The 60,948-nt window shown below is 38.6% G+C and overlaps 2 protein-coding genes across 5 annotated transcripts; one reads left to right on the top strand and one right to left on the bottom strand.

Annotated features, from left to right (window-relative positions):
* Positions 1 to 2,182: 2,182 nt before the first annotated feature.
* Positions 2,183 to 22,438, top strand: sts (steroid sulfatase (microsomal), isozyme S). Of its 2 annotated transcripts, XM_039657413.2 has the most exons (10): positions 2,183 to 2,519; positions 3,556 to 3,709; positions 4,017 to 4,138; positions 5,010 to 5,132; positions 15,399 to 15,813; positions 17,253 to 17,389; positions 18,091 to 18,228; positions 18,375 to 18,534; positions 19,115 to 19,236; positions 20,991 to 22,438. In XM_039657413.2, exons 2-10 carry the CDS (start codon positions 3,564 to 3,566, stop codon positions 21,362 to 21,364), a joined length of 1,737 nt encoding a protein of 578 aa, XP_039513347.2. In that variant the 5' UTR covers positions 2,183 to 2,519; positions 3,556 to 3,563; the 3' UTR covers positions 21,365 to 22,438. The 2 variants fall into 2 exon arrangements, with proteins under 2 accessions (XP_039513347.2, XP_039513348.2); XM_039657414.2 differs by lacking the exons at positions 2,183 to 2,519; positions 4,017 to 4,138 and having other exon boundaries at positions 3,559 to 3,709.
* An 8,744-nt stretch (positions 22,439 to 31,182) lies between these two features.
* pnpla4 (patatin-like phospholipase domain containing 4) lies at positions 31,183 to 45,853 on the bottom strand. Of its 3 annotated transcripts, none has more exons than XM_089132201.1 (7): positions 45,479 to 45,853; positions 45,174 to 45,355; positions 44,477 to 44,571; positions 38,436 to 38,571; positions 36,114 to 36,150; positions 35,142 to 35,207; positions 31,183 to 32,462 (listed from the first exon to the last, which is right to left on the bottom strand). In XM_089132201.1, the coding sequence occupies exons 2-7, from the start codon at positions 45,351 to 45,353 to the stop codon at positions 32,272 to 32,274; spliced, it is 705 nt and encodes a 234-aa protein (XP_088988327.1). In that variant the 5' UTR covers positions 45,354 to 45,355; positions 45,479 to 45,853; the 3' UTR covers positions 31,183 to 32,271. The 3 variants fall into 3 exon arrangements, with proteins under 3 accessions (XP_088988327.1, XP_088988326.1, XP_039513379.2); XM_089132200.1 differs by lacking the exon at positions 36,114 to 36,150 and adding an exon at positions 33,737 to 33,889 and having other exon boundaries at positions 45,600 to 45,848; XM_039657445.2 differs by lacking the exon at positions 36,114 to 36,150 and adding an exon at positions 33,737 to 33,889 and having other exon boundaries at positions 45,479 to 45,847.
* Between the last annotated feature and the right edge of the window lie 15,095 nt (positions 45,854 to 60,948).

Here is a 60,948-nt window from a genome sequence, read left to right as displayed (position 1 = left end):
AGGACCGTTTGCCAAGGTTTTTCTATAACAGGCCACTTTGGCCTTTTATAGAGCAAATAAACATGCTTCAACAAAGAAAAAAAATGTCAACACAATTGGAATCAGCAATGAAAAATCATGATTTCCAAAGGGGGATCTGTTTGATTATTGCTGTGTTGCATCTATCAAATAACATCTATCAAAATAAGAAATAATAAGAGAGTCCATTGTCAGTGTTCAGCTTTTAATGCAGGTAATCTGTTGTTTATTCAGATCTGGACATGGGAGATTAAATGAGATGGGTTTGTTTCTTCTTTTTTTTTCAAAATGTACCTTAGAGTCAGTGTCCCAGAGTTGCATGAGGCCTATAAAGGGGACCAGTTAAATATGAGACATGGTAATGTTGTAAAACAGTGTAATGTAATGTCAGCATAACTGCTTGTGCACTGGTGTGCAGCGGCAACAAGCCAGGGGAATTGTGTTTTATTGCTTACCTACACAATTAATCATGGAATTATGTCAGATGGTAAAGGCAGCTGGCACGTTTATGGCCATAGGCCAGATTTGCATACAAGCAAACCTTCAAAATGGGCTGAAGTAGTTTTTCCATTTTTATGTACTGTAGTGTGAAGTGTGTTCATCACCAACTGCTAGCTAGCATTGAGTGTAAATATTAACAAATGACCCCCAGATGCCCCTAGTGCCTCAAAGTTTAAACAGAAGTGTAATGCAGTTAATAAGAATGGATACATCTTGTGGAAAAAAAAATGTTAGGCCGTGTTATCATGCTAAACAGTGTGGGTGGATAGTTGACTCGATGGATAAATAGAGATGTTCTTGAAAATGATTAAAATGGTTAAAAGCAGAAGAACAGATAAATAAACAATGGAAAATCAAGCCAGATTGAGAGAATCAGAAAACAGACATTATTGAAATATTCTGGGTTAGTTCACCTTAAGGGATAGGGAGTTCACCTAAAAATTAAAATTTTGTCATCATTTATGTTCCAAACCTATATGACTTTCTTTCATCTGTGGAACCCAAGAGAAGATTCTAAGGAAAACTGAACAGTTAAATTGACTTTTAGCTCATAAATTAGCTCATATCACTATAGCCTATACTTAAAAAAGTTACGCAGGCATAAACTGAATAGAGTTTAGCGCTTTGCATCAGACTGTATAAGGATAATAAATGCTGCTATTATTATTATTTGTTTTTTCACAAGATTATTATAGGGAGACATGTTACAGTGTTTAATATTCTGTTATCTTTCTTTTTAGGGTTTCTGTTGGGTTACCGTGGTAAGGTTGATGAGGAATGCAGGACTGTTTGACAAAAAACAAAAAAATGCAGTATGCCGTTTAATTCTATATAGGTGTGTGAAGTGATAAAGTTTTGCTAATTAAATAACACATGTATGTTTTGGTTGGTAACAATATTGATAATATCTTTATTATACAAGTTTGTTTGGGCAATCATTCAATTAAGCTACTTAAAATGAACACTTACGTTTTGTGCTTTTAGTCATTGTTAAGCATTAAGTTGTCAAGGCAGTATCGAACATTTTAACATTTATGAATTGGTTATTTTTTTAAGGAGAGAACATATGTAAAAAAATAAAATAAATGAATAAATAAAAAAGGTTATCATTACACAAATGCTGTTGATTGCTGAACCCAGAATATTTCTGAGCTGAACAGTGTGAGACTGGTGCAGTTTGTATGAAATAGATCTGTAGGTTGACATCGCATCCTGCTATGCTTAAGAAGCAACTCTAAAAATTTGACTGTGAGAGCTCATTCTCCTTCAACGCACATGATCCTAGCACAATGAGATAAACCTCAAAAGAGCTCATTTCAGAGCAATTTCTGTCAGTCTCTTGTGCGAGCTTTAAAAGTTGCAATTTAAATGTTATGCTAATATGCAGCGGGATTATCGTTTGCAAACGGTGTTTTGACAGGCTTCAACTTCATATCATGATCTCTTTCATGAAAAGACCACCACGGACGCACGCAAATCCGTGTGCAGAGGCATACAGTGACGTCCTTTTGTATTAAAAATGAGCAAGAGGTGGCGCTATTTCACTACAAATCTATAATTTATAAAGCATGTTGCGGCAGGCAAACAAAAACGAAAGTCTTACAAGTTATGGACGTTAGCTTAAACCCAACATTTCGTACTGCTGCTAATCAGATGCATCATGGAAGAGGAACAAAGTTCTGCGTGAAATGTCCAGGTCCATTCGTGGAGAATTTAATTTAGTTTTTAATTCAAATTTAAAATCAAGCTAAAAAGTGCTTGTTTTGGACATAGCCTACAGATGATTAAAGGTCAACGATATCATAATAGAATAGACTAAACTTATTTCCGCGTTATCAGTTGACCAATCAATGCTTGAACATGCAAACACGTGATATTGTGTTCTTCCTTATCGTGAACGCAGTTTGTTTACACTGGAAAAGAGCATGTTATGCATAACAGCCATCTGTAGAGTGTCTGTCAGCCGTCTGATGATTTCTTTTTCTTCGCAAGAGCAACAGGTAGGCCACGGCAGACAGTCCGTTTTTAGGATGAAAGAAAAAAAATAATAATGTAGCCTATTTAAAATGTTATTGACTTCATCTGTTTTTCAGACCCAACTTTACCATGTTAACAAAAACTAAAAGTCTTATATAAAGAAATAAATTAGACTTGAACATTAAAAAATATATAAAAAAAAAAACAATAAATAATAAAACTTTTGATAAAACGCTGATCTTTTACAGAGCAACAATAGAGTCCGTGCTAAGATATGGTATCACTAGCTGGTTTGGAAATCTGTCAGTGAAATCAAAAACTCAGCTTTTTAACTTGGTTAAGCAGGCAAAATTATGGGTACAGCACCACCCCTTAACCCGCAGGAGCTTTTTGATCAGGCGACAATTAGGCAAGCTAAAAATATTATATCCGACACTAATCATGCACTGTTTTTAGAGTTTGAGTTACTGACCTCGGGAAAGAGGTATAGGGTTCCTATGTGTAAATATATTAGGTACAAGCGCTCATTTATACCTCTCTCAATTAAGCTCATAAATGACCAGTGATGTATATGTGATTTTGTATTTATTAATGTATGGTTTATCAGTGAAAATATTATACAATTTGCAACTGGTGATTTGCTCTTTTTGCACAGGTCTCTGAGAAGCCACAAAGGCTTTTTTATGTATTTATTTGTATTGAACTGTTTCTGTGTTTTTGTCTTGTCGTAATCCTCATGCAGCAATTTCTCTTGATCCAAAGACTAATTTCTCCGGTGGGAGACAAATAAAGATACTCTGACTCTGAAAACATGTAGAACTCAAATATGCTTATGGATTTGTTTGAAAAATGTTCAAATGTTGCCTTGTCAACTAACTGAAACAAAATAAGTAGGCTATTAACGCCTACATCTTTGGCCTTAAACTAGACCGCATCTTATTTGTTGTTGTTGTTGTTGGTTTTTTTTTTTTTTTTTCTTCAGTTTAAACATGTTAAAGGACATCAAATGTTCTTTGTTCATCTATTTTCTTTTTTTTTGTTGACTTCTTTCTCTTTCAGGGTGTATAATGAAATCTCTTATATGGATCCTGTGCTCTCTTGGCCTGCTTCTCTGTACTGATGCTGACAGTGGTACAAAACCTAATTTTGTCTTTATGATGGTGGACGATTTGGGAATTGGAGATCTTGGATGCTATGGAAACACAACCCTCAGGTTTATTCAATTCAGTTTGTTACTTTTTTTGTTCTACAAGAAATCCACACTAGATTGCTGCCAATATGTTATGTGATTATCTCTTACCTTTAAGCTGTTATGTACTCTGCATATGAATTAGTATACATCAATCCCATTAGCCGTTTGTTGCTCATGCAAGCAAAGTAGATTTGACATGGATGGGATTTCCTTTTGATGGGTTCATATCATAGGTGAAGAAAGTTTTGATCATATTGCGAGATGGTCAATGGTCATCTCTCTCATAAGCTTAATGAGACTGTTGTGTTGTTGTTGTCCTGGCCTGCAGGACGCCTAACATTGACAGACTGGCCCTGGAAGGGGTGAAACTGACCCAACACATAGCTGCTGCGCCGCTCTGCACTCCCAGCAGGGCAGCCTTCCTCACAGGCAGATACCCTATTCGATCAGGTCAGTCCTGGAGTTACTGCTGAAATAAACAATATGTGCTGTTTTTAAAGCATTGTTGAGATTTGTTTAAAGACACTTCTGTATGTGAGAGATTTCTGCTCAGGCGCAGGATTATTATTATTATTATTATTATTATTTGTCCTGTTTAATTTGCCCTTAAGTGTTTTTAGCAGTACAGTACATTACAAAAATAACAAACTTTTATCACTGCTGAATTGTCATCATGTCTAATTATAACGTTTGCTAACATTTTTATTCAAAACTGCAATTTAAAAATAATAAAATCGTGGCAAAATATTAAATTAAAATGAGTTATAAAAAAAATCTGATAAAGAAACCCCAGCTCTAATTACACTATATTAAACAACAACTACAGCTCGTTCTGTGTGTTATACATAATTATGTATTGTTTCTACTTCATTCCACATGCCCAAAACATTCAAGTTTAGGTTTTCATTTCAATCAAGTGTTTACATCTGTCCTATTGAACTTAGAAAACAGTCCTTACAATCCGGTTGATGTGGTTGAATTTTTTTATTCTGTCTGACCTACTAGTCTGATTACAGTAGTTGCATTATTAAGGTCCATGTAAATGCTACTGTTAGTGTATTTATTGTGTTCATGTTGCATTGCAACATCTAGATTACAATTACAGAAATGAATTACATATGTAATTATTATTATTTTTTAAATATATTATAGTGTTGGTAAATAAGTACAGTGTAAAAGCATGTGCAATGTGTACACAATGAGTATAACTGTATCAAATCATTAATTTAAATGTTAATACATAATACTTAAAGACAATTAAAATGAAGTTTTTCAGTTCATGTGCATGTTTTTTTTTTTCTTTTCTTTTTTGATGGCATAGGTATGGCAGCAACAAGCCGGATGGGAGTTTTTCTATTTACTGCATCGTCAGGAGGTCTTCCACAAGAGGAAATCACCTTTGCCGAGGCTGTAAAAGGGCAAGGCTATTCCACTGCTATAATTGGTATGTTACTTTCATAACCCTGGTTATCCAGTAAGAGTCCTGTACTGTGGGAAATGCCTCAGACGTGATAAATGACACGGTGGCTGACCGACAGGTCACTACTCACAGCAATGACACTAAAGCCCCACCTGCTGTACTTGCCGTCACCTACAATTGTGCAATCCTTAGCATATATTTTCTTTGTTCTGACTGCAGCTAGGGAAGTGTGGTGAGTAGAATTCCCTGTGACAGACTGTTACAGTGTCTTTTGTAACTGGTAGTGAGCTGTTATATCCTGTAGTAGGACAGTCACTAAACAATAAGCCATATCATCATATCGTCCAGCCCTAAAACTTGTATAGTTTTTTGTCAGTGTTTATTTAAAAATCCAATTATGCAGAATATGCGATGGTAAATATTTAATTGGTGAGTTAATACAATATAATATATGGGGTATGATTTTACCGCTAAATTCAACATATTGACACAAAATGATAACTGAAAATCCACTTTTCCATTCTTGGAGTCCAGTTGTTTCTGTGAATTGCAGCGATCCATTAGCTTCTCTGTTCTGTAGCTTTCGGAAGTCTGTAAAAATATACCTCAAATTTCTTGTCAAATCTAGTTGTACAGTCAATCGCATAGACAAAAAACTGGGTCAATATTTTGTGCTTCCTTGTCATCCGTTCATCATCTTCGTTTTATTTTTTGCAAAGCATTATTCTACTATAAATAGACATCCACTCTTTCATAATTTGCGCGTGTAACGGAGGCCAGCGGGTGAGAGTTGTGCAGCCTAATGACTGCTAGGGAATGCAGTGTTTACTGTTTAGCGTCCTTGTTAGTGCACCCGCCATCACATTTCAGTGATCACAATCGCAGTTCAAGATCTTACAAATCACCAAAAAAAATATTCACTGGACTTAATGAACAGACCTGTCGCTCTTACATCTTTGGTCATGAAGTCATTTGAAAGACTGGACTGGTGCTAGCCTAACTGAAGAACATCCCTGGACCCCAAGCAGTTTGTCTATACAGCAAACAGGTCTGTAGATAATGCAGTCAACACAAGACTGCACTACATCCTGAAACATTTCGACAGACCTGGGACTTATGCAAGGATCTTGCGGACTTCAATTCAGCCTTCAATACCTTCATGCCTGATCTTCTCACAGTTGAACTGATCAAGCTTTACATGCCAACCCCAATCTGTCAGTGGATCACCAGCTTTCTAACAGACAGGCAGCAGCTATTGAGACTGGGAAAACTCACATCCAGGACTCTCAGCACCGGTGCTCCTCAGGGTTGCGTCCTCTACCCTCTGCTCTTCTCCCTTTACACAAATGACTACACTGCAAAAGACCCCTCTGTCAAGCTCCTGAAATTTACAGATAACACAACAGTCATCAGCCTTATCCAAAATGGTGAGGAATCTGCTTAATGACTATAGGTTGAACAGATGGCTGTCTGATAACAACCTTGAGCTGAATATTCTCAGTGGAGAAGATAGTGTACTTCAGAAAAAAAACAAAAAAACAGCACTGCCTCCACTCACCATGAACAGCACTGTGGCAACAGTGGAGTCATTCAGGTCACTGTGCACTACGATCTCTCAGGCCCTGATATACAGTAGGACACTCACATAGACTCCATAGTGAAAAAGGTCTGGCAGAGGTTGTGGTTCAACTTGCCACAGGAGCTGCTGAAACAGTTCTACTCCGCTGTCATTGAGGATGTTCTGTGCTCATCTATAACTGTCTGGTTTGGTTTCAGCTACTAAATCAGACATCAGGACACTACAGCGTACAGTCAGGACGGCTGAGAAGATTATTGGATTCCCACTGCCCAACCTCCAAGATACATTACATTTACACCACCAGAGTGAGAAAAAGGGCTAAGAAAATCATTTTGGACCCCACACACCCTGCCCATCTTTTCTTTGAACTGTTGTCCTCAGGTCGGCATCAAATTTAGTGATGCACCATGATAAACCACTGGATCAAAAGCCAGCAGCAGCAGCTAAAGACTCATCTCAGGGACAAATATGGGTTCACAGCAAGTGGGGTACAGTGACAGAGCATGCAGCTCGCTGACTCACTTTGCAGGAAACGGTGCAAGCTGTAAAGCTGTCTTGTGGGAAATCAATGTTTGGTTCAAAAGGGGATTGAGAGAGTGTGTTTCACAGCTAGATCGCAGTATGGTTTTTTGTTGTTTTTAAATTATGTGCATCCTTCATTAAATGACATACCCGTATTTCTCGGATACTTGAGTCACCAGATGATTACACACATAATGAATGGGAATGTGCATTCCTCCACTTAACTGTCAAACTGTGCAGCTGTGGCAAGTGAGTGTCCCCCCGCTGTGGTGTTGTCTGATCTGACCAGAATGCAGTGATTTCAGTGAACTAGAAACTATTATTAGAAATATAACTGCTAGCAGCGATGGCGGGCCCAAGCCCCGGCGCCACCCCTGTAAGTTTAGGACATTTGTGTACAATGGGCAATATACATTTAAAGTTTTTAAATGTAAGAACTATTGCCCTATTGGAGAGGGGGGGGGGTAATATAATTTTATTATAGGACGTCTGTAATAATAATGGCCAATTCGCACGGGATAAGATATCTTAGCAAAACTAGCAGAAGTGGGAGGAGTAACTCGAATGACGGACCACCGTCACCTCTTTGTTGTCCTGTGCGTATTACGTTTCTTCCTGATATCATGTTGTGTGCAAACACACACATATATATAACCTATATTTGTATAGTCAAGTCAATTTAAGTCATCTTTCATTATAGTGCTTTTAACAATGTAGATTGTTCCAAAGCTGCTTTACAGTGATGATAGGAAATCAAAGCAACAGAGATTGTTTTTGCTTAATGACAGCTCTAGAATGAAGTTATTTTCCACTAACACAACACCGTTTTAACAGAAAACTCTTAAGTTCTCACTACGCAAACTTTAAAAATGCGAACCTGTGAGAACACTGATGGCTTGCACATGCGTATTAAGAGTTCATTCTATGGCATGCACGTTTGAATATATGTTGGATATATGCAGGTGCTTCATCAGATCTGAATATGGCCCAGATCCAGCGGACTGTGGTAAACCTTGGGATAAACATCAGGATTTATCATCAGGATTTATGGGAAGTGTTCCCGGTTCCGGCTGACCTAATCCATGCAGCCTAACATTGAATTATAGAAGTCTATAGTGTGTTATGTGTATGCAAGGTCAAAGAAATGTGTTTTAGTCTAGCTTTGAACTAACCGAGTGTGTCTGCTTCCCAGACAATGTTAGAAAGACTGGAACTCATTTTAATGTTTAAAAAAACCAACACTTCAAAAGAATTATATTTGAAACTATATTTTGTAATTTTAGGAGCGCAAATGGAAGAAAACAAAACTAGAGGTATTTCGGGTTTCATGGAATGAGAGCTCGATTGCTTACAGAGAGGCCTTAAAAGCTGCTAGATCTGCTTATTTTTCAACTCTATTAGAAGAAAATAAACCTAATCCTAGGTATTTATTTGAAACAGTGGCTAAACTAAAGAAAAAGAAAGCTTCAAGCCCAGAAGTGTCCAAGCAACACAGCAATAACTTTATGAACTTCTTCACTCAAGATTCAAGATTGATAATATCAGGGATTTCACTATGCAACCATCTACTACAGTATCGGATCAGGGAATGCATTGTAGGCTCCCTGAGGAAAAAGTTTATTCATTTGTTGCTATAGGAGAGGAAAAATTTGGCAAACTAAATCTAAATCGACAACTTGTACAGTATGTTAGACCCTATACTGACTAAGCTACTGAAGGAGATGCTTCCAGATTTCATAGATCCTCTTTTTAATATCATTAATTCATCTTTGTCGCTAGGATACGTACCAAAAACCTTTAAGCTGGCTATGATACAACCGCTTGTTAAAAAAATGTAACTTGATCATACAAAATTAGTCAACTACAGTTCGATCTCCAATTTACCTTTTCTGTCAAAGATATTAGGAAAAAACAGTATCCTCACAACTGTGTCCCTTTCTCGAAAAAAAAACAAAACAAAAACATGTATCTGCAAGGATTTTCAGTCAGGATTTAGACCATACCATAGTACAGAGACGGCTCTCGTTAGAGTCCCAAATGATTTGCTCTTATCATCCGATCGTGGTTTTATCTTCCTATTAGTGTTACTTGATCTTAGTACAGCATTTGACACAATTGACTGCAACATTTTTTTAAATAGACTAGAAAACTATGTTGGGATTAGTGGAATTGCACTAGCATGGTTTAAATCATACTTATCTGACCGTTATCAGTTTGTAGAAGTAAATGTCTTATCGATCACAAGTTCAGTATGGCATACCGCAAGGCTCAGTACTAGGACCACTGCTGTTCACTCTGTACATTCTGCCATTGGGAGATATAATTAGGAAACTGGAATTAGCTTTCACTGTTATGCCTGATGATACTCAACTCTATATTTCTTCAAAATCTAACAAAACCTACCTATTCCCCAAAAAATATCAGAATGCATAGCTGATATAAAAAAAAATTGCATGACGAGTAATTTCCTACTACTAAATTCTGAAAAAAAAAAAAAAACAGATTCTGAGGGGATTAGTATTACTTGAGGTAATTCATCCAGGCCATTTTACTAGTAGTGGGAGAGAGCTGGAGAAAGAGAGTATGTACTTTCTGTAAAACGTAAGTTTGTGGCAAATAAACGTGGAAATAACTTGTTTTTATCCTGTTGTTCACTATTTTTATTTGCATGGTCAGTGTCATTGTGGGTTTTGGTTCTTTTGCTGTTTTGGGCTGTAAGAACCTTTGAAATAATTGAAATAATTTAGAGAAGTTTATGGGCATATAATAATGTCAAGACCTGCCTAGAAGTACTTTAGCCGTGCGTTTCCCTGAAAATAATTGCACACCTTAGAATGTTTGTCAACCAATCATATTCAAGCATTCAACAGCCCCCTAGTGAAAATCAAGATAATTCATATTTCTCCATTAAAAATTATCAAGCCCTCAAACGAGTGCTCGTTTATTGACTTTCCTCAGTGAAACTCGCCTTCATTAGATTCCAGTTCTTATAAATAAGGGGTCTTGAATGTGGAGTAAAGAACCTATCAACTGACAGTGGAGGTAAGGGTGGGTACGCAAATACTGTGTAGCTGTCCAGTGCAGAAACATTTTCAATAACCCCTTGAGATTAACAACCCATGTCAAGGCCATTAAGGCACATCCTGAAGGAATCTACTAGTCCCTTTCCTTTTCTGAGACCGAGTTCAGAGAAGCAGATTGTCTAAACAAGCAGACACTCTAAAATCGACAATTCTCAATGTCACCTGTAACACCCAAGGGGCGAGAGAGGGACTAAAATGTTTTGTTTGATATTTATGAGTCTGTTGTCTCTGGTGAACCTGGGAAATTTGTTGTTTGCAAATGTCTGTGTGAAAAAAAAATTATAGAAAAAAAAATGGTGATATGAATCACTCTCGATCTGGTTTGTCATCACGAGGTAGGCCTATGTTATTTAGCTGTGCATGTAATGCGCAAATCAGTGGGCGGGGCTAAACTGGCCGTGTTAAATTAGGTGTTGATGTTCTTCTGCGGGGGTGGTGTTTTATCCTCTTTGACGACATGGTTCCCCACTTTAAATCGAGTCGTTTGCTGAGCCTGGTGTCAATAAAAGCTTTTATTGGACTAACAAGGACGTTTTCAGTTCTGAAACTTAAAGAATATTCTTATAATATGATGACCTCTTAGATGTCAAAAGCTCAAGGAAAATTTGATTTCTCATTTCATCACCCCTTTAAAATTTACTCTTATTTTAAAATTATTTTAAAAATAAATAATGTAATGGGCCGTTACAGTCTATGCATTTATTGCGTTTAATCTGCGTGCTCAGAGGAGTAATATATTATGAACATTATATATAGTTAGCCTGGTAATACCAAACTCTGCTACTTCGCTCTGCTTCGTAGACAGAGTCTGGAGTGGCATCATTGAAAAGTGGTTTGGTTATGCGCCAGCTTCTTATATTCCTGAAAGTGATGATCATTATTTAGCTCTCTGTGCTGCGCATTTTATGGAAGACAACTTCCAGAATCTCCACGAATTCAATGCCGGATTCAACAACAAACTGTTACTAAAACATGAAGCAGTTCCAATTTTAAAACCAGAGGCAGCAGTTGTTGGGCCACAACCTGTAAGTAGGCTAAGACTTAATCATTTTAAATGTATTTGCATGTATAGTTTCAGATGTAATATTTTAGTTTTGTCAAATGCCAGCGCTGGCTTTATATCCACTTAGTTATGCTATTTCGTGTCTACGACAAACGCATACAAACATTTTGAACCTGAATTTGCAGATGTACTCATTTTTTTTCGCTTTGATCAAGAACGTAAACCATTGTCAACGCTGTTTGTGTATGTAATAGCCATTCAGTTCAAAGCTATTGTGTAAAACAAACGTGTATAAAAAATATAGGCAAATTACCATTCAGAAACGTTAAGAGCCGTGTTTGCTGAGGTTCTGCTTGACTCTCTTGATTCTGGCTCATACTGATACTGCAGTATTGATACCATTATGTACATTTGATAGGAATACACATGCAACTTTCGCCTGTAAAGGTAATGGTCGTTATGATGAAAGAACAGTTTCGTTATGTGTGGGTGATGGAAGGAGACACAGGGTTGGCGAATACTGGGACTCTTGCACTTTTACTTACACAACTCTTTTCACAGTGCAAGGTCACGCTCAAATAAAGTTAACTCACAATGTCAAAGGCAAATATAAATAATAGGCGATAACACTCTTCCCACTGAACACAGCTTCAAATGGTCACAGTTGTGATAATACAGTACATTCCCACTGGAAACAGTTTTGTCGAACACCGTTGCAGTGAAAACTCTTCCCGCTGAATACAGCTTTCAAATGTCACGCATTCGGTAACAGGACACCATAGGATACGTGAATGAGCTGCCAGTCTCTCTCTCTCTCTCTCTCTCTCTCTCTCTCTCTCTCTCTCTCTCTCTCTCTCTCTCTCTCTCTCTCTCTCTCTCTCTCTCAAACTGCCGTCTGCACGGTCTGCTTGTCATTTGAACTTGACCCACTTATTCACCGCTCGGCTCCATCCTTGCTCTCCCACTACAGACTTTGCTGAACCACGCCCCCCTCGCCACAGGCGTTAAAGGGTTAGTTCACCCAAAAATGAAAATTAAGTCATTAATTACTCACCCCCATGCTGTACCAACCCCGTAAGACCTTCGTTCGTCTTCTGAACACAAATGAAGATATTTTTGATTAAATTTGAGAGCTGTATAACTACCACATTGGCTGCCTAAGGGACTGCCTCTTGACGGCCCAGAAAGTCAATGAAGAAAATGTTTGAATATCCCAAGTGACTACCGTGGCTCAACTATATGTTTATCAAGCGACGCGAATACTTTTTGTGCGAAAAAACAAACAAAAATAACGAGTTTATTCGACTATTTCTTTTCTTCCTTGTAGGCCAGAACGAGACTTCCTTATAGATTTCCACGACGCATGCGCGAGAATTGCGATCTGAAGTAGTGTAAAGCAGATCGCAATTCTCGCACATGCGTCGTGGAAATCTAAGGAAGTCTCGTTCTGGCCTGTCGCTGGAAAGAGACATGTCGCTGTCTCAGACTGAGTACAGAAGCGGAATTAAATACAGTTGAAGTATGAAGTCTGACATAGTCAGGCTAATATATAGTGGCTTCTCCTTCTACTTTTTTTCTTAGTGATATTTATTGCCATTTTATCAGGAAGTGACGATTTTGTTCTCTTCGACTCACTGGATAGAAACGGTGCTTTATTCGCACATTTTATATGCAATACTACAATTTTGCAAATATGTTAAATTCGGAATTTGCAATTTACTCACAATTCCAACTCCTGACTCGCTACAGTGGTTTTGACAAAACAAGATTGTTTTTATACTGCCAAGGGCGTGGTAGCTCGTACCAAAGGTGTGGTGAGCTGGAACCTGCTTATGACACCTGCCACTGCTTACGTCACGTTCCACCGCAAACATCCAATAGCAAAATTCAACTGCAATAGCCACCGCTCAAACTGAAGAGGGCAGCACTCAGACGTTTTTACACCATATATTGTAGAATTAAAACACTTTATACCCAAATATCAAGAAAGTTATTTGAATCAATGAACAGCAGTAATAAAGCCCCATTCTTACAGATCAGTAACTAAAAACAGTTGTTTTTTAGGGTTTAGTTACCCTTTAAAGAATGTTGTTGTCACTCCCATAAATAGCTTAAAGGAGCTGTATGTAAGATTGTGGCCAAAACTGGTACTGCAATCAGTTTCAAATTACTGTAGAGCAGTGTATCCTCTCCCCCTCCCCCCTGGCTTGAGGTTGCCAGATAAGCTGCAGGATCCAACATTTTTTTTCTCTCACCCGTTTGTAGCTGCAGCTGTGGTAAGCAGAGCTGGCAACCTGAATGCTGCAACACTACTCACTTCGTGAGGGTGGAGCATAAGACCAAAACACAACATGACAGTTGAGGGCTGCAACTTCACTTTTTAAATGACAATATCCAGTCTGGACATCTGTTGTCAGTGTTATAAGTATTTGAAATGAACATGATTTCTTATAGCCTGGTAATACCAGACTCTGCTACTTCACTTTGCTTCGTAGACAGAGTCTGGAATGGCATAATAGAGAAGTGTTTTCTCTCTCGCAAGGGGGCGCTTCTCTGAAGTTTAAAATCATTGGTTACCCGTAAGCCAATCAGATAATTTTATTTATGACGTATGTTATGCGCCGGCACGGCCGCATCGAGACATTATGCATCGAACTCAAATCTATGATCGAACTTCCACTGTAGACAGGGAGTGGCGCTTTTGTAAGGGCTGCAAAATGTGTGCCAACCGGGAATAAACAATTCACAAACTAGGTTATTTATATGAATTACTGAGTTGCGGCCGCCCCGCAACGTCGGCTTGCCCTGCTCTCACGAGCCATGACTGATTTAGCTTCCGCCGCCCCACAGCGCCGCGAGGACGAGCCCCTGCTCTCACCCTTTACTGTCTATGGCTCTCACGAGTCATGAATGATTTAGTTTCCGCCACCCCGCAGCGCCGCGATCGAGGGCGAGACCGAGCCGCTGCTCTCGCGAGTCATGAATAGGAAGTTCATTTTACTGATTCATTCGAGTCATTTTGTTTATTTAAGTGGCTTAATGTTATAATTTTAACAGCCAAATTCCCCAATCACATCCACCTAAGCAATGTTGATCATATTCTGAATTAAGAAATCATAATGCAGTAAAAAATGATTTACAGGGAACATAAATAATCACTTTACCTTGCTTCCGAGTCTTACGTTCATTTGTCACGTGACATACACAATGAACAGATTGTTCATGAATCAATTATCTGGGACTAATGCAGCTGGATTTCAAAACGAAATATGGTGGATTATTATTATGATAATAAGAGCGCGCCAGGAGCGTTCACAGCCGAGGAAACCGACGTTATTGTCATCATTGTCATGGCCGTAAAAGACAGAGAACTGACGTTGTAAGTTATGTCCTTATATAGTTATGCATATAGTTATGGCCAAACAGGTCTGATCCGTCATTACTACAATTATCCTGAAAAAAATGGGTAGCCTAAATGCCTAAGCTTGAAGTGTTAATATGTCCTTGTTATAATGATTTGCAAAAATAAAAACGTCTGCACGCGCCGGTCCTAGCTGTAAACACTGATGATGCGAGCGAAATACCGGAGTGAACATGGCTGTAAACAACTTTTGCTTCAGTTTGAAAAATCCCGGAATGTTCTCCATAACAGAGCGAATTGCATCCCGTGTCTTGTTTCCCATTTCTGCGGTTGTTTCGGTATTCGGTTTTCGATTTCTCTAACCTACAATGTACTCCTCGGCGCTTAGCGGCTACGTCACGGCTCTCAGCCCGCCCTCTGTTCGTTGATTGGCCGGCTGTTTTCAGGCCGGTGGAAAACTGAAAGATAGGCCGCTATCTCAGACTGACTACAGGAGAGAAATGAAATTAGCGGAAGTAGGAAGTCTGACGTAGTCAGGCTAGATTTCTTTATGTCTAGTGACACATCAGGGCCATTTTATGATTATTTGAAATACATTTCTTACATATAGCTCCTTCTAAATGTGTGTGGACATAACCATATTAAGGACTCAAATACATAACTGACAACCATATTCTGCTGCTTTGTTTTTATTTGCTTTAATGTATATATATATATATATATATTTTTTTTTTTTTTTTAGGGAAATGGCACCTGGGTCTCAACTGTGAAGACAGTGCCGACCACTGCCACCATCCTAACTCTCATGGCTTTGACTACTTCTACGGCACCATCATGACACATCTTCGGGACTGCCAGCCTGGACATGGCTCTGTCTTACATCACGTAAAAGGTCACATCCCATACAAGGCCATTGTCATTGGTCTGGTTTCCCTGGTGTTACTCCATATTAGAGGGACAATAACTGTGACCAGGAAAGTAGTTTTATTTTTTCTGGTTCTGGTAGGGGTGTTTGTGAGTCTCTTTGGTGTGTTGTTGTATACATTCCCCAATCTAAATTGCTTTGTCATGCGAGGGGCGGAGATTGTTGAGCAACCATATACATCAGAGAACCTCACTCAAAGGATGACCATTGAAGCCATAGAGTTTCTGGAAAGGTATGTGTCTACTTTATATGTTAAAGTGCAAAAAGCTTTTAGGTACCCAGTTTGAGCCTACAAATGTTTTAAAACATAATTATTACAAACTAATATCAAGTGAAATAGCCAATCCAGTTTGAAAGGTCTTTGAGGGTCTTGCTTAACCCTTTGCATTATTAATTTGATTAACCCTCTGAATTTAAAGGTAGAGAGGTAAAGAAATTCTGGTAAAGAGGTAAAGAAATAAAGGTAAAGAAATTCTGTCATGATGTGCTCATTTTTATTGTCAGGTTGCTCTTGCAACTACAACGAATAGGGCCAAAATGTAGAAGTACAGCACACAACTAAATTCAGAAAAGATTTGAAAACACTAGGAATCTACAGTAGGACTCATACACTTGCTGACTTCAAAAATGGTTATAGAGAAAAACTGGGCTTAAAACTGCTCTAAATGATTGAGAATTACACATGTCCAGAATTTTAAGTAGTTTCGCACACAAACTCACACAGAAACATCCTCCTAGTTGCTAGGAGACGCATGACAAAAGAAAACAGAATGTGTTCTAAAATTGTCTCAAAATATCAAACATTTTTTTAAATTTACTGTCTGAATGGAAATCAGTCTAAACCTAAAAAAGAAAATGTCTGTGTCCATCATACACTCAGGGTCGGCCTTAGTATTTGGGCGCCCTGAGCAGCTTTTCAAAATGAGGCCCACCTACCTACAGCAAATTAGATTTTTAAACCAAATCATAAATATATCTCTATATGGCTCTGTCTCGAACAAGAGGATAAATCTACTGCTGCTGCCAGATCTCAAATAACAAAAAATATATTTTGTTTGATACAAGACTAACTATACTAAATCAAGTGAAAAAGTACTAATTTTCATAATATTTTATTTTCTTCATAGGAACATTTATTTTTAACGAAAACGTATAAACTGTTATAGACATACCTACTATAAGCAGACCTGTTACTGTCCGAGGCTGTTAATAGTTCTAATATTTATTATATTATACTTATTTTGAATTGTAAAAAAAAAAAAAAGAAAACCAAAAAACACTGACACCTGACATGGTGTTTCTTATTTGTCGTCTCTGATTTAAATGCAATATCTCTCTGCCTTAATTCTTAGCTGTATGAGACAATCAGTTTATTGATGAATTGTGTTTTTGATCTGTAAAACCAATTATTTATTCTTATAGTAATGATCAAGTTTAAATTGTCTCCTTCCACTATTGTGTGCATTGTAAGGCACTGTAAGACATGTCATATACAAAGCCTTATGAAACCTCACATGGAAGCAAATCCCTTTCAGCCAGGCTCTGATCCCTGATCTGATGGGATAATACAACCCTGAAATTATGTGCTTTGTGTTTGTCCAAAGGTAATGCAAGATGGAACATAACGGGTTTTCTGTTTGTTTGTTTGTTTGTTTGTTTGTTTTCCCACAGGAATTCACAGAGTCCTTTCTTGCTTTTCTTCTCATTCATTCAAGTCCACACTGGACTTTTTGCCTCTCCTCTCTTCAGGGGGAAGAGCCAGCATGGCCTCTATGGTGACGCTGTCATGGAGATAGACTGGAGTGTAGGTACTGAATGACTTTTGACTTTGCCTTTTCATATAAATATTCTAAATATAAATTGATAAGTTTTAAAAGCAAATTCGACAAGTATGTGGACACCTCCTTTACTACCATTTTTGAATTTGGGCACCCCATAGCCATAGCCTATATAATACCCTCTCAATAGTTTCGTCAGACTGTTATCTTAATTGGGATAGGTAATTTAATAATGGAAATTCTGTCAGCATTTATTGACCCTGACCCTCATTCCATTCCAAACCTGGCTGAACTATCCCTTCGGAAAAAATAAAAGGGATAGTTCACCCAAAAATGAACTTTCATCAGTTACTCACCCTAATGTTGTTTCAAACCTAAATGACTATTTGGCTGTATGATATTTTGAAGAATGTTGTTACAGTAACCTAACAGTTTATCTGACCACTTACTTGAAAACAAAGAAATACATTTCTTCCTTTATGTTCCACAGAAGGAAGTCATAGATAAGAGGATGAGTAAAATAATGACAGTACTCAATTGTAAAATGAGTAAAATGACAGTACTCAATTGTAAAATGAGTAAAACACAATTCAGTACTGCATTGCACTGTAAAATTTAGCCTTTTAAATAGTAGTTAAGATAAGTAGATAAGCTAAATGTTAAACCAGTTGATTTTAGTCTTTTTATATTGATCTTATTGTCACTCAGATGTCTCACTATGGTGTTTTTAGGTCAAATCATGCAGACTCTGGAGCGCTTAAACTTGAAGCAAAACACTCTGATGTACATGACTTCAGATCAGGGCCCTCACCTGGAAGAGATTTCTATTCACGGAGAGATGCACGGGGGTTATAGCAGCATATACAAAGGTATTCTGTCCCATAGAATAGTCCTGAGGGCCAGTTTATCAATCCTTGTGAACAAAGCATCACCTTTCAACATTATTTTCAGTTTAAAATTTGAACAGTAACTGCGATTTCACTCCCTCTGTTTCTCCATACCCTCACTGGAGCAGCTGGTAAGTCTACCAATTGGGAAGGTGGGATTCGGATACCGGGTATTCTTCGTTGGCCAGGTGTCTTGCCTGCTGGGAAGGTCATTGATGAGCCCACTAGCAACATGGATATTTTCCCCACGGTGCTGAATTTAGCTGGTGCTTCCATACCTAGTGACAGGTGAGAATCTGTATCTGTCAAGAATTTGGTTAGTGAGACAGATACAAGATGCAGATATAGACCTTATGTAGCCCCGCCCCTTTTCAGCTCTGCACTCGTTGTCTTTTGTCTTCCGTTCTGTACTTTCACAGCGATCTTGTAAATGAATGAATAAATGAACGGCTCGTTTTAAAATCTTCCCGGTCGAATGACATTTGTTAAGACATCTACTTTAAACACTACAATCCTGTGATAACTTTCGTTAACTTTACAGTAAGTAAATCCACTTCAAAAGCTAATCACCCTGGACAGCGATGCCATAGAAATATGCAGAGCGACCGCAAAAACGGAAGTTCAAAGACAATATTCTAAAGATGGCTGTGCCCTTGTTTCTCTGGTGCATAAGGTCTATAATAGATGCTAATAATCAGGAGATACATTGAAATATTTGGATATACAGAAATCAGTAGATTAGATTGTGTTTTCAGTCACTTAATAAGATGAACATATGCCAAAATTAGGTCATTATTACAGAATAATGATGTTTTGTGTTATAAATATGTTAGTAGTTGCAGTGTATTACAACTTGTTTCCATTACAGAGTCATTGATGGCCATGATCTCTTGCCTCTGCTGCAAGGACAAGTGGAGCATTCTGAACATGAATTTATGTTTCATTATTGCAATGCCGAACTGAATGCTGTCCGATGGCACCCTCCTAACAGTGAGTAATTTCAATGCACCCATCTTTCTACACTCTCAAAGAAGAAACTAATAACTATTTTGATCATCTATAGAATTTTAGTCTGTTAGTTGTAAAGTACACCTTTTGCTGAGTTGCTCTTCAAGTGATTCAAGATAGATACATAAATGTAATTTAAAATATACATTTCAAACACTTAGTCAAGAAAACAGTCTGTAATAAAATAAGAACAAATGAAAGAACTACAAGCAATAGCACAAATAGACTATTAAACAATGTTATAAATTAAATAAACAGTGCTAGATTAGCTACTTGATATTGTAAGTAGCCTACTCAAATTTAAAATAACTGCATAGACATCAGTGTATAAATTACATATAGCTGAATCCTTATTAAAGTTACACAAGTTTTTTAGGCATATTAGGCTGCCGTCACTTTAATACGTAAATATTGTTTGGATCCAATAAACTGATACTCTAGACATACGCATTTTCTTTTTCAACTGTTTACGTTCACTTAAGACATAACCGTGTTTACTAGGATACTCGCCGAGACAGACGATTTGTCATAATTTTGTGTGAAGTTGTCTGTTAAAACACAGGGTTCACGTGCTGTCACACTGCTTTCTGGGCTTTTTTGTTCATATTTGTTTGTTGTCAGTGCTATACTCTTGATAATAACGAAAAGACACCCTATTGAATTATATGGTTTTATGAATCAGGACATAATAAAAAATAATGGTCCTTGGCGGGTCTTAAAATTAGCTTATTACAACCTCAGATGAACAACAACACATGACATATTACACCGTGTCATTATTTATTCAACAAAAACTAGGCCAAAATGGAAAAGCTACTAACTTTACCCTTACTGCTTCACACAAATTAAGAGGGTTAGTAGAAATAAGGCGCTGCTAATGAAATGTCTTTGATTAATTGATCATCAGCAAAGTGTGATCATCTCTATAAAAGCAGCGGTTTTGGCAGTTTGCTGGTCTGGAGCATTCAGGTGTGTTTTAACACAATTCCAAGGGGGACACCAGCAATGATCTTGGAGAAGCAATTGATGCTGCCATCTATCTGGGAAGGGTTAAATAAGTCCATTATTCTACTGTAAGGAAAATTATTTGGTGGACATCCCAGCAAATGTCAGACTGTGCAATGCTCAGATAATCCCAAAGGTTGCTCCGGGTTTATTTCTCAATGCCGACAGGGAATGACTGAGATGGCCTTGTGCAAGGACCCTGACTTCCAATCGCTCCCTGGGCACCACAGCAAAATGGCTGCCCACCTGGTCTGTGTCTACAGTTTGCATTGTGTGTGTGTTCACTACTCACTACTCCTTATGTGTGTGCACTAACTGGTATGGGTTAAATGCAGAGAACAAATTCTGAGTATGGGTTACCATACTTAGCCTTCACATGTAACTTTTTTCTAAAAAAGGAGTGGGCCAAAATTCCTCAAGAATGATGCTTAAACTGTCATATAGAAAAAGATTCCCTCAACTTGTTGCTGCTAAAAGTGGCTCTACAAGCAATTGAATCATAGGGTGTACTGTACTTAGTTTGTCACCCAAAGCTTTTCCATTTTGGCTTTATTTTTGTTAAATAAATAAATGACATAGTGTAATATGTCATTCGTTGTTGTTCATCTGAGGTTGTATTTACCTAATTTTAAGACCTGCTTTTTTTTTTAGCATGTTCTGATATGTAAAACCATACAATTCTAAAGAGTGTCCTTATTTTTTCACATGTAAATGATTTCCTGTGTTTCCAGGTAGTGCAATCTGGAAGGCCTTTTTTTTTACACCTGACTTCTACCCACAGAACAGCTCTGCGTGCTTCCACACTCATATCTGCTTCTGCATCAAGCCATTTATCACGTTCCATGACCCTCCACTGCTTTATGACCTGTCGAGAGACCCGTCAGAAAGCACCCCCCTGAGTCCAGACACTGAGCCCCAGTTCTACTCAGTTCTAAAGGTCATAAGGGCAGCAGTAAGCCGTCATACACTGAGTCTAAAGCCCGTCCCAATACAGCTTTCAGCTCTGCAAATAGTATGGAAACCCTGGCTCCAGCCCTGCTGCTCTTCTCTCAGTCAGCTTTGCAGATGTGAACAAGATCATCAGATAGAGAAGCTACGACATTAGCTTTAAGAAGAATAGTCTGATTTACAAAATCATGTGCCTTTAATGCATAAGGAGGGCGTGTAATACTTACAGAGATAGTTCACTCTAAAAGTATAATTGCCATAATTTAATCCCCTTTATGTTGTTCCAGACCAATGTGACTTCAGGTTTGACACAAAAAAAGATATTGTTTCACTATGGACATTAGTGAAGAAATTAAAATGTCATTGAAATTTGGCTAATGTAAGCACACCTTAATAGGTTAAATGTGGTGACCAAAATCAGGTCAAAATAAAATTTGAAGTTGAATTGAAAATGAAAATTGAAGTTGTACTACTACTTAAAAGCACTGACACTGTTTATTTAAAACTGTAAAGCTGCTTGCTTTAAAGCAATCTATTGAATAAACTACAAATAAACGTGACATAAAGTAACTTGATTGGAGTGCCGAATTGTAGACCTGGTGCAAACATAACCACTTGGCTATGAATGCTTCCTTTACTGCTGATTTCTCACCGTTGTCATTTTTGTCTGTGTTTATTTTGCTATTGAGAGGTAAGCACGCTGCACATTTTAACATATCTAAACACTGCTCACAGCAAGGTATTTTGGACATCTTTTTAACCTCTAAACGAAAAAGAAGGGAAAACAATACTGCACACATTTGTTTTGTTTTTTTGTGCAGCTAAATTTGTATCTAAGCTCTTTTGTGGCTAGAGTGTTTGTTACTGCAGCCAGATTATCTGTTCTGAGTTCTGTATTCCTCCTAGTTTGGAGATCCATCATCCTGATTCAGTGTAAGGTCAGGGATTTTGTGAAGCTGTAATTACTACCTTTGTGCTCATAAGCTTTGATCTAGCCTGCAACCGGTACTCAATACCCATAATGCCTCTTACAGGCTTTGGTGCTCTGAGGGTTTTTGTAGTATTTTTGGTATCCAATATGTTTTGCTTATTTTTGTGACTAATCAGGCTGCGCTGGATAGTTTGCCAGCCTTAAGAGGCTCTCCACGCTCTCGACATCATGTTCATTACACTAATCACATCACATTTACAAAATAGTCTGTATCGGGAAATAAAAAGATGTTTTGCCTAATTTTGTAAGAGCCGATTTGATATTTATTCATGGCTTGATGTATTTATCACTGTTTCTGGAATATGTAACATATTTGCTAATCAGAAATGTATAGTCATTTAAAAAAGGTAAATTTCATATTTGAGAGCGTCTGCTCTATGAGCTTTTGATCATTAACTAACATTTACCATTTGATACAGTATCATGCATCATTTCCTCAAGATTCCATGATTATCCACAGTCTTGAATAAATAGTGCAGGTTCTTATTTCAAGTGGGTGTTACTTGACATGATCAAATAACTCTTACTAGCATCTTTCTGGATATGATTTGAAAACATTTTTGACCACTTCTTACAGCATATCTACTAAATCACTTTTATGTGAACAGATACTGACTTTTAAAGATAGGCCTAGCTAAAAGAGCAGATGGCGGTACCCAGGGGAGCCTTAAAAGCAATTGAAGCATGGGTCTCCTCAAACTGAAAAAGATCTAGGCCTATGTCAAAATAGACAAGTTCAATCATTCTGATTTTCTGGGTGCTTTTGCAAAGAGGAGATCAATCAGTTGCATTATGGAAGGTCTGCTTGGCTTAAATGATCAAAGGCACGAGCAGAGAACACATGCTCTGCTTAAGGATAGGTTTCTAAAACCTATAGAAACTTTACTTGTAATGACTTTTTGGAAATTCAAAAACATAAATTTCTTTAAAGCTGTGTGTGTATATAGGGATGTACTGAGACCGCTTTTTACAGAACGAGACCGATACCAATACTTTCATTTTTGGTACTTGCTAATACAGAGTACAACTACCTGTTTTTTGGATGCATTTGTAATTTTTAAATGTATTGGGTAGAGAAAACAGAAGAATTGAAATCTTATTAATTTGTTTTAAACACACACACACACATACACACACACACACACATATATATATATATATATATATATATATATATATATATCCTTCAGTTATGCTTCATGCATTTGAAATTGTGATATTTCACTATTTTGAATTTTCAACTTTTACAAGTTTCAAGTTTATTTCAGTGTTTTCAACATTTTCAATTTCGATACTACAGAAACAAACTAGTACTACTAATGTAAATTTAAACATTATTAAGGACAATTAAAGGACTAATATAATAAAAAAATAATCAAATTACAAATGGCACAAATTAATACAATAGAACAAAGGCTATAAATGAAATAAACTGTGTTTAGAGATTTTCAGGTAGTTCTAGGTCTAACAGTAGTTCCCTTTTGCTGTCACTCCGATTTCCGCTGTTCCTCTGCTGTTCACTGTAAAGAAAGTCTGGCTGCTGCATGCAACGTGCATCGCTAGGGCAGACCTGATGCCGCTGCAAGCACGCATTTAGCCTGGAGAAAATGGAGTTGGTGAAAAGTAAACTTATGAATTCACCATCACTTAGGGGCAGCGCCAGATCATTTTTAATGCAGGTGCTGAGGGGGTGCTAGATCATTGACAGGATGTGCTCCAGTTCACATGCAATGCAATCGTGCCTGTGCCGCCATATCATGATCATATTGTCTGCAATATATGTTTCTTATTTATTATATCCACGAAATCTGTTGATGAAAAATTGATTAAAATTAAGATACAATTTATACAAAACAAACTTCACTTTAATGACCTCCATCTAAACACAGATAATGGCAAAACTACAGTTCTTGCTAGATCTCAGTGCTGCTTTTGATATCATCTACCACGACATACTAGTAAACCAATTGGAAAATTGGATAGCCCTTTCCATCTCAGTACAAAAGTGGTTTGAATCCTACTGAAAGAATAGGCACTATTATTTGTCCATAGGAAGTTTTGCATCTGAACATAAAAGTAAGACGTGTGGAGTTCCTCAAGGTTCCATCCTGGGACCTCAACTGTTCAATATCTACATGCTTCCACAAGCTAAAATTATGTTAGGCAACAACATTAGCTATCACAGTTATTTGAACGACACGCAAGTCAACATAACCGTCACCCGGGGACTAAGATTGGGACGAGGGTGCCAGAGGGTGCCCCGTCTCTGAGAAAGGATGTCCTTCCTCAGAGAAATTGGCCAAGGAGGTGCTGTCGCGAGTTGTATCAGTTCGGAGAACCAGGTCCGGGTGGGCCAGTACGGCACAATCAGAATGACCTGCTCCTCGTCCTCCTTAATCTTGCACATGGTCTGTGCGAGAAGGCTCACTGGGGGAAACGCATAGCTCCGCGGCCAGCTGTGCGCCAGTGCATCCGTGCTGAGCGTGCCCTCAGTCAGGGAGTAATATAGGGTGTAGTGGGATGAGTCGTGGGAGGCAAACAGGTCTACCTGTGCATCGCCAAACTGGTCCCAAATCAGCTAGACCGATCAGGAATGGAGTCGCCATTCGCTGGAGATGGGCCGAAACCGTAACAGCTCGTCTGCTGCAATGTTCCGATCTCCAGAAATATAAATAGCACGAAGGGACCTCAGGTGCTTTTGACTCCATAAGAGGAGGTGGCGTGCAAGTTGCGACATACGGTGGGAGCTTAAACCACCTTGATGGTTGATATACGCTACTGTTGCGGTATTGTCTGAACGGACCAGTACGTATTGACCCTTGAGCAACGTTAGAAAACGGTACAGGGCAAGGCGTACTGCCAGCAACTCGAGGCAATTGACATGCAGATGACGCTGCAGACGAGCATGTCCATTACACATGGCGCCTCAGCCCATGGCAGAGGCATTTGTGGAGACAACAACATGCCTGGAACTCGTTCTAGGGGAACTCCGGCCCATAGAACGCTGAGGTTTCGCCACGGGGTGAAGGTCTGACGGCAGGTCGGAGGTATTGGAACTCGGAGAATGCCACGATGCCATGCCCACCTCAGGGCTCGATCGCGAAGCCACAGCTGAAGCGGCCTCATATGAAGCAACCCGAGTGCCGTTGCCGAGGCTGCAGATGCACATGCCCCAGGAGCCTCTGAAATAATTCCAGTGGGACCACGCTCTTGCCCTCGAACTGTCGAAGACAAGTCAGCAGTGAGAATGCGCGCTCGCTCTTAAGCTGCACTCACATGGCGACCGAGTCGATCTACATACCGAGAAAAGAGATCCTCTGCACGGGTCAGAGTTTGCTCTTCTCCCAGTTGACCCGAAGGCCCAGACGGGCTAGGTGCCGAAGCACTAGGTCTCGGTGTTCGCAAACCTGATCTCGAGAGTGAATTAATATTAGCCAGTCGTCAAGATAATTCAGGATGCGACCCCCGTGTTCGCGTAGGGCAGTGGTTCTCAACCTTTTTTGGACCAGCGCCCCCTATCCAATATCTAGGTCCCTGACAGACCCCCACCTCACCCCACCCCAACTAATGCCATGTTATGAGGGAGTCAAGCGAGTGAGAGTTAACAGATGAAATAAGTACAAAATTGTAATTTATTTTAATTTATTTATTTTATTTGTAATTAATTATATCCATTATAATAATTATGGATATGCAATATTGATTGATGTTTTTCTATAAATCCAGAAATGAATATGTATAACAAGAAACGTCACTGAAAATAAAATAACATAACAGACCCCATCCATGGTGTAACGTACAGACAGAGACGGTCGGATCCATGCGCAAAACTTTATTATAACTTGACAGCCCATTCTCACCCCCAAGGCGTCACTTAACTGACGCATTTGGACATGCTTCAATATCTGACGCTTTAGGTGCCCTTTAGCGTTAGTAAGATGACGCCCTAGGATCGCGTGTACCTTACCCCCACCCCATACCTAAACCTAACCACGTCCTCTAACAGACGCTTTCCTTTAGTGTCAGTTAGATGACGCCGTAGGATCGCGTCATGTAAGTGACGCTAAAGGGCGCCTAAAACGTCAAATATTGAAGCATGGTCAAAGGTGACGCCTTGGGGTGAGAATGCGTTGAACTTGAACATAAACAGGATCAAGCCGGCACACAAATAAACAAGGGCAATCCAAAAACTCGTGGTGTTAACAGGCGTAGGTCGAGGCAGGCAGCACAGGTTTGTGACAAGTCCAGGAAACAGGCAAGGGTCAAGAGTCCAGGCATTCACGGAGAAAAAGAACAGGGAGTAGCGCTTAGAATTGCACGCTAACAAGACTTTGCAAACAACACAGGGAAAACTCAGGTTTAAATCAGGAACTCAATCACAGGTAATGACAAACAGCTGAATATAATAAACATAAAGAGTCCATGGGGAAACATAACATGGGAAGAGAGTGCCCTCCAGAGGCTCACGAGGGCACTACAGCTGCAGATCATCACACATGGTTGAACCCGCTTCAATTTAAAAATATTGCTTTAAAAGGGAGTTTATTGATTTTAAAACGATCATATTGCTTCCGCTAAAAAAAAGTCAGTAAGTTCTCCATCCCAGTAAAATCAATGCAATTTATTTTTGTTCTATAATATTTATTCTTTTTAATGTAGTATTTTGAGACAATTTAATTAAATTTATTAATATTTATGCAATATTTATGGTTTATTTTTGCCATGGAAAAATATATATTTTTTCTATATATATATTATTTTTTTCAAAAAAATATTAATGCAGTATTTTAGTTTAATATAGAGTCTAGGCCTTCAGAAAAAAAATATTTTTTTGAAGAAAATTAGCACCATGGTTACAGTATAGAGAAAAAGCGTAGAATCATGGTGTAACCACTAGATGGCATGTACAGCTCTCTATGGAGAGGCATGTGAATTCCCCAGCTGTTTATGAACACATTTTTTTTTTTTTTTGGTGGATTTGTATATATAGTTGAAACAATCTCAAAAACTATTTCTTATTAAAAAAAATGACAAAAAACAAATATTCACATTTTTTTCCCCATATTTTTACAATTTCCCATTCATTTCCTATGGGGTCATTTTTGACCAAAGACCACTTTGTGGTGTGACTATTTTTTTTAAGACCACTTAGCATGCTCAGATCATGACCTTAATTTGTTTGTGTGTTCAAATACATAATGCCATAAAAGTCACCAAGTTTCGTAACATTGCGATGAAGCTGTGATTTTTAAAATTTCAAAACATACTTTTTGTAATCAAAATTTATTGGTGTGTATGTGTATAAAAGTGTGTTTGTATGTGTGTGTGTGTTGGTGGGTGTGTCTGTTTTGCACTCTAGATGTTGTAGAGTGTCATCCCTTTCCTGCGGTGTACTTTTTTTTAGCATTGTGGCCGATTTGTAGAGAAAAATTTCTTTTTGTCAATTTCCCAATCATTTCCTATGGGTCGTAATTTTTGACAGAAGAGCAAAAGTGTGACTAATTTTTTACGACCACTAAAATTGCTCCAATCATGACCTAAATTCTTTTTTGTGTTCACATACCCAATGCCATAAAAGTCACCAAGTTTCGTCATTTTCTGAAGAAGCTGTGATTTTTAAATATTCAAAACTTTAATCCTCCTCCATAATGCCGTATCCGGTTGGAAGCAAGGCATGCTGGGCCATCGGGGCCCCCATGGAGGGGATTCCCCAGTATCACCAGAAACAGTGTTTGCGGATGACAAACTAAGAGAGGGAGGGTTGAAGGTAAGACAGTAAATCATTTACACAATGCTATGAAGCATGTTCTTTTATAGATCAGTTAGTCTATGATTAATACAGCAAAGTCTGTATTAAAGATTGTTCCTGTCTTCCCATTGTCTCTCTCTCGCACATGCACTCTCTTCCAAAGTGGTCATAAAACCTTCTTATCAGCCCTGTAACATGACACTGTTTCAGCCGTGTTAAGTTCCTTTGGGATGTTAGTTTTGGAGTTTCATAAACCTTTGTGTATAATGATTAATTTGTCTGTGTCTGATGGGTCCAAACCCTACAACTGTAAGTTTGCAACAACTCTTAAGTTCTTTTAAATCAAGGTTGAAGATCTGTTTTATTATTGTAGCTTATTTTTAATTCATCTATTCATTGTATTGTATTGTAACTTTTATTTTTGTATTTAATCTCTTTTCAAATGTTTTATATTTTATTTTTTGAAAAGCACCTTGGATTGCACTTCTGCTGAAACATGCTATAAACATAAAATTGCCTTGCCTAGAAAATTTCTGTAGGAATTTAAAATTGGCCTTCAGAGGCCTTTATAGTTTATACAATAGCAAGGATAGTTGGAACGCATCCATTGATTTGCAAGGCAAACGATTGAAATGATGTAATCTACAGTACATTCTGTTAAAGGAAGAGTTGTAACTTTCTATTTTTCCTTATAGTAGCTACTGCAAGCAAGTCCCCTGCCCCGACCAACAGTACATGGTTTACAGATAAAAACATATCCAGGAGGTACAGGTTAAAATGGAAAAAGTCATTACGTTGCTACCATGTCTCAGTTAGACAGAGAAAATCGAACTTTCGATCAAGCAGCAGATCATTCAAAGGACCTTTATCAGAGATTGATCGAATATTCCATAGTCCAAATGTAAGATCGTTCTTACCGTTGTTCGAGGTAGTCGCCTTGGTTACCTTGGCTAACACACTGTGATCAGCACAGCAGTCCTACTATGTTTTCTTGGAGGACGAGGGTTCGTAGACCTGACCATCAAATGGATGGGACAGGTTTGGAATTAGGCAATCAGGTACTGACTTCAACGAGGGGGATAATAATTCGGCAAGAGGACGAAATTAGGCACAACATTGGCAACAGTCTCAAGAAGCAGCAATATTTCGGTAAATCCAAAATCTCGTACAAAATTTTTTATGCAGTCCAGGCAGGTGAATAAAACACAGGTAAACACAATGAAGATAATCTAAAAACTAAAATCTTTAAATCTTCCTCAGAGCAGCGGCTGCTAACTGCACTAGCATTCTCCCCTGGAAATGAGATAGAGTATAATGTACTTTAAAATTATATTTTTGTGCAAACTGAATGTTTTTCAACACATGCATGTTATTTTCAACTAAATTCAATTTAATTTGTATGAAATGCAGTTACTTAAACTTAAGAGTGCTTGTTGACCCACAATCTTTATAGGCTATGAATTTTCATAATTACTTCTAATGCCTTGAAATATATTCTTGTGCCAACTGCATGTAATGTTTTGAAATACAATATATATATATATATATATATATATATATATATATATATATATATATATATATATATATATATATATATATATATATAGTTTAAATGTATATGAAATGCAATTAGTTGAACTTCAGTGGCCTCTCATTCCTTAAAGTGGGGTTTCAGCTAAAGACAATGTTTATGGCTCAGACAACCAGATTCACTGTTTATCTGTGGCCTGAATCAGATATAATCAGCTCTGTCCTCTGTTTTGCCATTAACTGCTGTTAATTTGAGTCAGGTTTTGGCGGGGCTCCTATGTTTTTTTCCTGTAACCACTTTCAGCCTCTGGCAATTTAGCCCCAAAATGATCATTAACGTGATGCTGCCTGACAAGGCAAATCCCCATGTGGACTATAAAGAGTCGCCTTGTTCACTGCACCTGGCACCACAGAACCATACCGCTGATTCTAGGTACTGTATGTTGTTGTAGCGTGCGTGGGACCACTGGTATACAGACATTAGAAGAATATGGGTGAGGAAAAACAGGTAAAACTATGGTTATAGCAAGGTGACATATGTAATACAGACTTGGTTTGACATTCTCAGTAGTGCAGAATAAAATGTACATCTAGCCACAATTGAAACCTGTAAGGCTTGTAGACTTGAATAAGGCCCTACGCAAAGTAAATACAAAGTGTATTTTCGGAGAGATATTGAGCCTGTCCCAAATGGCACCCTAAACACTCACTGCCTTCCTAGTCCGCGCTTCTGTGACGTAATGCCGCTTTAACTGTCGTGAAGATGTTTGTTTCAGAGCTCGCTACAGTGCAGGCTCAGCAACAGTGTGCATTGAAGGCGCAGTGTGCATCGTTGTCTGCATTGAAAGACAACAATGTATAAGCACTGTCAAAGCGTTTAGCACAAACTCAACTGACTGACTTTTCTCCTGTATGATTTCACATTGGTCTCTTCAGACCTTACTGTACATTAATTATGAGCTTCCATAACTTCTGGTTGAGGCTGTGTGTGACCTCCTGATTTAATTTCTTTCTGTAAATTGAACATAGAGATAAAACAGTATAAATAACACTTTTCTCTTAGTATAATAAACTATACTAAAAAATATTCTTAGTTTAGTAAAATATTAATTAGTTCATGTTAAAAATGTTAATGTTATCACTTTCATGTTACTTTGTAACTTCTATCACTAATTCAAGGTGTAATCAAGTCACAAGTCTGTTTTCAGACGTTATAATTTAAACATCAAAAACATTATAACTGATTCAATTAAATATTGATTACAATATATTAGACCTTGCATTCCACATGCATGAAGAAAATAAGGTTGAATCGCAGGAGCTATAAAAGAATTCATCTACTTCAAATGATCAATGCACTTTAATCAGGAGTAGATGTGCTTTGATGGACCAAAGACAGAGAGCCAGTCATTCACTCCCATTATAAAGCTTGGAAGAGCCAGGACAATTTTTAATACAACTCCGATCGTATTCGCCAAAAAGGAAAAAAATCTCAGTGCTTAACAATGCAAATTAATACAGACTTGATTTGTCAGTAAATAATGCACATCCCTGAGTCAGGGGTTTCTCCTTGATGTGTCAGATACACTTTGTAACATGTCTATGTGAAAGCATTCTAATTACATTATTAATGCAGCTATTCAAAGACACATCCCACCAGAGTTAATTTAACAAATAAATTCTCACACACTTAGACAGTACATTGCGATGCCATATTATTTAACATTTATTAAAACAATACTCTCAATTAAACAACCATTCACTCTATTGATTACCAGGTAGTTCAAAAACGCTGGTTCAGCAATGAGGGCCTACAATATGGGGTCTTATTATAAATAACAGATCAACCCATATGAACATGTGCATCATTTAAAGACTGATGTAAATTACCCATGCTGCCACAGAACTATACACTGAATAATCAATTTTTATCAAGCTAATGGTGCTCCGCTTATAACACTGCTCTTGCTTGTAATGAAGACCAATTACAATTTATGTAATTTCACGTACACAGTTCTCATCTTTATATTTTTTGACAACACTAACTGCTCTATAAATCAATAAGTCAAATAAAATTGCTGTTTAATTGCGAAAACTTTACTATTTATTTCATATGATTGGATAACTTGCATGAGCAGTTTATGCCATACTGTGTGTGTGTGTGTGTGTGCCAGCACTCTGTTTCTGTCTACAACCACATCATAAATACCCACAATCCTTTGCTAATCCCCAAACCTTCCCCAGAGAGATGTTCTCACAGACAGAAAAATGATCAGAACACTCTCGCAGAATCAAGTGCAAGTAAACCCATAGTTCTGAGAGGTGAGGAGACTCACGAGTTCAAACGACCTCTCCTGTGGCTTTACTTCAAAGGCTTGTTCTCCAGTGTTGTCCTCAAGGACCTACAAAAACGCTACACTGATGTGCAGCAAGTGTAGGCAAAAGGGTGACTTGTTGGTCTTGGTATTGACTGAGATTTTAAAGGCCATTATGAACAGATTCCAACAAAAGGAGTTTCAGAAATATTTTAACACTTCATTTAGTCATTCTTTAAAAAAGCGCTGTAGTGCTCTCAAGACTCTTTACTGAGAGCAGCTGTTTTAAAGCTGTGCAATCGAAATTTACTTTTTATAACAATGCCCATTCAGCCTCCTGAAATACATGATGCATTTTACTTTGTTTTTCATCTTGAGAATGAAACTAGACACCAAGTCAAAGTATGATTATTACACTGTCTGAACATAATATTGCACACCACAAATGAACTTCTATGAGGGAAATTGTCTTGGTGTCAATATGCCAGATTTTCCACATTCATGAAATTGAAAGTGCTAGAAAGGAGAAAATCAGTTATTGCATCCATCCATCTTTCTTTAAAAAGTGAACAGCATCTTGGTATCCCTCTTGATCCAGTGCCTTGAGCCTGGGTAATGAGGGAGGAAACAGGGCCTGGTTCAGTCGTATGATGTTGTCCTTGGAGAACTAAGGGTGGAAAACAATTAAAATGTCAAAACTTGTCAGGTTATGACATAACAGTTTGGAAGGAGAATTATATTTTAACCTTCAAATGGTCTCTGTTTCCTGTTTACACTTCTGGGCTTCGGGGTCTACACGACCCCAACAATTGATTGAGTAATTGTACAAAAAATTTTACATTTTTAATCATACAAATAATATATCTTTTTTTTTGTTTACTTCTCATCTATCCATTAATGCTGTGTTTTTGAAAATATATGAAGTACTTTTGTATCCATATACCACACAATTCATCAACTACACCATTAGCTTGCATATGAAATATTTTTTTTTTATTATACATTGCAATTATGCACTAGTACTAGGCCTTCATTTCTGTGTAAAAATTTTCAGATTTATGCTGGATTTTTTTTTTATTGACCATATTGACCTCGAAGACCAGAAGTGTAAACCTTTTTTGGTAAGACTTTATTTGAAGGGGTGTGCATAAGACTGACATGACACTGTCATAAACATGACATAACACCTGAACCTGTCAACCTGTCACAAATATGCCATAACAGGTCTAATTATCAAACTTAAAGTAGTTATTTAGCTTTGTGTTAACATTACATTACCCTGTCATATGTGGCCGTCATGACACCATTACAACTGTGACATGAATATTTTACTTGCCCTCAAGTAAAGTGGAACACATTGTACTAGTTATAAAGATGTCATTAAGAGTTATTACACTGTCAAATGCTTTAACAACAGAGTCATTAATATTTCCCCTTACCTCAAGTAAAGTGGAACACGTTGGACTAGTTATGATTTCTTGGTTAATGTCAAGTTGTCATAAAGACATTTCTGTCTTTGTTAATGTCAAGTTGTCATAATCAAGACATTTTTGTCTTGGTTAATGTCAAGTTGTCATAACAAAGACATTTTAAACAATGTCAACTTTGCATTAAAAGTGTCATAATTTACCAAATGACACTTAATGACAACAGTCATAAACATTCATAAAGACTCCTTCATGTTCATGACAGGTGTTATGTCATGTTTATGACAGTGTCATGTCAGTCTTATGCACACCCCTTCAAATAAAGTGTTACCCATTTTTTTACATACCTTCAGAACAACCGAATCAAGCCCAGTTTTTTTGAGTGTGAGTAATAGTCGATTGGTGTCATATAGACTCCATGACCCGATTGAGGGCTACATGATTACAGTTAAGTAGTACTGCACAACTATGAACTAAAAGTAATAAGTAAGGCTTATTAATGCTGAAAACTTACCACAATGCTCATGTTGGCCAATCTGAGGTTAAGCTTACTAATGCCCTTATGTGCTGGGGAAATATCCTGGGGGCCACTAAATGGTGACACTGTTATTGTGCGTCCCACAGGGAGAATAGGAAGACTGTCTGTGAACCCGCCATCCATCCATTTCTGAGAAAATCAACATTCTTAAATAACATATACGTTCTTATACTCAGCAAGGCTGAATTTATTTAATAAAATAATAATAATAATATTGTGCAATATTTTAACAATTTAAAATAACTTTTGTATTTTAATACATTTTAAATTGTTATTTATTCGTGTGATGGCAAAGCTGAATTTTCAACATCATTACTCCAGTCTTTAACACGTTAAGTTCAACGCATTCTCATCCTAGGGCGTCATCCCACTGACACTTTTGACCATGCGTCTAAATCCGACGCACATGGCAACCTTTAGGCCGTGTGTCCACCAAAGCGTTTTTCCACGCGCCTGCCGTATGTTTTCAATTGTTTTCAATGGGAGCGCTGCGTTTTTTTAAACGCCATGAGGCGCTGAGCGTTTTTTTTTTTTTCACGCTGAAGCGCCCGGCGTTTTTACTGGTCGCTGGGAGTTGAAAAATGTTCAACTTTGGATAAAACGCAGCGCTCATCACGGTCACTTTTTACCCAGCTGTCCAATCACAGTGGAGGAGGGGCTGGACTAATACCATACCGACCAACTGTCAACATTCAAACTGCTGCGGATATTCTGTATCATAGCAATGAAACGTCTCAACGGAAAAAAACGCTGCGCTGCCAAAACGTTAGATGACACTCATCCTAGGGCGTCATCTAACTGACGCTTTTGACTATGCGTCTAAATCCGACGCACATGGCAACCTTTAGCGTCAGTTAGATGACAAGGGTAGGTTTAGGTCTGGGGTAGGGTTAGGGTTAGACCACTAGGAGGCGCGTCTCATATTGCCGCTAAAGGGTGCCATGTGCGTCGGATGTTGACTCATGGTCAAAAGCGTCAGTAAGATGACGCCTTGGGATAAGAACAGGCTGTTAAGCTTTGTTTAAATTGTACTAAATTAAATCGACAGCATTACAAAACATCAATATACAATTTATGTATTCCACTTCAAATAAATTAATTTCTAGCGCAGTCTTCATTATGTTATTATACAGTAATATATCTTGATGCTTTCCTATGACACACTTGAACTTCACCAATGCAACCTCATAATTGCTTTGGCTCAAAATACCACCACGATTGGCTGCTGATGTAGTTTTATCAGACCTCTGTCAGTGAAGGGGGCAAGCAGAACCAAAGAGTTGGTTTGCTCATTCATCTAAATGAAAACTAAACATCAGCTCTCGGCAGAGTCACAGACAGTACTGGAGCCAAGAGAGTTGGTCGTATAAGACTCTATTACCTGCCCTTGGAACTCGACTGGCTTCACTCCAGCATAGACAGGCACAAAGCAGCTGGCCAAGAGCACCTTAAAAACAATACAGTCATAATACATCATTTAGATACATAGAACCTTCTATTACTCTGTCCACTGTATTTATTTATAAGAGTGCCTGTGATAAAGAAAATTCTTTAGTTTTACATGTGTGGGAACTTGCCATGTAATCACTGCAGAAAAAAAATCTTACACCTTGTACAGGTACATTTCTTATTCGTTTAATATAAACAACCACACAAAATTTTATATATATATATATATATATATTGTGTATAAAATTAAAAATAATAATGCTTCAATATATCACCCTGACATTTTTGACTGCGCCTCAAAAATTATTATTGAGGGCCCATACAAGCCAAAATCCATTCTTCTCTCGCACTCATATATTCTCCTTTCAAATACATACATTTCTACTCTCACACACTCATACATTCTCCTCTCACACACACATACATTCTCTTTTCACATACTACTCACACACTCATTCTCCTGTCACATACATACATTTCTACTCCTTGCACATGGGAATGTGAAGGTACTTCACCCTGTGTTGCATTATGGGACATGGGTGCCATGTTTACAGGCACAATCTCTGTTTACCTTTTGGCGGCCGTTGCTAATACTGGGTGAGTTTGGTTAAACAAGGTAAAATTTAAGAAGAAAAAAAAGAGAAGGGCCCAAACCTGGAAAAACTAAATGCCACTTTCAAAAAAATGTTATTTGGACAAAATGTCTGTGATAAACAATGTTGGTCAATATGATTTAGTTTAAGTGTTTGTTTTAGTAGCCTAGGCTAAGTTGATCACCATTGTATATAATGTTCTAGCTATTTGACCTGAGAAGCAGCTCTCATAGTTAATGTTAGCTTGCTATTTTCAGCTTGTTAAAGGGTTAGTTCACCCAAAAATGAAAATTAAGTCATTAATTACTCACCCCCATGCTGTTCCAACCCCGTAAGACCTTCGATCATCTTCGGAACACAAATAAAGATATTTTTGATTGAATCTGAGAGCTGGATCAGTCCTACATAGACTGCCTAAGGGACTGGCTCTTGACGGCCCATAAAGTCATTAAAGAAAAGGTTTAAATATTCCATGTGCCTACAGCGGCTCAATTCTAAGTTTATCAAGCGACGAGACTACTTTTTGTGCGAAAAAAACATAAATAACGACTTTATTCCACTATTCCATTACTTCCTTATGGGCCCATGCGCTGAGACGAGGACGTTCTCATTCGTCTACTTCTTGTTACCGGCTGCTCACCGCTTAGGAGTATTACCGCCACCTACTGTATAAAATGATGATCCATATATAAGGCGCTCCGGATTATAAGGAACACTGTCGTTTTTTGAGAAGATTAAAGGCTTTTAAGTGCACCTTATAGTGCGTAAAATAGGCAATTTGAAAAGCGTATGTACAGCGCCCATCTTCCTCTGCTTGTAAACAGAAAGTTTTGCGCTTCCAGCTATATCAGCACATCATCTTATACGGTAGGGGGCGGTAAAACTCCTAAGCGGTGAGCAGCCGGTAACAATTTAAACAGAGTTGTAAAAAAATTCACCCCCCTCACAGTTGTCATGAAGGGAAAAATTAGCTCTATAGACCAAAGCCACTTTTTGCTCCAGGCTGTAAATATGTTTTTTTTCTGCTGTAAAGTTGGGCATTTTAACATGGGGGAGATACAGATTTGACTCTCTTCTGCAGCCTGCCTCAAGCGGCCACTCGATAAATTGCAGTTTAATTCATTTCCGTGTTGGCTTCAAGAGAGAGACGGGGAGGTTGCCGCTTAGTTAAGAGCTGTGCTCAGGTGACTGTTGGTAGTGCAAACTGTAGTTAAAGTTTTGCACATTTAGCTCCAGTTGTGCTCACTGTCGTTTAGCAATCTGACTGTAATACAATTACTTATATATATATATATATATATATATATATATACACACACACACACACACACACACACACACACACACACACATATGTATACAAGTAATTGTATATATATATACACACACACACACGCACACATGTATATAAGTAATTAAATTAATGACCTGAAGTTTTTTTTTTTTTTTTGTATTTTTAGTAAATAATAATACTACTAATAATAATTGCATCATTGACCCTCAAACAGAAAGAATACCAGAAAAGATAAACCTTTATTTAACCAGGAAAGAAGACTCACTGAGATTAAGGGTACATAAATTATCATGAATTCATGTATAAATGAAATCATGAACTATGCATTCATTCATGCATTCATTTCTTAAGAATCATCAGGAACTAACACAAGTTCAGTATTCTTCATTCATGACTGAATGAATAAATAACACCTTAATTAAAACATAAACTAAGATGAGCACATCATCATCATGAATTATGATTTATTACGCATGATCATGATGTTTTCTTTGTTCTTAGTCTAGGTCAGTGACCTAGTCACCACTTTAGTTGAGGGGTCACACACATGATGAAGTCATTAATAGATTAATGCTTAGTTAATGATGATTACTGTATTGGACAGACAACAAATTAGACCAATCACAGCTCATAGCACACAGATTCTGTTAATCAAATACAGAAGTCATCATAAGCATTATCTATCAATGACTTCATCATGTGTGTGGCCCCTCAACTAAAGTGGTGACTAGGTCCTTTGAAACACTCATGAACAATGTGCTATTAATTGTGGCATAACTGTGAACAAAGAAAACATCATGATCATGCGTAATAAATCAGAATTCATGATGAGGTGCTCATCTTAGTTAATGTTTTAATTAAGGTTAAATGAAGTCATGAATGAAAAACGTTGAACTTGTGTTAGTTCCTGTTGATTCATGAAATATTAATGCATGAATGCATAAATAATTTATATATAAATTCATGATAATTCATGTACCCTTACTGTAAAATGTTACCACAATCTCTTTTACATGAGTGTACTCTGGCCAAGATAGACAGCTGAGTTTACATTGACAGTTTTTACATTAAAGTTGCGACAAAAACAAAACATCTTTGCATAATAACATGTTTATCTCGATTAATAAAAAAATAAAATTGACTAATTTTTTAATCTCGTCAGTCTGGAGAAGATTCCAATCCGAGGCAGTGGAATATTTAAAAGAGGTTTTTCATTATCATTATGTTAGATGGACTAACTGAAGCACCAGCACAATTTGTTCACAATTTCAGATGGCAATGGAAATCACTCGGGTAGTTGAAAGATAAATCATTGTCCATTGACCTCAAGCATGAATACCTTAATTAGATCTTCCCTTGAGGTGAAGCTGGACACCATGCTGTTCTTGTATGTCTTTGAGTGTGTTATTGAAACATGGAGGCGTTCATTGGCTAACTGATGGGCATTGGGTGGGAGAATCTCTTCGATGCCCTCCCTAGAGGAAAACCAAAGGACAGATGCTCATTTGTTGTGTTTGCATAATTAACAACCTCAGTGAAATCCATTTTTCCCTCAATATCATATTGTAATTACACAATCTGTTGGCTGAACCACAGAGGTAATGCAGGAGAAATAAGGAAAGAAAAATCCACTCAACGTTCCATTCTAAGGATATTTCATCAAAATGAAACCTGCTATCCGCTCCAAGCAGTATGTCAAGATTATAAGAAGCCCTCAGAGGTTTGTGCACATCACAGATATTATTCCCTTCAACAGAAAGAGAGAAAAAAAGTCTACCGTTTCATATGCCAGCTGTATCTGCAATATTACAAGTAGCACTGAGGTGGTGACACATTTCTGCATAGGAAAAGCACTTTCTACAGACCACTCAAACCTCATTCTACTGGAGAAAGGAACAATTATATATATATATATATATATATATATATATATATATATATATGAAGAGTTCAGATGCAAAAGCCTCTAAATGCCATTTGAAATTTTCTTCTTTAATGATGATTTTTTATCAAACTTGTATATTAAAGTTCAGTAATTTCACTTAAATAACAATTAATAGGTAATTATCATTGCCATTTAAGTGAAATCACTGAACTTAAATATACAAGCTTGATAAAAATGATCAATCTAGAAGAAAATTTCAAATGGCATTTAGAGGCTTTTGCATCTGAACTCTTCATATACAGTGCCCTCCACAATTATTGGCACCCCTGTTTAAGATGTGGTCGAGGACTTTTAAAAATTCTCCCTTTTTTTTAAACAACATAGAACCCAAATGCAAAAAAAGAGAAAAACCCAACCTTTTATTTAAGTACATTACTTTGGTGGTAAAAAAAAATGTAAAAATTTAGAAAAATAAAAACTTCAAATCATGTGTCCCACAATTATTGGCACCCCTAACAATTCCGCTGAAAAATGTAATTGATTTAAAAAATATATATATTTTCTGTAGTTGCTAATGTTGGTCAGGATATCTAGGAACTTTTAATTAGTAATTCATGACTTCCTATTTCCCTGGGGTATAAATATGACATGACACAGAGGCCTAATTCTCTTACCCATTTGTCAACATGGCAAAGACAAGAGAACACACCATTCAAGTAAGGCAGATGTGTGTTGACCTTTATAAGTCAGGCAATGGCTACAAGAAAATAGCCACTCACCTTATCTTGCCCGTATCTAAAGTTAGAGGAATCATTAAGAAGTTTAAAACAACTGGAACAGTGACAAACAAGGCTGAAAGAGGTCCCAAGTTTATCTTACCACAACGCACTGTGAGGAGGATGCTAAGAAAAGTAAAAAAAAGTCCTAAGCTCACTGTCACAGAATTGCATCAAATAGTGGCATCTTGGGGTCACAAAATCTCCAAAACAACCATCAGACGCTCTCTACATGCCAACAAGATGTTTGGGAGGCATGCTAGGAAAAAGCCTTTTCTCACTAACACTGACAAACGTAAACGTCTGGAGTTTGCCAAGCGGCACTGGGACTTCATCTGGGATCGTGTGCTTTGGTCGGATGAGACTAAGATTGAGCTTTTTGGCAACAAACACTCTAAGTGGATCTGGTGTAAAACAAAAGATGTGTATGCCGAAAAGTACCTCATGCCCACCGTGAAGTATGGTGGAGGATCTGTGATGCTGTGGGCCTGTTTCACTTCCAAAGGCCCTGGGAACCTTGTTAGGGTGCATGGCATTATGAACGCTTTGAACTACCAGGACATTTTAAATAAAAACCTGATGGCCTCTGCCAGAAAGCTGAAGATGGGTTGTCATTGGGTCTTTCAGCAGGATAATGATCCAAAACGTGTAGCAAAATCTACACAAAAATGGTTCAGTCACAAACTCAAGGTCCTCCCATGGCCATCTCAGTCCCCCAGACCTCAATCCAATCGAAAACCTGTGGGGTGAGCTAAAGAGGAGAGTGCACAAGAGAGGGCCCAGGATTCTGGATGATCTAGAAAGATTTTTCAAAGAATAATGGTCAAAGATCCCTCTCTCTGTGTTCTCCAATCTTGTGAGATGTTATAGGAGGAGATTAAGTGCTGTCTTGTTGGCAAAAGGGGGTTGTACAAACTATTAACATCAGGGGTGCCAATAATTGTGGGACACATGATTTGAAGTTTTTATTTTTTTAAATTTTACATTTTTTTTTTACCACCAAAGTAATGTACTTAAATAAAAGGTTGGATTTTTATCTTTTTTTGCATTTGGATTCTATGTTGTTTAAAAAAAAGGGAGAATTTTTAAAAGTCCTCGACCACATCTTAAACAGGGGTGCCAATAATTGTGGAGGGCACTGTATATATATATATATATATATATATATTCATTCATGTACGTGAGAAACAAATGTGTTTTTGTAAAGCAAGGTCAATGTATTTCTTCAGCTCTCTCGTGAATTTACAGAAACACTTCTATTTGAAGAGAACCTTTAAGTTAATATTTGAAATTATGTTTAATACTCACAGAGGCCAATCAAACAAAACCACAATATGGTCTAATCATCCACTTACATTTGAAACTCTCTTAAGGAAATTACTGCAATAAAGAAGGACATTTTCAATGAAGCTAGTGCTTCTTGTTAAAAAGAGACTGTACTCACTGATTAGTGATCTTGTAACTTTTTTACATTGGCACCACTCCTTTATCTTATTTTTTGGAATGTATGTTACTAAAGGGAGGACCAACATCTTAATAATGTATAGCCTATGTATAAAGAATGCAATGTAACTACAGTCCCTGTTGGAGTAATGGTCAGGTGTCATAATAGTTCAAATAGTGTACATTTAGTTTGAATGACACTGCGATTGCAGCAAAGGGAAAAAGTGAATCATGATGCAACACATTGTTGGAAGTGGCTAGGGAAATTTACCCACCTGTCATCATGCATCACACCACTACTGTAACAAGTTTGACTAAAACATCCACAGTGAAAATAAGCTGAGGCTCCAGCATTATAAATGAGTTTAAGTAATACCAGGTGTGATTTGAATGTGGTTAACACAGTCTCATCCCAAAAAGTCATATAACTGACGTCTTGGGGCGTGTTTTGACCATACGTCAACATCCGCCTTTTTGCAGGCCAGAGTGTTCAAAATTAATGCATTTTGTCAATAAAGAGAGAGAGAGAGAGAGAGAGAGAGAGAGAGAGAGAGAGAGAGAGAAGGGAACCGCGAACACTGCATAGGATCCCTGATGATGAAAATGCAGCATGGAGCTTTCAAACTTAAAAAAAAGAATGCAAAAGCACCCTATACAAGTACCACAAAAGTGATCTATATGACTTCAGGGCTATAATCCAAGTTTTTGATAGCTTTGTGTATGAAACAAAACAAAATCGTTATTTAATTTAGTGAACAATTAATAACTGCAAATGGATTATTGAGTCTCAAGAAACAGTTGAGTGTGATTTGTGAATTAATCGTTCAAGCAAGCCAATTTTGTGTTCCACATAAACAGATTGAAAGGGACAGACTCAAGCAAAAGGTTAACTAATGTGTATTTTGTGAAAATATAGCTTCACATAAGCTATAATTATATCTACAACTTTTGATACGTTATGGTGTTTATTATACTTTTTGACACTGTAGTGTAGTTCCTAGAATCTTAATTATTCTTCTTCTTCAAAAAAAATTAATATATATATATATATATATATATATAATATTTGTTGGTCATAATGTTGGCTAAATGAAATAATTTTTGTATTGGGGTGAACTATAGAGAACTTGCTTTTCTTGTCCACCAAATTATTTAAATTAACTTTATTTTCTACTTGTATTTCTTTTCTTTCTACACATTCTTAGATTATATTATGTTTTATTTGATGTATTTGTGAGATTAAATCAGTTACACATACTCAATCAACACCCACTCTTTTCAGCAATAATGCTTCCACTATAAAAACAATACGTTTCACAGCAACTGAAAAAGTCTCCACAATGTCAATTTGAAGAAACTGGCCACCTATTATTTTACAAATACATTTTATTTAAAACACTGCAATGGCATCAGAGAAAAACATAAAAGCATAACAACAGTAACAAATAAGATTTTCTGCCATTTGCAAAAATAACTTTTTTTTAAATATGTAAGGGACTGTTCGGTATTTGTGGAAAGGTCCACCGTAAGAAAATAGGGGATGGTCATGTATATTTATTCTTTGTTGAGCAGAGGGTCATTCCATTTTTTTTAGTCTAGGGGGAGGGTCACCCAACTTTTGTATTCATGAAAAAGCAAAATTTCAAAGTGGCTTGTTTGGTGCATATTTTTTCATGTAGCTTTAGCTCTTGTGCAGTCAAAACTAGAAATAAATTATCAATAAATGCATTTAATACTAAAACGTCTGTTTGTATAGCTATCCATACCCCCTTAATAAAGGTGTCAAGACATTCGAAAAATATCACTCTATACATCCGTTTTATATTTAATATGCAGTTCTAGCAGACCAATTACAGTGCTTGCAGTACGAGTAGAATTGACGTGTTGGTACATCTACGACGTAACAACGGCGTGAGTTCGACACAGAAGTATAAATTGGGATTAATAAATTAAACGAAAGCGTATAATGTAGGCTACTTGCCTCACAGACTTAAGAAATATATAGAAAGCTTGATATCTACTTTTAAACAGAACATTTAAAAATGAAAAACAGACTGCTCTCTGCTTATGTAATCCGTATTAAATCTGCATTTCTCTTTGGCGGGTTGAGGCCGATTTTAATACTTATGCGAAGGGTATGGGCGCTACACAGCCTACGACGTACGTAGCTACGGCGCGAGTCCAACGCAAATACAAATTGGGCTTTACTTTGAAGATCGCGTGTCAGCATCGTCAACTTCATTTTGAAGCTGACACAATGACACAGAAAAAAATTGTTTATTAATAAACACTTAAAATCTCTCTTTTCTATATTTGACATATTCATAATTATTACTTTTGCTGGTTCTTTGTGGCAGCTTTTAGATACTTTTTTGGGAGCACCACCCTTATTACATGAATGCGTCACCACTGCATCTGCACTGAAAACATGACTTTTTAATTTTTATTTTTTTATCTAAAATAAAAAAAATCATGATACAAACCGAATTGTAGGTTTGGTCTATCGTAACGACCTTAGTAAGATGAGAAAGCAGGAGTTTAGTTGTTTGTCATGGTTGTAAAAGGGAACCCCGACTAGTGAGGCATGTTGGCCTTATAAGATTAACGTGGGCGTCAGCTATAAAAAAGTGATATAAAAACACTCATAATGCTTTTGAATTTAATAAAAAAAAGTCGAACAAAGGTTCACTCGTAGGCCGCCAAAGTTATTTACGTCTTAATGCATTCTGGGTAGTGACGTGTAAAGGTTGTAGTCGTGCAACATGCCTCACTAATCGGGGTTCCTTTAAAAAACAATGGCTATGTGAACATCTTTGCCAAGCGCAAACCAGTAGCCTACGTAATCAATAAATTATCGGGGAGGATCATGCCTTTTTTCACAATCATTTTGAAGGGTCATAGAAAAATGTATTACTGGCGAAGTAATACTGGTCAAGTCTTTTTTGACAACAGATCTCAAAACTCCTCCGGTGGCCCCTTAAATAATAATAAAAAAAAGAACAGTCCCTAACAAGGTGTTTTCAGTGCAGGGTAATTTTGATCCAGCCTCAGTACCATCTTTCGCAATATTCTAACACCATTTTGAAATTTAATTCTTCGATTTGAAATGAGGTGAATATAGTTGAGTGAAAGAAATAGCTGAGTAGGATATCTTACCAAGACATCCTTACTGATTAAAATTCTGCATGCAGGAAAAATAGCCCCCCTGGGGTTAATTTCAACCTAGTGAATAATTTTCGTTCGATCAAAAAAATTGAGTCTGAGAGCCGCATTTACCTCAGTTCAAGCATGAAGTCATATCCTGGCGTCACAGCTCCAAATCTCTGACTTCTCACATTACTGGCAAACCTGTAGGTGAATTCCTTACAATGCTGTAAGAAAACACAAAGTCAGAACATATAGGTAAAGGGCTCAGTCAGTTACATGCTTGAGCCTCGGTGATGCAACTGTGAGAAATCTGTGGTTTCTACAGATCTGTTGGCTTGACAGGGAACACAATCACTTTCAAGTCTAAACAGGTCAGTCAGTTTTCCCAAACAGTGTCCTTCCCAAAATGAAGGACACTGCTGTTTTGCAGTCCCTTTTGAGCTACTTTACAAAATATCAAATAAAAACATTTAAGTTTCTCAAAAGGGTACAGTAGACATTCATAAATGTACTTTAGTGAAGCTCAGGCAATTAAAACTCATTAAATGTACCTTAATTATTTAAACGATGAAGAATAATGCTATGAAATTTTGTATTGCCAATACTTCGTGCATTTGATCATTTAAAAGAAAAAATAGGAAAAGCTGGAATATTTCTAAATGTATTTTAAATGTTTTCATACTTGAAGTTATGCAACTCTTTTAGTAAAATAAGCAACATTTTTAGATGAACGTTGCTGGCACTTTATTTTAAACACATTTTACTAGTTTGTTGACCAGAATACCATTGTTGTAACATGTTCTGGGTTGTAACTGAATATCGTTACCTTTAGTTTATCAGGAGCAGTGATCATCACAGTGGCCACTAAAGCACCAGCTGAAGCTCCAGCGCAGGCTTTTAAAGAGGACAGCAGTTTATCTCCGTGTCGCAATAAAGCCTCTGTTACCCCCAGATGATATGCTCCTAAAAACCCAGCCGCTGCAAATGATACATTCACCACCGTCATACCTGTGTCCAGAAGAAAGAGGCATTTTCATTTTAAAGATTAATATTAAAATCTGTGTGAGTTGTTTGGTTTAGAGAGTCTTGATAAAAGAAATACACATTGCAGTCAGTCCATGTGTAACTTACCCTTTCATTTAGTCTGTGCCAACCAATATAACTTTTTTTTTTATTAAGTTGTTTAAAACGATCTTAATACCTGTCAGATTTGATAAACTAAAGCCACAAATATGCACGCTAAATCATTCACCGTTACTTATTTTTCACATATCAGACAACAGGACGAGTTGTTGTCTTCTTCTTCTTCTTCTTCTTCTTCTTCTTCTTCTTCTTCTTCTTCTTCTTCTTCTTCTTATTCTTATTCTTATTCTTATTCTTATTCTTATTCTTATTCTTATTCAACGGCGGTTGGCAACCAGCTTTTGGTGCATTGCCGCCAACGAGTTTTGTTTGACAACATAGCACATAAAAAACCAATAGATATCTAAAAAAAAAACCATGCCCACCCAGCTTCCGCGCTTTAATTTTCAAAATAAAAGTCAGTCGTCAAGGCTGACTATGTAAACCACCCGTTCGTACTTAAATTGGGAAGTTTTTAGTTTGTAAAATAATCTGTATTTCTGTTGAAATATGATTCATAAACAATAATTAAATATAATAAATTGTAGCGTCAATATTTGAATATGTAAATAATACAATATTTTGGAACTGTCCGTATATGATTTTTTTTTTAAATATTTTTAAAAGAAATTTCTGATACTCTCCACGGCTGCGCATTAATTGATCCAGATTTCAGTAAAAATAGTAACATTATCATTTCAAACAACTGTTTTCTATTTTAATATATTTTAAAAAGGGGAAACTTCAGAAGTGTTACATGCCACTTGCCATTATTAGTTTCTGGGTTAAGAATATGGTTAGCCTAATTAATTATTATTATTATTATTTATGTATTAGAAAAAATCCCTTGTACCATTATAAATGTCCTGAATAGAAGGGATTTTTTTTTTTTTTTTAATGACATTCGAGGCATCCTTTGTTATGTGACAAAGCATCTTATCTCAAATGTGTGTCGTTTTGGAGAAAAATGGTAGTCGTTTGTACAGTAACTGCAAAAAGCCAGAGTTATAGTCATTTTTCTCAGTTCTGAACTCTGCGAAGTTACTGCCTTTTTGCTTTGTAGGGCAGTATATATATATAATACATGACATAATGGATAAAATGTCATGCAGACAATTGTCTGCCTTTACCAACATCAGAGCAGAGTACATACAGACTGAGTGACTAGAATTCTTCTTTGGCTAAGCCACGCCCTAGAATGTAGATTGACCAATTACAGCGCAGCAAAGAACGAGCTCCCACAGAGGTTGGACACTTTTTCACAGCGCTCCATTGACTTTCAACACAGGTGTCTCATATATGCAGGCTATTACCGTCGTAGTTTCATCCAAAATATGGTTAAACATTGTGTCTCGGGCATTTGTAACACAGATACGCGTTTCCCAGAGAGGTTGGAGGGGGGTGTCCGTTTTTCCCTTCCCAAAACCGAAGTACTGACAAGTGTCGCCTTTGGAAACTGTGTGGATGTCTGTCAGCTAAACCCCACAAAGATCAACAAGCACATCTTTTTTTACTTCTAACCTTACTGTGAGTGTGAAGTTATACTAGTTAGACCGTTTTATAATGTTTTAGGTTATGATTTCGGTTCTCATACCGGTTGTTGATACGCTAGCACACGCTGCTAATAAATACAACGTTATACTCGTGTAGTCCGTTTGCTTTGTAATAACAATTATAGAAGTGAATAGAGACCTACCCAGCTTTGCATGAACAGTGTTGCCCTGATATTGTTAGTCCCAGCCTCCGTCTTGATTAGTAGGAAAGGCGGTGGTTCACTTTTTGACTGTGACCGGTAACGTTATGCTTTTGCCTCTATTTTGGATGCCTTGTTGTTCCTTGCGTTTCACCTGTGTGTCTTGAATATAGCCTTCGAACGCATATTGCAGCCCCTTTTGCCTATTTCTATCGGACACTTTATTTTCTGCTTTTAGTGATTTATAAAAGTTTGATAACATTTCAGCAGGAAGAGCTGTTACAGCATAAGCCATGCAGAGCGCAGAGAAAGTTTGAGGATGTAGCAACAGTAACTAAGGGGGGCGGGGCTTAGCCAAGGGTGAATTAACTGATGACTACAAATTACTCCCGTGTCTCTCCCAGCCTTGCAATAAACAGATGTAGTGGCGTGTTATGTAGTGCAACCCTTGAGATAAAGACATCCCATTAGTTATTAAGAAGCATAACCTTGGCAGAGATTGAGAGGGCCTTTGTGGTTTAATTGTTCTTGCCCTGACTTGATTACCTCTTCATTACTCAAAATCACTACACAGGCATGCTTGGTGAGGTGTGTGTTTTAGTACGTTCATTGTCAGCCCGTGTTCGAAATATCCAAAGCCTTGTCCCAGATGCTGCACTTAATGTGGACTTTTGATCTTGTGGCCTTCAACGCACATGTTCTTCAAGTCCACAATGCCACAGGGTGTTTTATTTGCATTTTAGATTTCAGAATGCTGCTCGTGAGCTATGTTGTGGAAGCCACTTTGAAAATGAAGCTTGCAAAGCTAAATACATAATCAGAAATACAAGTTATTAAAGAAATACAAGTTATTAATACAAGTTACAAGTTTATTAAAGATAACATATCACCTATAACCTTACAGTAATAGAATTCCAGTAATATAATTTATAATTTAATTTAAGGAATATAATTTCTAACAGATGCTGTGCCATTTTTAATTGAATCACTAGAATAAATTGGCTATCCCAATAATACAATGACAGTAATCAGAGGGCCTGTCCAAATACCAACATTTGCCATCTTGGCCACTTGAGACTGCGTGTATGCAACAGAAAGTAAGTGTAAAAGTATGTTTGAAGGCTGCGTTCCATGCAATTATCTTATTCCTTGATTTTTATAAGGCCTTCGACACTGTAGACCACAGTTCCTTATGAGCTCTTTAGAGGCTTTTCGATTCCCATCCATTTTTATTAATGTTGTCTAAATGTTGTAAAAAGATATTGATAGCTGTATAATTTTAAATTCATGAGCATCACCAAGGTGTCCCATTCTTTGCGGAATAAGACAGAGTTGGCCTTCAAGCCCATTTTTATTTTTATTGGTTGTAGAAACATTATCCATTGATATTTTGTGCAGTAATAACTTTGTTGGTCTTAGTGTCTTTAACAGAGAGATTCGATTTCTCACAATTAGAAGATGATACCACATTCTTCTTAAAAGCAACTTTCTCCAGTCTACAATTATTGCTATCTCTAATACTTCTGGAATAATAAATTTCACAAATTGAAGAAATATATTTTAGCCAACAAAAAAGTGAGGGGGAACATGAAGTCCTGAATTTTGATGATACTAACAATAACACATTCAAAATTAATTGGTTGAAGACACACCCGTCGCTAAGGGAGGGCCATAGGGAGGTCCATAGCCAGCCGCCCACAAAATATGCTTGTGCCACCCCACTTGAGGCACGGATTAATTTCATTTTAATTTTATATTATCATAGTTTCTAATTTTATGTTGCATTAATTTTGCATTCTTTATCATTAAAACATTAAAAATATAAAGAAACAAAATGGAGTGGTCATAACGAATCGACTCTCCGGCACACAGTAGAAAAATTACCGTAGAGACAGGAGGAGAAGCTCGCAGGTGTAAAGACTCTGGTCGGGTCTGATAAAGGGGGAATTTGCATATCATAATTAATAATTGATAATTAATAATTATTCATACAGATTTGGATCAGACCGGTCTTACATATTAATTTATTAATTTTACCCATATGCATACATGTGCATCCCCGCAATTAACCACAAATTAATTGTTATTAATTGCAAGGACCACGTTTTACAAGACAGGCAAAATCAATTCGCTCAATTAAGTTATAGAGCTTGTGAAGACAAATTCTGTGGTCACAAAAATTCTCGCTCTCCCCCTCCCTCTTATTTCCGTCAATGCAGCTAACGTGACATGCGCCAAAGCAAGAGCCGGTAAGAGGACTTTTCACGAGTGAAGGTATTATTGCGCCAAGTTGAAGTGCTCTAAAGCACTTTTTTATGGCATTCCGCCATACAATATAGTCATCAATTTTAAACGCTTAGAAAAACACAACGTTTTATTTTGTGTCACCAGCCTAGGTCGAGTACACTAATCGAGTAACTGTGTTTAAATAGGGAAAACGAGGAAGTGTTTTGTCTCTTCTCTTTTTGGCCCATATTTAATGCACTGGGCTAAGCTAAGTGCTAACATAGTTTTGCAGCAATACAGAGCAATAGAGTGCACGCACTGAGACGAGAGAGGTATGCATCAGCTCGTCTTGATTAAGGGAATAACATAGTTTAATATGAAAACCCGGTGGAGTATCCCTTTAAGTCAATGACTACCGTAAATTGGTTACTAACACTATATAAAATATCTACTTTTGTGTTGAGCATGAGAAAGAAATTCTTTCAGTTTGAACAACATTAGGGTGACAGAATTTTTATTTTTGGATGAACTTTCCTTTTACATTTCCTTTTCTGTCTCACAGTTAAAGTTTTTTTCTAGATTTAGCAAAGCACAATGTTGCATTCCAGAGACATCCGCGTTAGATGGTTCAGTCTTTCTTGTACCATTGTTGACCACATCGAGATTTAATGAAAGATAATTTTGAATCTGTAAAAAAATATTAATACATTTACACTGCATTTATAATTACATAAATTATATGATTGTTATTTTATTTAATAATTAAATATAAAATGATATCTACTTTTTCATTGAAGGGTAGGCTACTTTATGAAACCAAAACTAACAGTAGGTGGCGGCAAGTCACTGTCTTAATAAGCGAGTCATTCATTCAACCGATTTGTTCAAACGGCTGTTTGATTCAACGACAAAGCTAACGAGGAGTCATTTAAAAGGAAACCATTCGTTCAAAACGCGGATTCAGTAACGAATCACCACTATCAATTTCAGAGATTATTTCTGCTGTGGTTTCATTTAGGGATTTTCATCGGCTAAGTGACGATAAACTAAAATGTAACTCTCAAAGTTACTTGTTGGTGAACTAATTCATTGTTATATCACATTAGCAATTGTGCTGATATTTGGGCAAAACTACGCTTTTACTTGTCATACATTTATTTTATATAATGTAACATTACAATAACACAAAAACTCATCGGGGCAAAAATGCCCATGTAGGCCTTGGATATTAGACCTTGATGTTCGTCCAAAAAACAAACAAAAAAAAAAACAGTAATTCGGCTGGTGTTTTTCACCACGAGTGTATTTTGTGGTGGGAGAAAAAACACTGACATTCTGGATTCAGGCTGCAATAAAGCATCAACGACTAGCCCCTATAAACTTTGAAAATACCTTACGACTCCACGAGAAACAATTACCATCCAAACAGTGCTTAACTCTTTAACTTCAGCTGCTTCTTGCTTACCTTCTTCGACATGTAAAACACGCGATCGGTGACAACGCAGGACAGGAGCGTGAAGATAACGGGCTGCTGCCGCTGCACTGCACTCTTCCACGGACACGGATGAAAGTGAACCAAAGTTTTTCGTTAGTTTACGAATTTTTGCATCCCTTTTCTGGCGCAAATTGTAGAGTTATTTTGATTGGGCGGTGAATTATGTCAGGCACATTTTCCAATAATTTCTTGTTATTTTATTATATACAAATCAACCACCTATGATTTGACAATCACATTTTCTCCAGCCAATCACGGGCCCCCTAGTCCCGCGGGCCCTGGGGCTTCAGCCCCGCTTAGCCCTTATGTTAATCCGGCCCTGCCAGGCAGGCATAAAACAAATTCCACAGCCAAAGATAGACACGCTATCACTCAGTAAAAAAAATTAAAATAAATAAATTTTTTCCCAAATCGTTAAACTGCACCGGCTTGTATTTGAGACAGGTGTCTATATGAGACAGGCCTTTATAATTTAGTGTTGAGATGTTGTTCATTGAGTATAGGCCTAGAGTCTCTAACCTCTAAAATGTCCAAATGCTCCACGTGAAACTGCGGTCTTCCGACCTTATACTATTGTGTCAATTGATTTTGATTAATATCTGCGAGGGAGAAACAGAAACTCGTGTTGTTTGAAGACATGAGAACGCACACGCGCGTCCGGCCCGCTCTCTCTGCTCATTATGCGCCCTATCAAGCGCAGCAGTTTCTATTCTACATCACTCACCGATGTCCTCCACATGGAGTGGATGCGTGTGCTTTTCTGCTCCAGTCGAGTTTCCCACTTAGGCAGACCCTGTACCTCCACACCCCTTCGGCAGTCAGACGTTGCAAAGCATCTGTTGCCAGGCCTTGTGCTTGTATACTTGTGTAACTTGGCTGCTAGGCTGGGTTCCATATGTGGTGATCCATGTGGCAATCCCTTATGCTTATTCTTCAACGACCAGCTGTTTTAGGTGAGCCTGTGTCCTTCCTTTGGCAGAGTCCACTCTGCCGACACTGTCCGGTGTAGTTGTGGCTTCCGCAGTATCCCTCTCCCCTGGAAAGGCATGCTTTCCCAGTGTTATCCAAGAGTTCCACTGTGTGGATTATAACGGAACAGCAGTTCGAACTCCCTATACGCAGGCCTTCTGCCCCAACCCGTTGGTGGTCTGAGAGTCTTATGTAGGGCTCTAGATGTGGCAGCAACCACGGCATTTTCCATAGGGATCCCAATTACGTTGTCACGTCAGTGTTGCAACTGTGAGCAACTGATAGGGAACGTCTCGGTTACTAATGTAACCCCCGTTCATTGAACCTGAGGGAAGGAACGAGAGACGTAATGTCCCGTCGCCACGGTTGCTGACCATCGCTGTACGGCCTAACATTTCTCGGCTCCTCAGCATAAAACAATATGCGACACACCTGCTGCTCATTATATGCTCGAGTGGCAAGCAGAGCAGCTGATGCAATTACAAAAAAAAAACAGATAATATAACGGTTTTCAATACAGAGTAGTACAGTAGCTCATGACTACGAGTGCAAAAACATTCAGATGTTGACATGCAGACTTTCTAGCTTTTAAAGGAACACTCTACCGTTTTTTGAAATAGGGCTTATTCACATTCTTTCCTACATTTGGATATGTGTGCCGTTAGCACAACGAATGGAATCCTTTGTGTGATGATTAGTTCTGTCAGGTCCATTAAGTCAAGAACAACACAGACAAACATTTTAATGAAAAATTTTTTTATTTAGAAATTATTAAATGGATTGCAATAGTAGATGTTCCTGAATTGAAATTTGGCGGTATGACTCTGCTCAAGGACAGCAGCAGCAGCATTAGCATTAGGGAACGCTCACACAGTTTAAGACTGTAAGAACTAAAATATCCCCCGTGAACAGAGTGGCAATGTGACATAACAAATGCCACGTTATGTCTGAGGAGGAGCTGGGGAGGTGGTGGGCAGAAGCGAGCAGCAAGCATGTATTGAGCAAACTGAATGAGCTTTAAATGGTGCGCTTTGTTTGAGCTTTGGCCATTGAGCAGCAAGGGGAGTAACTCAGCTAATGTAGCTCAGCTGGAGCGGATCAGCTGACGAGATTGTATTAGCAAATGGCATAAGCAGCGTCTTGACTACCTGGCCTGCCAGAACTGATGCTGCCGCTCAATTTCTGTCAGGTCCATTAAGTCAAGAACAACACAGACAAAAATTTTAATGAAAAATTGTTTTATTTAGAAATTATTAAATGGATTGCAATAGTAGATGTTCCTGAATTGAAATTTGGCGGTATGGCTCTGTTCAGGGAGTCCTCTGACCTTTCATGAGCACCATGAAATAGCAGGGACAGCAGCAGCAGCAGCATTAGGGAACGCTCACACAGTTTAGGACTGTGAGAACTAAAATATCCCCCAAAACAAAACCACACCTGGCAATCCTCTGTGATACAGAGGATGATTAATTGACTAGATGAGCTAAAATAAATAATTCCCCCCAAAATAAATAATAAATAAATACTCAATCGGTGTCGTCTGAGCTACAATTAAAATGTAGCCTATTAATTATTGGAATGACGTCAGACCGCAAACTTAAACATGTTGTTACATAGATTATAATCTATCTGTCTTGAACTACTTGACGGACTACGGTGTGTGGAGATATCCACATCCGAGACGAACTAGATGAAAATTAACAGGTCGCTCATTCAGGGACATTAATGAGGAGAGTGCTATAGCAAAATAATGATTATACATTTATTTAGCGAAACAAATCAGAGAACTGAACTCATGGCTTTCTGTGCGTTAAGAATAGCCCGAACATCGGGACGGAGGTATCTTTTGTAAGCAGCAGAAGACCACCGTCCCATGGCTTTAAGGGTTGAAACCAGAGCGGATGCAGCCGCTGTTGTTGCTGCGCCGATGCGCAGAGAATGAGCAGTATAGCGGTCCGGGGGCAGTCCACAGAATTGACAAAGGAGGCATAGGTGACAAGAAAACTAGGTTCTGGACATTGTTTTCCCTGCCTGCGTGACGAACAACGGTTCCTGCGGATCAGCACTTGCACGGTACCTCAAATAGAACAGCATGGAAATCAGAGGACAAAAAGCAGTGTTAGACTCAGAGATGTACACAATAACGCCTTCACGGTTTTTATCAGTTTTGGAGTGTTTTAAATATAATGTGAAATGGTGATCGTGAATTGAGACATCGGAAATTGTTAGATTGAGATTTGGGTCAAAAGAACAAGTGCGTGAAGAAATTTCACCACCCCTTAGAAAACCAAAAAAAGCTGTGAGAATGACTGTTTCTAACAATTGATCCGTGTATGACCCAAAACACCCATCCCGTAATTTTGATCTGATTTGTTTAACCAAAGGCAGTGTAAAAGGGAGACGTTTATCATTGCCTTGTGGAGAATGTCTTTTGATCCCATTCAGCAAAATGGCGAATGGAAGGAGTTTCCAAAATACTGGAGGCAGATGGATCCAGGCAGCGCAGATGGAATTGAATGCCAGAAACAGTATTTTTTTATAGAAGAAGGTTGAAGTTTCCGATCCTCGAAGCAGTGGACTATAAACGCACTAATATACGATATTTTGATAGGCAGAACAGCTACAGACAAAGAAGCACAAAAACTAATGAAATAAGACCATGCAGAATCATACGATTTTAATGTAGAACTAGCCAACCCCCCCCCCCCCCCCCCCGCATGTACTGCGCAGCAGAATGCATATAGGATTGAAGAGGGGTTTTCAATCTAGAATGGTTTGACTGAAAGGTGGGCATTCCAGGCTTGATTGTGCTGCAGCTGGACACAGGAGATGAAATTTCTGAAAATTGAAACGAGACAAAGAATCGGCAACTTTATTATTCAAACCGGGAATATGTTCTGCACGAAAATGATAGTTCCCCAAAACTGATAGCCATGTAAGACGTCTCATGAACCTGTTGATAAATGGAATGGATGAACGCCTCTTATTGATTATATTAACCGTAGCCTCGTTATCGCAGAAAAACATGATTTGTTTCCTGGCCCAGTATTTACCCCACAGAATGCATGCGACGACGATCGGATACAGTTCTAATAGGGCTGTCGAAGAATCACCAGCAGGTAGGGAACGCATTTCTTCCGGCCAAGCGGATGCAAACCATTCGTTTTTTAAAAAAAAACCCGAACCCTGGGTGCAGCATCAGTATAGAGATTAAGGGCTAAAGAGGACTCCATGAAATCATTGAGAAAAAAGGAAATGCCATTCCATTTATCTAAAAGCAGAGACCAAAATTTTAGCTCAGATCTACATCCCGCGTCTAAAATAACTACATCACTGAGATCTTGTGCAGATTTAGAAAGGTCAAGAAGCCTGGAAATAAATGATCTGCCTTGAGGAATTACTCTCATTGCGAAATTAAGGTGCCCCAACAGAGAGAGCAAGTCCCTTTTTGAAAAAGATTTTGAATTTTTTGCGACTTTCATAACTTGTCTTATCCGGGATAATTTCTCGAGGGGGAGTGAAGCTTGCATTTTATTTGAATCGAGAGAAATGCCTAAGAATTCAATGACTTTGACTGGACCCGCGGTCTTTTCTTCCGAGAGAGGAACGCCTAATTCAGAAAAGGTGCGTTTGAGAATCGATATGGAGAAGTCTGATTTTTTGTAAGGAAAATCTACTAGAAGAAAATCATCTAAAAGATGAAGGACGAATGATAATTCCTCGTTATTAAGAAGAATCCAACACAAAGCTTCAGACAAAGTATCGAATATTTTTGGACTGCTACGACAGCCAAAATTGAGTCCAACCGCAAAATAAAATTTTTTCCTCCACTGGACGCCGAACAAATGCCACTGTGAGAGATGCAATGGCATAATTTTAAAAGCATCGGAAATATCTGCCTTTGCAAGCCAAGCTCCACGTCCTGCCTTTTTAATGAATTTGATAGCGTCATCCACGGTGTTGTAAAAAAGTGAAAACGGGGCTAAAGGAATAAGGCTATTAATGCTGTCAGCCAAACCATTGTGGGGAGCAGAAAGATCGATAATTAAACGTTTTTTACCCGAATATTTTCGAGTGGCTACCCCTATAGGACTTATCCTAAAAGTCGGGAAGGGAGAATTGTCAAATGGGCCTATCATGAATCCTTTCTTAACCTCTTTCTCGAGCAAGGTATCCACAGTTTCCGGCTCCTGAGACGCGGACAATAGGTTATGGCAATGGAAAGATACAGCAGGAAAATGCAGCAGCCCAGCAAAAAAAACCTGAACAAGACCAGTCAGTAAATAATCCACAAAACAGCGGTCAGGATGCTTTTTTAACGCCCGTCCCAACTTGGGAACGTTTATGGGAGTTGATGGTTTTATTTCTTTCGTTCCATTTTTATGAAGCGTGTTCTCCTCGGGCACACGGACTTTGGGTGGGCGTTCCCACAGTAGCTACAAACGTGAAAATATTTACAATTATGCAACCTACAAATATTTTCATTGAAATTAAAGCAAATAGGAGTAGTAAAGTTATTCACCTGGGAGCCAGTTTTGTAGCTCGGGCCAGGATGAGACATGGAGAAAATAGGCTTAGATTTAGAGCATAAGTTGGTCGAATGTGAGAGAGAGCCACAAACGGAGCAGGACAGGATTTGGTGACCTGTAAAGTGTCTACTTATGAGCGCGAGATCGACCACGGACCAGTCTAGTCTCTGATTGAAGCGTTGAATAAACATAGCCGCTTTTGCAGAAAAAGACTTGTGATACTCATAGAATAGAACCCCACCGTAAGAGAGAGCTAGGTCAGAAATTATGGCCAGATAGGTATCTAGTTCGGATCTGCGCGCTGGCTCTACTTCACAAATTACGTCCCTATAAACTCCGAATGCGGTAACGAACTCAGGAAAAGTCAGGATTTTTGAAAGTCTAGGATCCCCATCTTTAAGCTCCACATGCACGTCACCACAGTCTACGACACGCCGTTCACACAGCTCGGAGCCCAGTAGGAGTTTAACGAGGTTAATGTCATTACCTGCCAATATCTGTCCCCTCAGCTGATGAGAGATGGCAGCAGCTGGTGGGAAAAAAGGCGAGCCAGTGGAGAAAGGTACGGCGGTTGCTAGGGTCCTTTTAGGTAAAAATTCAGTGGTGACGTCATCACTTTGAGGCTGGCGCGGATGATGCAGGTCGGAGACAACAGCGGAAGTTGAAGCCGTGGTGGACGTCGAGAGGGAGCCGTCTTCCAGTGTTGATATCCTAGCGGACATTCCGAGGAGAGAAGATTGGATATCAGAAAGTGCCATGAGCACTGGATCATCTGAAAAAGCACTTGGGCCTGGACGCTTTGCGTTTTTTTTGCGCTGGGGCTTTGTTGGCCGTCTCGGGATTTTTTCGCTTCGATGTGTGCTTTTTTCCGGACTGGGGAGGAGGCACCGGCGGAGATTCAACGACTGGAATGGAATATTTACTACAGAAACGTCTGTTTATATATTCATACTCCCTTAAGGCGGGCTTACACGGTGCGATTTTTTGCTGTTTTACGAGCTCAGCTTGAAGATGATTTTTTTTTAAACTCGGGAGAAATTGCGTGGAAATCGGTTGTGCTCACATGTTGCGGCTCGTGTTGTGTGCTAGGAAGATATGAGTCGACCTCACGATCATTTTTAAACATGTCTAAAAAGTTCGGGAGCTGTAGGCTTGAATTCGTGAGGTGTGTGCGCTGAGCAGTTGAATGAGCCGGTTTGTCATTGTGGTCATAATTTCTAGTTCTGGTAAGAACTCGAGCTGCTGCGTATTGGACCAGCTGTAATTTGTTTATTAAGCGTGCAGGGCAACCACCCAGTAGAGCATTACAAAAATCTAGCCTTGATGTCATGAACACACGAAATGTTCCTCATATTGTGACAAATTTCATTTATCAATGAAAGCATATGAAGTAATTTAGATATTTAGATATAATTAAGATGGAAAAATGTGGTTAAACAGTTACTTTTCAAGTGACATTCAAATAAAAGACTGCTATCAAAGAACACACCCAGTTCCTAACCGACGACGAAGACTTGACAGAGCAGCCATCAAGTGTTAAACAGTATTCTAGGTAATTACGCGAGGAAGTTTTTTTGTCCAATAATTGGAATCTCTGTTTTTTTTTTTCTTTCAGATTTAACTAGTTGGAAGTTACTAGTCATCCATTTTTTTATGTCAGCTATGCATTCTGTTAATTTTGTGAATAAGTTCCGTCAGGGCATGAGGAAATACAGAGTTCCCTTTCATAGTCACTCCGAGTTACGTCAGACGACGGAAATGGGGTTTCGCTTAGAAAGCCTATCATCTTGAAATATTAACCAACGAGCCAATGGCGATGAAATGCCATGGGTCTGTGGAATTTTCATAGCGTATCTCCACCCCACCGCATGGGTATTTAAGGAGAGATCCCGGCAAAGGCAGTCATGTTTTCGCTTCGGAGCCAAGAGCATCTCTTCACTCCACTCATTCACTCCTCCATTCCAAATCCTGAGTATCTTCAGTGACTACATCTGTTCGAGACGAGCAAACTCTCCGTGTTGGTGTGATGGCGGTATCCAGCGAGTTTCACATTGCCTGCGAACTGAGCAGTGGTCTGCTGTGGCACGTCTTTTTAAAGACGATCTGCCCGTGTATTTCTGAGTGCGGTATTCTGATAGATTCAGTTGATGGGCGCGAGCGTTGTTTTGACGTGTTTGGGCTTTGATCGTGCTCAGACAACACTCGTGGGTGTGTCATGTTCTCTCAGTGGGAACGTGACCATTGCAATGTAACGGTTGAGACTCTATGAGCTCAATAGAGTGAGAGTCCCCTCATCCACACCCCGATCTATTTTTCTCCATGTGAGATAATACTTCGGCTGGTGGCCAGGGTGGCCCAAGATGACAGGTCTGGAACTAAACTGACGAAAATTCCTCGGTCCACACCCCGTCTTTCACTTTGCAACCCGCGTGGTACCAAGTGAGTTCGCCGGCCCACCCGTTGGTCCCCCAGCTGATGAAATCATGTATATCGTCACATCACAAGGTGAGCTGGAGTCCTCAAGAGATGATGGCTCGTCTGTGTTGCTGTCCTCAGATGTGCTAGCATAACAAGTTTGATCCAGAGTTCACAGCTATGCTTTCCCGGGCTGCCGAGAGTATTGGGTTTGCGTGGAACCTTCTGCCATGTCCCGAGCACTTAAGGCTGATGATTGGTTTTTGGGGGTGGCAAACCCAAATCCTTTCTACCTGGACGTGCATGAAGAGATCATGAGATCGTGGAAGTCTCCTTTGACTTTTTCGCGACTGCTCAGCGGCCTCTTCCGCCTTCTCTGCCCTCGTAGAGGCAGTGGCCAAGGGTACACTGGGGTTCCACCCCTGTGGAGTGTTCTGTGGCCCCACAGTGCCTCCACCTGGCGTAAGCACTAATCTAAGCACCTTAATCACTCCTCCAAATCCTGTAGGTTCTTGTGTGCTCCGGTGGCGGGGACCTATAGAGCTGTGGGCTGCCACCTCACTGCATGTTATTGCCTTCCTTCTGGGTGTTCAATGACATGCACAAGGGTAGGGCTGATTTAGGGCTCATTCTTGAGCTGCCTGCCGTCACCGACCTTGCTCTACGAGCGACGAAGGTGACTGCACGCTCCCTGAGTCAGGTGATGTCCACATGCGTGGTCACACATCTCTGCCTTAACCTGGTTAATGTGCGCAAGGCCATGAACCCGTTTCCTCAACTTCCCCATATCCCAGGCTAGCCTCTTCGGTGGCACGGTCGAGGACTCTGCCCAACAGTTCTTGGCCGCCCAGAAGTGGACTGTGTCTATTTTGTCTGACCCCCGCGGCAATCTGCTGCCAACCAGCCACCGGCTCAGATGCCTCAGTCCGCTTGCCGCCGATTGCGCCCTCCTGCGACTTCCGCTCCCTCCCGTCCAGCCCCAGCAGCGGGCCACGCTGTGGAAGTGGTCGCAGGGAGGTGCCTGTCCAGGCTGCCCGTACCAGCCCGCAGCCCCTCTGAATGCCAGGCTATGCAGCGCTCCCGTTACGGGCAGCCCACAAATGTGGGTTGCAGTTTTTTCAGGGAGTGGTTGAAGGGCTACTCCTTCCCCCGTGGAGGGCTGGGGGAGAATCTTTTCTCCAAAGTGCTGCATCCCATCTCTGAGCCCCTAGAGGCGGACGACAGTGCATGACGCCCTCGGGCCTCGCTGCTCTTGTCCCCCTCTGTCACAGACTTCTCGGACCGCAGTGCACGCCGCCTCTGGGCTTCGGCACTCACTCCAGTGTTCCTCCATATGAAGTTCCCCCTCCCCCTCCCTCTCCCTACCGGGCCAAATGTATATTCCTAATTCCTCCCTACGGGTAGGCATGCTGTGGCATATTTCCTCTGAGACATGCTTCGCAGTGTTCCTTGGTATTCCTGCGTTAAGGCGAGACACGGCAGGCAATTTTTTTTTTTTGTTCACTGGTCAATTTTGTGATTTTGGGATATTTGTCTTCAATATTAACATGTCTTCTTTCAGACTTGTGGTGAAAAAAGTCTGAAATACACATTTAGGTCTTTATCTATCTATAATTACAGGAACGTCTGTCTGTGTGTGTGCGTGTGTGTGTGTGTGTGTGTGTGTGTCTGTCTGTTAATCGCATATCTCTCGAACCGTTAGTCCGATGAATCTCAAACTTGACAAGGGTCTTGCTACAGGCACGAGTAAGTGCAGTGAGTTTGATGTTTTTTGGATTAGAAATGCAAAAGATATCGCTAAATATATCGCTAAAAAAAGCACACATTGGCTTTTGCCGCTCTAGCCGCTGGCCACTCCCCCTCTCACATTGCACACTGAGTGAGTACAGCGCAGGATGGATGAAGAAAGCAGATTTGCTCGTCAGATTTAAATCGTCAATGAGCACTCAAACACACCAAACCAACAATTGCTAAAAACACACAAAAAAAAATATTTTGCACTGGCATTTTGCACTACTTCATATAAAAGCTGCTGTCAGTTAAGGAAGATTTGATGGATGAATTTGAATCAGTTGTATGGATGTCTTCATGTCGAGATCTTTGGTTACTGTCGCTATGATTACTAATAAGAGAATAGGGGCTTGACTCCCAT

Source organism: Pimephales promelas, chromosome 6 (genome assembly GCF_988280905.1).
Source record: "Pimephales promelas chromosome 6, fPimPro1.hap1.1, whole genome shotgun sequence".
In the NCBI taxonomy this organism is placed as follows: Eukaryota; Metazoa; Chordata; class Actinopteri; order Cypriniformes; family Leuciscidae; genus Pimephales; species Pimephales promelas.
This window is presented reverse-complemented; position numbering and strand designations above follow the sequence as displayed.

What these genes read in the sequence shown, in the direction of transcription:
- pnpla4 (XM_089132200.1), bottom strand. Translation starts at nt 45,353, where the DNA reads ATGACGGTGGTGAATGTATCATTTGCAGCGGCTGGGTTTTTAGGAGCA. An exon ending in CAAGGGAAGATCTAATTAAG is followed by an intron (nt 35,208 to 38,435) that starts GTATTCATGCTT and finishes ATTGTTTTTAAG; the next exon opens with GTGCTCTTGGCCAGCTGCTT. An exon ending in TGGCCAACATGAGCATTGTG is followed by an intron (nt 32,463 to 33,736) that starts GTAAGTTTTCAG and finishes TTCCACCCTTAG; the next exon opens with TTCTCCAAGGACAACATCAT.
- sts (XM_039657413.2), top strand. Translation starts at nt 3,564, where the DNA reads ATGAAATCTCTTATATGGATCCTGTGCTCTCTTGGCCTGCTTCTCTGT. An exon ending in CTATTCCACTGCTATAATTG is followed by an intron (nt 5,133 to 15,398) that starts GTATGTTACTTT and finishes TTTTTTTTTTAG; the next exon opens with GGAAATGGCACCTGGGTCTC. An exon ending in GCTTCCATACCTAGTGACAG is followed by an intron (nt 18,535 to 19,114) that starts GTGAGAATCTGT and finishes TTTCCATTACAG; the next exon opens with AGTCATTGATGGCCATGATC.